The sequence below is a fragment of the Solanum lycopersicum genome, chromosome 11, assembly GCF_036512215.1.
Source record: "Solanum lycopersicum chromosome 11, SLM_r2.1".
Classification (NCBI taxonomy): domain Eukaryota; kingdom Viridiplantae; phylum Streptophyta; class Magnoliopsida; order Solanales; family Solanaceae; genus Solanum; species Solanum lycopersicum.
Genome location: NC_090810.1, coordinates 33,483,665 through 33,555,753, shown reverse-complemented (window position 1 = coordinate 33,555,753; position 72,089 = coordinate 33,483,665). Strand labels below are relative to the sequence as shown.

Here is a 72,089-nt window from a genome sequence, read left to right as displayed (position 1 = left end):
GAACTTGGAGGCATATATGTGAAAGCCCTCTTTATGCCAAATGGGGCATTATGATTATTCACTTCTGGAAACCATCTTTATTCCTATTGAGGCATTGTATTTATCAACCTCATGAGGATTACGGTGACCTACCTTCCTACAAAGGGAAGGGACACCCCTCACTTCAAGTTCACTTGGTGCTAAGCTAAGTTTTTTTTATTTAAAATCCTTTATTTACTTTTACTTATAAAATTTGGCTTAGAAGAGTCATCCCCTCATATGCTTAGCTCATAGGTCATAGACGAGAAGTCCTTTCATCAATATATATCATGTGAGAAAATCTTTCACATGGACATAGCATATGTAAGTACCTATCTAGTTTAGGATACACTTGAGCACACCTTTTAAGGCTCCTATATTGACTAGATCTTCATACATGTGTGTGTATATACATATATGTGAGCAATCTTTTCACATAACACTTAAAAGCCACACAAGTTCATACTTTATTTCATTCATGCATACGTGTACAAGTGTAACTATATGAGCCATATCAACACATTTAGACACTAGGTATAATCATACTTCATCATACCACATACTTCACATTATAGCATATAAGACATGTTCAAAACATATTCATGCATTCATATCCATGTACATACGAGACCAAACCTAGGAATTATCCTATCAAGGTACACATGTGCAATGCATAGACAAGGTGCCCATACTAGTACAGTTATTAAGTCATCCTAGTTAAGGGATACCTAACATACTTTTTATGGACTTAAGCTTAGCATGCATAAGAGTAAACATTAGTGAATATGAGAACTACCTTTCATTTAGACACCATGACCTATACTACTTGTAAGCATGAATATAGAGTGAAGGTATGTGTACATTGTTCAATATGATCACATAATGGCTATCAACAACACATTGAGGCAGCTACCCTCTTAGGACCACAATACACAACAAAGCATAGGCCACACAACACACAATAGCATAGTAGACTAGCGAACTTCATATTACACTTAAGACTCCTAACTTTTGCTATTCATGAATTCACATAGGGTTATATAGTTAAGGGTCATCATTCCTTAATATTTCATTAAAGTCATCATCTACACATAACCCTAACATAATCATTCTCATGCTCATAATAATAGTAACATAACCTAGATTCACAACTAGAGTAGAAGACTAGGCACAAGTTACACATAAGGTGATCATCCACTAACACACAATCCTAATATAATTTTCCTTCAAGTCCATGATCACATCACATATATATTGACCATACCACATAATGTCATACAAGGTTTCATCAACTATATAATATAGAAAAGTAGAGAGGAAGAGTCAATTTTACCAATTCATCAATCCTTTGATCATCATTGATCAATACAACTTTTTCATCATTAATACATTATAGGGAAGTATCTAAATATACATTTAATCATTAAATAAACCATGTAAAAGTCGCAACAAGATCATACTACAATCTAATACAATACATCACATATATACTTGAAAGTAGAGATTATAGATCATCAACCAATTTCCCTAGTCATTTTCATTAATCATATTTTATCAATAATAAACATGTTAGGCAGTAGCTAAAGAGATAGAACATCATAGCTAAATCATGCTTCCACCCTAGAACATAGATCACAACATATACATTACTCTATCAATCAATAGACTAGAAGAACCTACATCAATTCTACAAGCCTTATTTAGTTTGATCATCAAGGATTTATACCCACAATACATACATAATATTAACTTAATGAATTAGGTACAATGATCTTTGCATAATCGAAATTCTACACAATTGTTCTATAATCGAAATCACTGTGAATACATACAGATATAGGCTAGTCATGTTCAAATCTTCATACATTGATCCAATTGGATCATTCATCAACAAATAACCATCAATATACATAATAAAAATTTCACATAAGTAATTCAACGTAATAGAATCACAAATCCACCAATAACAAGCCATGATCATAATGCCCACTCAAAGGCTAAATCATGTTTGTGAAGGGACATGGGTTCACAATGCAATTTGATTGAAATTCAAGTTCAAACCAATACATTATCATCAATTAATCATGATTAAGACTATGAAAATTTTTTGAGAAAGAAACCATGGCTAGATTGAAGAAGAAGATATTTGATCATGAATCTTATTTCAAAACTTTGAAGAGGACTCTCTAGATGAAAGATTAGCTAGAGATGAAGGATCACCATACCATTATCTATAATAAAACCTCTAAAACTTGTGAATAATCCAGGGAAACCAAAGATTCAAGTTTTTCTTGAGCGTCACCTTCAATGGAGGTTTCTAGAGAGAATTGGTTTTGGAGGGAAAGTCTAATTTTGTGTAGAAGGAATTGGGAATGGGTTGATCAGGTTTTTTATCGCTTAAATACACCCAAAAATAACCAAATAAACCTACTAGGGTCAGTTTAGGACGTGGGGTGAATTTACCATTCACCCCTTTAATGAAATAGTCCCTAGTCAGCAGTTGCAGGCCACCCTCGACGGGCACCAACGACGCCTAGTAGGTCCATCGACGGACCCTAGTGTAGGCCTTCGTTTGGGCCTGAGGCTTGAAAAAATCCTTAATCCTTCACCATGATAAGTGACCATTGACTAATTCACCACCAACGGGCCATTTTTCAACAAACAGGGCGTCGTTTGGTTCAGTTGATTGACACTGTTAAGGCAGTGTCTCGACAGCCTTTAGGTCCTTCTTTGAGGCCTCGAAAAGTCATACTCGGACTTTTACAACATGGAAATGCACATTAAAATGTTCAATACCTTCCATGCAATTTTCACCAAAAATGAACACGTAAAACACATCAAAACATGCAAGGCACGCTCAAGACACACATGAACGTCTCAAGGGCTAACTTTCGAACGTTTTGGACGTTTGACCTCTAAACTTCATGAAACTCCATAAATTGATAATAAAAATATTTATAACTCATATAAGGACCTCATAAGATCATGGCACACACATAAGCACATAAAAACACACAAGTCCCTTTAGGTGACTAGTCGTCCAACGTCTTCATCGCCGCTTGACGTTTGCCTTTCAAATGACTTCAAATTATCCAAGCATACTTTAAGACGCTTAATTAACATGTTAAAAATCTTATAGGAACAAGTGAGGCTCTAGACACCCTAACTCATTTTGGGGGTCTTACAAGATTTTAGATCGCCAAGTTTGCAAGTTGAGAACAAATGAGGTTGCATCAGTCAAGGTCATTTGGAGGAACCAATTTGTAAAAGAAGCGACTTCAAAATCTGAAGAGGATATGAATAAGAGATATTGACATGTCTTTGAATCCGGAGAGAATGCAGATCAAGGTACTAATTCTCTTCTTAGTACTTTATAAACTTTGAGTAAGCATGTGGTTACTTACTTTTGTTTGTTGAGTGTTTGACTTGATGTTAGTGTCCTTAGCTTAGCGAAAGAAATCTCATTTGAGGAAAAATATTCCCAAGGGGAAGATATTGTAACATCTCACAATTTGAAATGGCTAAGAATAATCTAAAAAACTAAGAATGAAAAGAAAAAGCTGGAAAATTGCGTAAGTCAAGAAAATGAGTTTTTGTCATTTTCAAATGGTCATAACTTCTAGCTCATAATGAGTTAGAGGTAGTTCTTTATATGTTTGGAAAGTCCTTGGATATATCTTTCCATATCCACCAAGTTTGCACACTTTTGATATCTTATGAGTGAGAAATGCCTATCAGAAGTTGGGCAATTGAAGTGACAAAAGTCCAATTCGGAATTTAAGGAAGGGCAAACTAGTCTTTTGACCAAATGATTTCCTATTTCGTTTTTAGGGGTTTATTTGTGTACAAAAAGTCTTAATTCAGTTTTGGAAAATCAAAACTACTCTTAGGGCTTTAAGAAGAGAGAAAAGAAGAAAGAACAGGACAGAACTCAAGAATTCGTCACGAATGTCAAGATTTGAAGTTACTAATGATACTAAGGGTTTAGGAAAACAACAATGGAGGTTTAGGGGGTTTAGAGTTGAGAAATTCGTTAGGCGTCACTTGACAAAGCCTGGGGCGGCGCACCCAGAACGTGCCCAAATGGGCCTTTTTGCCTAATATTCATAATTTAGTCCAACTAAGCATTTATAAAGTATTTTAATACTTCCTAATGATTCTAACTACCCTAAATGACTTTTAATCATATAGAAATCATTCAGAAACACGAATTTACAAACTTGAATCCATAACTTCAAATTCAAGGAAAGTTAAAGCCAAGTCTAGAGAGTTGCTAGAGTCCTTTCAAAAGGTATTTTACAAATACTCTAAACTTGTTTTAAGACTTAAAGATCAGGTTGAGTAATGAGTAAAGATAAGAAGAAGAAGTTCATTTCAAGTTTCATAAGTCTTTCAAAAACGTTTTAAGTGTCGTATTAAGAGTTAAGCTCGAGTTCAGTTCATAGTAAAGTAAGTATTCCTTCAAAGCACTATATGGGAAATAAGTATTCCCAAAGGAGCTTAAAATGTTTTCACATTTAAAAAGAAAGGAAACTGATATTTTCAATGAGCCTTCAGCCTAGTTTTTAGTTAAAGTGAAATAACTTTCTAAATGAAGCAAGCAAGAAACTGAGATTTCCATGATAGTCTTTGAGCTAAATTTTCTATCACTAATCTCAAATCACATAATCAGTATGTTTTAAAACATAAGAGCCAGTATAGTATGGGAGTAGTATTGAGCATTGATATGGGGAGAGTTCATGCAACTCACAAACCCCATAAACCATGTAACCACCATGGGTAGAAAAGAGTCATATTTTTAGATGAACCCTTTTCATAGTAGACTAGTGGATCAATTAGGCAGCTCAGGTCTTATACCTTTGGCCGGGTATAGGATGTGCTGGCAGCATGAGATAGATAGATGTATCATCACTATAGATCTTAAGTGATGTTTGTCGGTTAGAGAAACTCCACGAAAGTTAAATGTATTTATATATGTGAATTACTTTATTAGTATATTTACATCATCTCAGAGTTATTTGTATCCTTGTATACATTCAGAATTTATGAAATTTTTCAAACAACTTTTTACACTGCACTTGCTTTTAAATTGCATTATATTGAAATGACTCGGTATTATTGAGTTATGTTATTCATAAGTTGAGCAGAGACAAGGTAAGTGTTTCTTCTTAATATTTTCAAGCTTAATTTGTTTTAGGCTTCAAAATCGCATACTCGTACATTCAATATATTGATGTCTGTTGGCATGCATCGTATTATGATGCAGACACAGGTAGCGAGGATCGGCATCTGATGCACTGTTGATCCAATTAAGTACTCTAGAGTCAGTTTGTGAGTCTCCTTACATTCCAGAGGACTACTTTTATTGTTTTTACAATATTTTCTTTATTAGGATGTTGTGGGGTCTGTCTCAACATCCATCTCAGTTTTAGAAGACTTTATAGATTAATAGTCAGATGTTAGTCCTTTCGTTTTTACATTGTTGTCTATGTGTTAAGGCTTGGGTTGCCACTTTTGGCCAGATGAATGTTTTAAACCTGTATAACATTCTCAGTTAGTATGCTTTATCACTTCAGTTAAGCTTGATCATTAAAGTTATTAATTGTTGTCTTCTTCTAAGTTAAGTAAGCCAAGTTAAGAATCCGTTCGGGGTCAACAATGGTGTTCGAGTGTCGGTCTCACCCAGGATGTAGGCTCGAGTCGTGACAGTATGCCTATATGTTACTGGATAAATTGAGACATAATAGTTCATATTATATACACTTGAAGATTTCGTGAACACTTGAAAGAAACAAAGTTATCTCGTATTGTTTCTGTTGTATTATATTCTTCTTGTATTTATCTTAATATTATTGTTTTGTTCTTAAGTTTTATGACAAATTTAACTTTTTTTCTTTTTTTACTTCTAAGTGTTTTTGTGTGCAACACCTAATTTCAAAGTGGATGGGTGTATAATGAATATATATTTTTTTTTATTAATAGAAAATCCAGTTCATAATATTTATGTCCGATTCATAATATTTATGTCTCTATTATCTTTGTCTAATTAAGTTTTTATTATATATAAGATGGTGAAGATCGAGCTTACTTTACATTGAAAGAAAAATTTCAAATTATAAATTATAGTCGTCTTTAATAAATAAGTTTTATTTATACAACTCTTACCAATAAGATTTTTGAAGAATGCATGACATTAAGAGAGAACATTTGGAAGCTCAAATATTCCAATTTGAGGCATTAGCATAGAGTAAAAATTACTGTAGACTTCGTATTTTGTAATATTAATAATAACAATTATGTTAAAAAAAAATAATCATTAATAAAATCAATTTGAGCGACTTCCTAAAAAATATTCACATATTTGACTGAGCTTTTGAGATATTTACTCTTTAAAATAAAACCAAGATGCATTAACAAAGACATAACCATTGAGACTCTTCTCATAGGTAGTATAATAACAATAACACTCTTTATGGTATAGTTTGTACATGTATCCATAGGAGAGTTATCTATAAAAATACTAACTAGCCTAAGTTATGTTAGCCACCAAAAAAAAAAAAGATATTGTCGTCACAAAAAAATAGAGCATATAATCAGATCTTTAGTCTTGTAAATGCATCCAACAACAAATTTTCAAAGAAGAAATTTAGGATCAACTTATTTTCCTATACTGCCAGTTTAACAACGAAAGAAGGGAAGTAAGTACTATAAATTAAGATTAAAATAAGGGGCAAGTGGAAGCTTACCTACTTCCTCAGTGCATGAATACAAGACTCAAGCTCACAAGTAAACGAAACTTTATTGCAAACATCTTGGATGGATGAGTGAAGAATATTGATCACCCACATGAGGAGCAGGGCAAAACTAGAGTTTGGGGTGACAAAACAAATCATACTCGGCCATATAAAGAAGAACAGAAGTAGGAAGAGCTTGCTAAAAAATAATTTAGGAAGAAGACTCTATTTTTTAATATTAAGTTTGAAATTTTAAGATTTTATAATCATACTCACCATCACAATAACACGCGTATGTGAAATCACTAACCACAATGGCAAGTGTACATAAAATAATAACATATATATATATATATATATATATATATATATATATATATATATTTTAAAATTATCTTTTTAAAATATTCATTCATATATTATCTTTTTAAAATATTCATTCATATATTATTAGTGTTTTAAAAGAAAACAAAATAGTAGTAATAATACAATAATCCAGTCTCTAAATTAATTATATGAAATTTCTTCATATTTCTTGATTTAAATACAAGAATAAACTCTTTTAAGAGAATAAGGCTGATCATAATCCAATTTGTTTTATTTCTTCACACATTCAAAGATAATTAGTCGGATTGATTTAGTGAAGTAAATAATATGTTTTGGACTATCTCGACAAAAAAATTTATGACCTTTGACATTTAACTCAATGACATAGTTAATTAATTATTTAGCACATGACAAACTAATGTTTTATTGCACTTCAGGATAGGTATATTTTATAGCGGTATGTAATTTGTTCATATTTGTATAAATTCTTTCTAGGAGGCTATCCAACAATGGCAGGCGAGTGCAACAAGTACAATTCTATGAAGAAATGATTATATAGAAATTGTGATGTTGTGTTGGACAACAACACTAAATATGTGGACTTCAAAAATGTTTTCAAAGGTCATTCCAATGCATTTTAGACTGAAATGACGATATTACAATCCCTAGTGTTGGTGGTCAAGGTTGAACGACGATACAACATTCATTAGATCAAATAATCAATTATTTATTTTTGAAGTCCACATATTTAGTGTTGTTGTCCAACACAACATCATAATTTCTATCTAATCATTTCTTCATAGAATTGTACTTCTTGTACTCGCCTGCCATTGTTGGATAGCCTCCTAGAAAGAATTTATACAAATATGAACAAATTACATACCGCTATAAAATATACCTATCCTGAAGAATTTTAATCCTTTGTCGATTCATACTCTTCAAAATGTGGCAGCAAACAATACCTTCATTTTGAAAGTTCGTGCATTTGCACTCCAGATATTGGTTGTCTAATCGAAAAATCATAGTTTAACTCCATTTTGAAAATCTATTACATTGTACTTCTGAACTCCATCCACTCTATCAAAATCAACATATTTTTCAATTTCGCAGTGGTACAACTTTTTTAAATGCTCCGCTATGAAGGTATCATAAATAGTTCGAGTAAAGTGAGTTTGAATCTACATATCCCAATCAAACCCGCTATTAGGTGTTGAATATGTCTTCCATGAGTAAGCTTCTGCATGAAGTTTTCTCTTATATTTGTTGCAGGGCCATCTAATATTGCTCAACAAACTACTTTAGAGAGCCTCTCATTTATGTAGCTATAAAAATGCATGCATTGACTCACATCTTTAGGTAGACATCATTCCAACCCAAAAGTAGTGCTTCTAAAAAATGAGGACCCGTTTTTCTTATCGAAATATAGATTATGGAACAATAATATTTCTTCAAGCTAATTTTTTAATGGAAACGGGCCTTTTTATTTGAATTTGTCTATAATGATAATGTTATAGATTATTGATTTGAATTTAACCTTGACAACTTTAATATCCAACACACCCTTTAGCCTTGCAGACAACTTTGTCATAATGTGCTAAATGCAATATCTATGGATTGTGTCTGGCAGCACCGAGCTAGTTGCAGCCTTGACATATACACATTGGTAATGATGATAACCATTAGAGGTGCATTGCTAATTGTCACTAGCCAAGTAAAGAACAAATATTATGTCTTTAGATCATCACTTGTGACCAAAATGCAGTCCAAAAGAATGGATTGTTTGTACAGATTAACACCAATGAATAAAACAAATTGTATGCGCTTTAATTGTCGAAACGAACAACATCACTACTCCTGACACACATACCAGCAATGTATGTGAAACCACACTGCATTGCGAAGTCTTGAACTTTTAGTCGTGGTACATAAAACATCATCTTTCTTCATCTGCATGAAAGCAAATAACTTTTGTATCACTACAACATCGTTGAATAATGTTCTCATCCTCTGTGTTGAAGAATTTAATTTCGACAATTTGTGGGAGTGCATCCTATTCTATTAGGACCACCTACTTCAACTTCCAAAATGTTTAAATGTACGCGTCCACTATAGTCAATGGACCAGGTCCCTTGACACAACAAGAATAGTGCAGAAGATTAAATAATATGAAGAACACAACACAGGCAGTTTACGTAGAAACCTCCTTGCTCAAGAGAGTAAAACCATGACTTGTCACACAAGATTTTCAAACGTTTTCACTAATCTTCACAAGCAAAAGTGAAACCCCATAACAACAACGTGAGAAAAATCTATTAATCTCACAACCAAGCAATAACTCTACTGTTTGAAGAGCCTAAGCAGATGTCACTCTGCCCACTAAGCTATCACCACTAGACAACTTAGGACTCAACTAAGCAAGCAACACACAGGTTGCCCACTAAATCACCACACTTCGGATGACTTAGGATTTTACTAAGCAACACACAAGGTTGCCCTCTAAATTAGTTTGACTCAACTAACTTGACTTTTCAACAAACCAAGGTATCTGAATTCTTTATAGATTAGGAACAGATTTACAATGTAAGCATGGAAGAAATAATCCTAAGAGAACTAGGTAGCTTGCATCTCAATCATGTCTCTGTTTCTCTTAGGATGATCCTTCTTGAAGATGGCCTTTGCTTTTTTGAGTAGTTTGGATTTTCTGAAATCCAAAACTTTGTTTGCCAAAACTTGAATTTGTGTTTGTTGGAAAGAGATAATATAATTTCCCACAAATTCGTTGAAGTCATTCCATTGGTTGAAGACCTGCTGTTGTAAAAGTTGTGCACCTACCACATCAGAGGTGGCAGCTTTTTTGATAGCTTTCTTTTTACCTTTTCACGTTACAGTCTTGCGGGGACCAGGTCCTATGCAAACTTCTTCGTGAGATCTTGAATAGGCTTGTTGGCTGACTTCCTTTTTTGGATGAATGAATATAATATGGTGTTTGTCATGCTAATTATATCAAACATAAAGAGTTATTATCCATTGGACAAAAAGCCTCCTCCATTCTAATTGGTTTAGTACTCTGACGCCTCACCAACCTCTGACGTGAAAGTTTTAGAATTGTAACCAATTATGTATTTGATGGAGGAAACTCTGCTTGGGACCAGGTCCCATCATTTGTGAGATAATGAAACATACAATCTCATCTGCTCTTCGTATTGGTGTAGGACACTGCACTTTTCACCTACCACGTCACAAGACAACTTTTACAGTTGTACCTCATTTGTATATGGACGAGAGCACTTTACCAGGGACCAGGGACCCGCATTTGTGAAGATCATCGAAACACCTAGAATATAACATTTTTCCCCTTTTTGATGATAGCCCACAAATATACCTCACACTGAGTTTATCATTCATATCACTGTCAGCAGTTCCAATAAAAAGGATATGGTTCGTTGTTAGATCAATAAGTTTGTTAAATCATCAAAACTTCATATCAAGTTCGATCTATCATCTCACTCAGCTTCGAACTAAAATTTCCCCCCTTTTTGATGATAACATACTTATTCACTAGTTACTCCTATCAAAAAGAACTTTTGGGGTAACTGGAGTTGAATCATCCCCAAAGTTTGTCAAATCATCAAAACATCATTATTGCTTTTTCCCTCTTTTTGATGTTGACAAACATATTCATTAGTTCCCCCTATCAACAAGAATTCTTAGGGTAACTAGATTTTAATCATCCCCGAAGTTTGTCAAATCATCAAAATATCAACATATCATTTTCCAACTTTTTGATGATGACAAACATCTTCCCCCTATCGACAAGACCACGTCCTCGTCAGGTAGCAAGCAGAAAGCATTTATTCCCCCTATCAGTATGACCTATCTGTTCAAGTAGCTACCATTGATTCCCCTTATCGATGTGACCATGTCTTCTTCAAGCAGTTATAAATTATTGATCTCATACCCTACCTTAACAACTTTCCCCCATTTGACATAATAAAAAAGGGTTAAAGCAGTAAACTAAGTTGACAGAAATATAGTTCTTGCAAATTCATGGACACTTGGTCAACACTGAGCGTGAGTAAAAAGGCATAAAGCAATAAGACAAGTCAATAGAAATAAAACATTTAACATTCATAAACAAAAGATCAACTATCAAAGCATTGCAAGTATGATTACAAATGAAAACTAGAACAATGACCAAAAAGAGAAATGAGGACTGACATAGAGAGGTATGAAGATTAGGGATGATTTAGAGGCAAAGGATTGAAAGAATAGAATTAATAGAGAATATCCCCTAGCATAAGATTTTCATAATCTTCTCTTAACGTTCAGCATGTTGTGCAACCGAACCTGTATGTTGAACCTTCAGGGCCAACTTTTTTTTTTTTTTACAATCAGACACCTTCCTATACAGAATACTTTTAGTTCTAAGAGTATCAACTTCTTCCTTTTCAAACATCTTCTTTTCCACTTCTTCATATTTCATGGGGTACTGGTCCTCTTCACACTTAAAACATCTTTATAAGAGAAATCTCCAGTAAGAGCAAAGAGTTTAACAACTTGAAGTGTGTTTGGAGAGAGGAAAAAAGATTATTTAAAAATGAACTCTGATATTTGAAGGTAAACTGATTTTTTTAGAAAATAGAAAGAAATATGGAATATAAAGAAAGAGAGAGGAAGTATCATTTTGGTATTCAAAAGATGATCCAGATTCCAGAATGAAAGACATGTGGCAATTGAAATAGTTCTCATGCATAATTCAAATTGCAATGATAAGAGTGCTAACATTCGAGAAAGGAACAGGTCCCTCTCTGTAGTTTGAATGTCATTGCCTAGATCTGTCCTGACCTCCTTTTTCCTTCATCCCCTTTTTCATGTATATATACCTACAAAAGGTATGAAACTGATCTTGCTAAAACAAACATAACTGAAAATCAAGGATGCCTGCTCCATTTTCATAATCATGAAAGATTTGATTGCTTCAGACAGGATCCATTCAAGAATGTTTCAGCATTCCCAACATCAGATTGATTATCTTAGTCAGGTCTTTTTAACAACTTTAAGATTTGCTTGATCCACAAGAGTTAAACCCATCAAGTTGCACTTGCTAAATTCTCTGCCTCAATTGATAAAAGAGCAAATGAATATTGCATTTTAATTCCCCATGAGTAAAACATCAGCCTATAACAGAAGTCATTTCTTAGGTACTCTTTCAATCAACTAGATACCCAGCACAGCATCACCATGTACGCAAACTCAAACTGTCTCCTGCTGGATAGAATATGACCAGGTCCCCTGTCTTCTTCAAAATTCTTTGAATTCTACTAGCAGCCTCCAAAGGTGATTTCTTTGTACATGAGTCGAGTCTTTGAACCCGATTCAGCAATACTTAGCTTCAAGTTAGTGCCCAAAAAGTATGAATTGTCCAGACACCCATAACATGAAACCTTTTCAGTAGCTTCTTTAAACTGGTACCAGGTCCCTTTCTTTGTTCAGACAACAGTTGCCCTGATCACGCTGTGCGATCTTATTCTCTTCAGCTAAGTTTTGAGTACACACTAGTCCTAGCTTAGGAATTTAGTAAAGATTGTCAAGACACTCAATCTTCCACTTTGCTTGCAAAACATCATGATGACATTGCGCCTCTGTAATATTGTATTGACTTGAAGTATGTTACGCCATTTAAGCAGCTCACAAATGTAGTTTTCTTGACGACCAATGGTACCTTTTTAGTTTTGCTTAATTTGTAGCTCTAAGAAGAATTCTCTCATCGTGCTCATTTAGAATCGACTACCCATTAATGCGACGAACTCTTCACACAATAATTCAAAAGATAGTTCCAGAAATGAATGCATCGATATACAATTGAATGATCAGCAACTCCTTTCCTAGTCTATTCAAAGAGAGGGTTTTTGACTTACCTCACTTGAAGCCATTGTTGAAGAGGAACTTGGACAACCTATCAGCTTGTTGGGAAATCCAGTTGTCATACATTTCTTTTTGCAAACTGAGCTTGATAAGCTTCTTCATTCTCACCTTCAGCACTCACATTATCAGTTTGAACTGCATCATCTTTGTACAACATTGTCTAGAGGATCGGGTCCCTCATCAGGTTTTTCATCTGCATCAGCTTCCTTGAGGTTACTTGATTCATGAAGAGAATGTTTTTCAGCAAGCTCACAATTCATACTGTCTCTCTGATCTAAAGCAACTCTGCCGTCTAAAAATTATCTTTCTTTTGCAACTTCTCGATTCTTCCAGGCTTATCAAGAATTTCATGAACATCTTTGTCAATGCATACATTTTTATATACCGGATAAGCTTTGCTAGAGGAAGAATATCTTACAAACTTCATTGAGATTAAGCTTCTCAATATCATCATTTTGATCACAGAACATGTAACATTCATCACTTCAGTCAAAAAATCCTTGAGAATGATGGTCTGAGCTGCTTCTTTTTAACATTAACACCACAACCTTTGTCATCTACAAATTTCATTTTCTGCAGACTGGGTACCAAGTCCTTTGACACAAGTTTGTGCAGTAAAGAAATGTTCACCAGAACATGTCTCTCTTGTCATACCTCAACTGCACCAAGGCAAGTGAGAGTGTCACAATGAATAGTAATCAGATCATCAATACACATGTTCTTGTATCTCTTTTCTATCAAGATCATCCGAGAGAGAAAGATTGTGACAACCCATTTTTCGACAAGCACTGAACTTTATTTCATTCATCACAAATCTATGAAACACTTAAAAATTCTACTTCTATCATTGACATGGTAAACATCCTCAATATTATGCTTCATAGATTTTCCAATCATGAATTCACAAAAAACATACCTTTTTCGCCATTGCAAAATAAGACACTTCCACCTTGAAGTGCCTCGAGAGAGAAGAAGTTTTCAGCTTCCCAGCTGCGTGCTTTGAGCATCCGCTATTCATGAACCAACACTGACTCCTACTACTTCTTCTCACATGAATACCATATCACTTGTTAGCTTTGGGAACCTATTTTAGTTGGATTTCCAAGTAAGCAGTTGAAGGAGTGATAAGATAATTATTTGTCCGGCGAGGCAGATTGATTTGTTTCAACTTAGGAACAAAAGCACGACCAGGTCCCTTCTTTTGAAAATTCTTCTATTGATTAGCATGACCAGGTCCCTTATACTCTAAGTTCTTCTGTTGACCAGGTCCCTTCTTCTGCTTGTTGCTCTGTTGATCAGGTCCCTTCCTTTTCTTGTTCCTCTGTTCAGAAGATTTTGCGAGGTTATCTTGAGTCTTTTTACAAGAAGGACAATCCTTATTCAAATGACCATCACGACCACAATGAAAGCACAACAATTTGTCAGACACAAACACATTTTTGAATGGGATGATTGGCAAACAATTTTGAAGATGTGGACCATTTAAGAGATTTTGTTCAGTTCTTCTTTGATGCGGATCAGGTTCGTCTCCAACTGATTATTTCCCTTCAAGGCCATAGCAAGTTTTGTTTCAGCGGTGTTCATACTAGTTTCTAGGTCCATTTGCATACTACTAGCCTCTTCTTTTCCTTTGCCAGATTTCTCACTCAACATCTTCAATCTCTTCTTGAGTTCTACATTTTCAACTTCTAGAACTATCACATTTTCTTACACAAAAGACATTTGGTCAACCAAAGCTACCTTTTCTTTATGAAGAATATCTAGGCTATTATTCATCAACTCTTTTTCAGTTGTGACTCAATGATAGAGTCAATCAAAACAGTAGCTAGAATTCTCAACTTCTTAACAAAGTAAACATGCAAGTTTTGTTTAAGATCGAAAATGATTACTTCTTCTTCATCTTCCTCATAATCAAATTTTTCCATCAAAGCAAATATGGCATCAAACACAAACATGACATCCTGATTCATCTGAGTCACTTGACGAGTTTCCCCATACATCAAAAGCTTTCTTCATGATGTAGCCAACTGCAACTTTTCTTGCTTTCTTATCAGGGACAAGGTCCCTATTTTTGTCTTTCTCTACTCCAGGTCTTTGATAGGTTTTTACTTCAAAATTATGCATGGGACAATCTCTGATGAAATGCCCTGGCTTTTCGCACTTGTGGCACAGGTGGTTTGCATTTATAGCTCTGTTTGAGTTTTCTGCCTTTTGTAAGCCTCTATGTTTCCTTTCCCATTTTTGATACCTTCTCGTGAGGCATGTCATGTCCTTATCATCATCAAAAGTTTCAACAGATATCATCTTGATAGATAGAGACTTCTCTTTCTTCAACTCCTTCTTTGATGCTTCTTAATTTCTATTGAGTGGAGCAACCATATTTTCACACGAATCTCTTTTGGTGTTAACCAGCAAGAGAGCACCTGCTTTGATACCACTTTTTGGAATGTAGGCGTCCACTATCAGTTAATGGACCAGGTTGACACAACAAGAACAGTGCAGAAGATTAAATAATATGAAGAACACAACACAGGCAGTTTACGTGGAAACCTCCTTGCTCAAGGGAGTAAAGTCACGACCTATCAAACATGATTTTCAATCGTCTTCACTAATCTTCACAAGCAAAAGTGAAATCCGATTACAATAACGTGAGATATTAATCTCACAACCAAGCAATAACTCTACTGCTTGAAGAACCTAAGCAAATTTTACTCTGCCACTAATTTATCACCACTAGACAACTTAGGATTCAACTAAGCAACACACAGGTTGCTCACTAAATCATCACACTCCGGATGACTTAGGATTTTTACTAAGCAACACACAAGGTTGCCCACTAAATTAGTTTGACTCAACTAACATAGACTTTTCAACAAACCAAGGAATCTGACTCCTTTATAGATTAGGAACAAATTTACAATGTAAGCATGGAAGAGATAATGCTAAGACAACTAGGTAACTTGCAGCTCTCTCTGTTGCTCTTAGGATGATCCTTCTTGAAGATGGCCTTTGCTTTTTGAGATTTTTGGATTTTCCGAAATCCAACACTTTGTTTGCCAAAACTTGAATTTGTGTTTGTTGAAAAGAGATAATATATTTTTCCACAAATTCGTTGAAGCCATCTTATTGGCTGAAGACCTGTTGTTGGAAAAGTTGTTCACCTACCCCATCAGAGGTGGTAGCTTTTCTGACAGTTGTCTTTTCATCTTTTCACGTCACAGTCTTGCGGGGACCAGGTACCATGCGAACTTCTTCGTGAGATCTTGAAAAGGCTTGTTAGCTTACTTCCTTCTTTGGATGAACGAATATAATATCGTGTTTGTCATGCTAAAAATATCAAACATAAAGATTTATTATCCGTTGGACAAACACCCTCCTCCATTCTGATTGGTGTAGTACGATGACGCTTCACCAACCTCTGACGTGACAGTTTTACAGTTGTAACCAATTATGTATTTGATGGAGGAAACTCTTCTTGGGACCAGGTCCCTGCATTTGTGAGATACTGAAACAGACAATCTCATCTCCTCTTCTTATTGGTCTAGGACACTGCACTTTTCACCTACCACCTAACATGACAGCTTTTACACCTGTACCTTATTTGTATCTGGACGACAGCACTCTACCAGGGACCAAGTCCCCGCATTTGTGAGGTCATCAAAACACCTAGAATATAACATTTTCCCCTTTTTGATGATAGCATACAAATATATCTCACACTGAGTTTATCATTTATCTCACTGTCAGCAGTTCCAATAACAAGGATATGGTTCCTTGTTAGATCGATAAATTTGTTAAATCATCAAAACTTCATATCAAGTTCAATCTATCATCTCAACTCATATTCGAACTAACACAAAAGTCTTGTGATTTTTATGGTCTTATTCATACGATGTCATGTGCTTCAAGAATTCTCTTCAATGTCCGACTTAGCTTTCTGTGGTAGCCACAACAAGTGACAAACAAGGTTCTAATCTATGAATGTGCTTAAACACAACTATTGTAACACGACATGAACTATTAGGTAACACTGTGCAATTAATTCTGATTTTGCAATCAGCCCTTTTACTTGAATTCCTATGAATTGATTTTCTAATGCTACCGCAAGCTAATGAATAATACCTAACATATCCACCACCTTTCTTTTTTTAACAACACCAAAACCACTTAGGCGACTATGTTCTTTATAAAATATGAAAAGAGATTTAGCATTGTCAACGACCATACCTACAACGGACCTTCAATTTATTGTAGTTCTGAAAAATTAACATTATTCATGAAATATTGATGTTCATCATATTCATCCTCAAAGTCATATTCCTCTCTGCCCGAAACATTAATTAATTGATTTGTCTTATTCTGAGATCTCTTGGTGAAGCAAGTTCAGAAGATCATCATCACTATTCAAATATACATCAGGGCCATCGCTCTATCCAACATCTCATGTTCTTCATTTTGGGACAACAAACTATCATCATCACTACTTAATTTCAAAAATTATTCCGTACTTGAGTTAATTGACTATTTTGATTATTGAGATCATTTGTTAATGTTACATAATTTCTATTTATAAATTGATCAATAAATGGATAAAAAATTTAGAATCAGAATGACAGATGAAATGGATAAACAAGGATAAATTGAGTGGAATAAAGACATTGAAAGAAAATAAAAAAAAGAGAAGTTAAAGATCATTTTGTTTCTTGAAGGAAAATTTAAATAGTTCTTGAAGCCAAAAGGTTTATGTTGTGTATTTACCCCTAATCATGACATCAGTTTCAAAAAAAATAAAATGCTAAATAGCAACACTATTATAAAAATGTAAAACTTGAGAGTGTATGACCATGCTTCCTAAACTTGTCCCAAAAATTGATTCAACTTTTCCAGACAAGTTTTTTGCATTACCTCTTATTCGATTATAAACCCTAAGGGCATCTCCAACCCTATTCTCTGTTTTACTCTCTAAATACAGAGCTCTCTATTTTTTTAGACAATCAACTCCAATTTGATTCTCTATTTTATTCTATAAAAAAGAATTATTTTTCTCTCTCCTCAATAGTATATTATTATTCATATTTCATTCTTATTTTCTTATTTCATAATATAAATCAATTCTCCTTTATGAATATAATAACTCTAAAATCTTTATGTAATACAAAATTTTATTTTTTTCAAATTCTTCATTATAAAATTATATTTTATTCTAAATAACATAAATTGCGTAAATATTATATATAATAGATATCAGTAAACATTCAAATAAAAGTGAAATCATTGATGAAACATAATTGCATCATAAATATTGTATTATCATAAAATTTATTTTAAATTTTACATGAATACTCAACTTTAAAGACTATTATGTTACTCTTATGAATGCTCTATTAATGTATTACAGAATTCAAAATGAGCATTTTTGTCCTTATTTTTTATGTGTAGCTAAAAATTGTATAAATTAACAATCTCATCTTGTATCTGATTATTCGTGTACTAATTTACTTCCCATATTCCATTTTGAACTATTGAATCAAATATTTTCATGCTATTTAAAAAGTATAGTTTAATAATTTATTACTTTAACATAAAAAGTAGATTGTTATATAGTGAAAAATAATTATAATCTAAATTATATATTTAAAATGACCAAAAAAAATTAAAAATCAATAATATGTTTAAGATATTATATTAGTTAGAAAATAATTACAAATATTCGAGACTTAATTAATAATTTATATAATATATAATATTAAAATAACTTTAAGGTACACATTTAAAGTGACAATTTCTTTTTTTTTTAAATGATTAATTTAGCGGAAGTAGTAACTTGTTAAATGTTACATTGCATTAGAAAATAATTACAAATGATAAAGATTAAATTAATAATAGAATAGAATAATATTATAATAATCTAAAAGTAAAATCTCTGTTTAACTCTCTATTCTTCAATTATAGAGAGATGAGAGCCGTTAATATGGGCTAGGCCCGTTAGACTGACTTGACGTAACTCGAAATTTAATAGAGTTAGGTTAAGACTTTTGGAATCCATTTAAGAAAAGAGTTTTTTAACTCGCCTGAATAAGTCTGCTGATTTGTGGGACTTGAGAAATATCGATAGGGTCGGCCTGTGGATCAATAAAAATTAATTAAAAAAATATAATATAATATTAAAATTTAAAATTAAAGAGTGTCCAAACTCAAGACAATTAGGGGTTGTTTGGTAGTGGTTAGAGTTATGCAGGTATTAGCTATGCAGGGTTTAGTTATACATATATTAGTTATACAGTATTTAGTTATGCATGTATTAGTTATGTAGGGTTCAGAGATTACAATACATGACTTATAAACTATTTAATATTAAACTTGTTGTAAATCATTAATATATATTATTTATAAAACAATAATAATGCTAATAAAATGTGAAATATATTGAATAATATATAATGCTAATATTTTATTAACATATGTACCATTAAAAAATATACAATCAATTTCTAATTTTAAAAAAATATTCATATTTGCATAAATTAATCAAAACGGTAAGTATATAAAAAGGAAGAAAATAATCTATACATAATAAGAAATAAAAACAACACATGTTGATAGGAAACAATTAAAAAAATTAAAAGAAATAAAATGGTCTAAATATAAAAAAGAAATAAATGTTGGGTTATGGGCCTCTTTCCCTTCCTATGTGGATAAATAAAAACTCAATTTGGACCAACCCATTTTTGCCCATAGGCCCATTCTTATGAGGCAAATATAAGCCTATTTAGTGCTTATTTTCATATATACAGAGAGTTTTTTCAGCAGCCAAAATGAGAGAAAGAGAGCAGTTTTCGCAGTCAAAATTCAGCCCTAACAGCCAACTTCAAATTGCGATTCCCGCTTCGTTTCTTGTCCGATTGAGCTGATTTTTAGACAGTATATTGTCTTCATCTTAATCTTTGATGAGGAACTAACAGAGTTGGATTTGGTGGCCTGCAGCTTCAGTTTTGCGGTCGTGAACAATAGTTGTGAAATTGGTGATTTTGCTCCTTTAATTCTCTAGATTTGGTGCAATCTTATTTTGTTGTTTCTCGTTGTTTGGCACTTGTTTTATGGACAATTTTGGAGAAAAATATTGTAACTCTTGGTGATTATAGTGGAGCTTTTGGTCCCGTGGTTTTTTACTCTTCACATCGAAGGGTTTTCCACGTAAATCTTGGTGTCTTGTGTGATTGGTTTATTATTGTCTTGTTATATTTGTTTGGTTGAATTACTTGCTGCCTTACTATCATATTGCTTGTGGTTGTTTGTCTTCTCTTGGTTCAAATCGAGAAGGGAAAGTATAGACTTGGGTATTCTTCCGTTGTTATCCTATCAGGCATTCTTTGTTAGTGCCTTGTCTTTCTCAACAAAGTGGTATCAGAGCATTGGTTATTGTTGATTGTCGTTTTGAATGATGGAGACAAACATGAGCAAAATGGTGTGTTTTAAATGGTAGTAACTATCATATTTGGAAAGGCAAGATGAAAGATCTTCTATTTGTCAAGAAGATGCATTTACCTGTGTTTGCTTCTAATAAGCCTCAGTCTTTGAATGATGAAGAATGGGAATTTGAGCATCTGCAGGTTTGTGGCTACATTAGACAATGGGTTGAAGATAATGTTAGAAATCATATTGTGAATGAGACACATGCCAAAAGTTTGTGGGACAAGCTCGAGACACTTTATGCTTCGAAGACTGGCAACAACAAGTTATTCCTATTGAAACAATTAATGAATATCAGGTATAAAGAGGACACTCCTATTTCTGATCATATTAATGATTTTCAGGGTGTTCTTGACCAGCTGTCCGGAATGGGTGTAAAGTTTGATGATGAGATACAGGGACTTTGGCTTCTTAATACTCTGACAGACTCTTGGGAAACTCTTCGAGTTTCTTTGACTAATTCTGCTCCCAGTGGTGTTGTAACCATGGAATATACTAAGAGTGGTGTCGTGAATGAAGAAATGAGAAGAAGATCTCAAGCCTCATCTTCTTCAGCTTCACACTCCGATGTTTTGGTTACTAAAGATAGGGGGAGAAACAAGTCCAGAGGTCAGAATGATAGAGGTAAAAGTAAAAGCAAGTCAAAGTCTAAATACAAGAATATTACATGTGACTATTGCCACAAGAATGGGCATATCATGAAATATTGTTACAAGCACAAGAGAGATATGAGACAACAAAAGAGAGAAGGCGATAATGAAAATCGTGTTGCTGTTGTTGCTAATGATGATCTTCTTGTTTCTTGTGATGCAAATGCCATTAATCTTGTTCGTGATGATTCTAGCTGGTTTGTGAATTCTGATGCTACTTCTCATGTCATGCCAAAGAAGGAATTATTTTCTTCTTATACTCCAGGTAATTTTGGAACGTTGAAAATGGAAAATAATCATGAAGTTGAAGTTATTGGCATTGGGACAGTTTGTTTGGAAAGAAATAATGGTTCCAAACTAGTTCTATATAATGTCAAGCATGCTCCAGATTTTCGCTTGAATTTGATTTCTATGGGATATCTTGATGATGAGGTTTATGTTAATACACTTGGTGTTGGCCAGTGGAAGCTTACTAGAGGTTTGATGGTTGTGGCCCGTGGTGACAAGTTGTCTAACTTGTATGTATTTCAGGGCTCCATGTCCAGAGACTCAGTAAATTTGGTGGAGAATGATACTTCATCAGAGTTATGGCATAGAAGGCTGAGTCATATGAGCGAGAAGGGGATTGATAGTTTGTCTAAGAAAAATTTGCTTTCTGGAGTGAAACAAGCAAAGTTGAAGAAATGTGTTCATTGCTTAGCCGGTAAACTGAAAAGAGTTTCTTTTCAGAGTCATCCGCCTTCAAGAAAGCTTGATTTGCTGGAGTTGGTACATTCTGATTTGTGTGGTCCTTTTAAGGTAAGTTCTCATGGTGGTGCACTTTACTTTGTGACTTTTATTGATGATCATTCTCGCAAACTCTGGGTATTTCCTTTGAAGTCCAAGGATCAAGTACTTGATGTGTTCAAGAGTTTTCAGGCCTTGGTTGAAAGACAAACAGGGAAGACATTGGAATACATCCGCTCAGATAATGGCGGTGAGTATATTGGTCCTTTTGATAGATATTACAGAGAGCAGGGTATTAGACATCAGAAAAATCCTCCAAAGACTCCTTAGTTAAATGGTTTAGCAGAGAGGATGAACAGAACTCTAGTTGAGAGGGTTAGATGTATGCTTTCAGATGCTAAGCTGTCAAATTCCTTTTCGGCAGAAGCACTTAATACTGCTGCTTATGTTATCAAAATTTATCTCCTGCTGTTGCTTTAGATGGTGATGTCCCTGACAGAGTTTGGACTGGTAAGAATGTTTCTTATGATCATCTTAGAGTCTTTGGGTGTAAAGCCTTTGTACATGTTCCTAAGGATGAAAGATCAAAGTTGGATGTTAAAACTAGGCAGTGTATCTTCATTGGTTATGGTCAAGATGAATTTGGTTATCGTTTCTATGATCCTGTTGAGAAGAAACTTGTTAAGATTTTGACAAAGCTGACAAGGCTGATTTTCAGAGTAGTGAGAGCTTAGTTGATGTTGATCCAGTTCCTTTGACTATTGCACCGGAAGAAAATCTTCATAATGATGAAAATCAAGTTGATAATGAAGATGGTGATCATGTTCAGAATGATCGGCATGATGTTGTTGATGCTCCAGTGCAAGATGATGTGGTTGTCCAACAACCAATTATAGATGCTCCAGAGAGTTCTCTCAGACGATCTAGTAGAGAGAGAATTCCCTCATCTCGTTATTCTCCCAATGAGTATGTACTCTTGACTGACGGGGGAGAACCTGAGAGTCTTGATGAGTCCATGGAAAGTGAAGAAAAAGAAAGGTGGTTTGATGCTATGGAAGATGATTAAATCCTTGCATGATAATCATACCTTTGATTTGGTTAAGTTACCTAAAGACAAAAGCTTTTAAAAACAGGTAGGTTTTTCGGTAGAAACATGAAGATGGTAATCCAGTTCCACGGTACAAAGCTAGATTAGTTGTCAAGGGATTTAATCAGAAAAGGGGAGTTGATTTTGATGATATTCTCTCCAGTTGTGAAGATGTCATCCATTCGTGTGGTTCTAGGCTTGGCTGCAAGTCTAGATTTAGAGGCTAAGAAAATGGATGTTAAAACTGCTTTCCTCCATGGTGACTTAGATGAAGAAATTTATATGGAGCAACCGGAAGGTTTTGAAGTCAAGGGTAAAGAGAATTATGTTTGCAAATTGAAGAAGAGCTTGTATGGTTTGAAACAAGCTCCCGGGCAGTGGTACAGGAAGTTTGGTTCTTTTATGAGTCAGCAGGGCTTCAAGAAGACTTCTTCAGACCATTGTGTTTTTGTGCAAAAGTTCTCTGATGGTGACTTTATTATTGTGTTGCTTTATGTTGATGACAATCTTGTTGTTGGTCATATACTCGCAGGATTCAGAAGTTGAAGCAAGAGTTGATTAAGTCTTTTGCTATGAAATACTTAGGACCAGCAAGGCAGATTCTTGGCATGCAGATTGTCCGTGATAGAAAGGCCAAGAAATTGGTATTATCACAAGAGAAGTACATTCAGAAAGTACTTCGCAGATTCAGCATGGACAAAGCTAAGGTTGTCAGTACACCTTTAGCTATGCACTTCAAATTGAGCACGAAACAGTGTCCTTCTAGTGATGATGAGAAGGAAGATATGAAGAAAGTTCCTTATGCTTCAGCTGTTGGTAGTTTGATGTATGTGATGGTTTGTACAAGACCGATATTGCTCACGCTGTTGGAGTTGTTAGCCGTTTTCTTTCTAATTCGAGAAGAGAACATTGGAATGTTGTGAAGTGGGTTATGAGATATCTCTGTGGCACTTCTAGTCTGAGTTTGTGTTTTGGTACAGGGAAGCCTATTCTTTGTTGTTATACTGATTCAGACATAGCTGGTGATGTTGATACTCGCAAGTCTACTTCAGGGTACTTGGTTACTTTTGCAGGGGGGCTGTGTCTTGGCAATCTAGGTTGCAAAAATGTGTTGCTCTATCTACTACAGAAGATGAGTTTATTGTTGTCGTTGAAGCTTGTAAAGAATTGCTTTGGAAGAAGAGATTCTTGGGGAAACTTGGTTATGCTCAAGATAGGTATGTGCTTTATTGTGACAGTCAAAGTGCTATACATCTTGGCAAGAATTCTACATTCCATGGTCGGTCTAAACACACTGATGTGAGATACCATTGGATTCGAGATGTGTTGGATTCTAAGTTGCTTGAGCTTGAAAATATTCATACAAATGACAATGGTTCAAATATGATGACTAAAGCTTTGCCAAGAGGGAAGTTTGAAGATTGTTGCATGGTCGCCAGGATGGCGGTCTCCTCCACATAGTCGTGAGGGGGAGAATTGTTGGGTTATGGGCCTTTTCCCCTTCCTATGTGGATAAATAAAAGCCCAATTTGGACCAACCCATTTATGCCCATAGGCCCATTCTTATGAGGCAAATATAAGCCTATTTATGTGTTATTTTTATATACACAAAGAGTTTTTTCAGCAGCCAAAAAAAGAGAAAGAAAGCAGTTTTTGCAGTCAAAATTCAGCCCTAACAGCCAACTTCAAATTGCGATTCCCGCTTCGTTTCTTGTCCGATTGAGCTGATTTTTAGACAGCATATTATCTTCATCTCAATCTTTGATTAGAAACTGACAGAGTTGGATTTGGTGGCCTGCAGCTTCAGTTTTGCTGTCATGAACAATAGTTGCGAAATTGGTGATTTTGCTCCTTTAATTCTCTAGATTTGGTGCAATCTTATTTTGTTGTTTCTCGTTGTTTGGCACTTGTTTTGTGGCCAATTTTGGAGAACAATATTGTAACTCTTGGTGATTATGGTGGAGCTTTTGGTCCCGTGGTTTTTTACTCTTCACATCGAAGGGTTTTCCACGTAAATCTTGTGTGATTGGTTTATTATTGCCTTGTTATATTTGTTTGGTTGAATTACTTGCTGCCTTACTATCATATTGCTTGTGGTTGTTTGTCTTTTCTTGGTTCAAATCGAGAAGAGAAAGTATAGGCTTGGGTATTCTTCCGTTGTTATCCTGTCAGACATTCTTTGTTAGTGTCTTGTCTTTCCCAACAATAAAAACAACAAACTTATATATATGAAAATAATAAAGTTTCTGATTAAAAATAATAAAACTAATTAATAGGATAAATAGGTAAGTTATCACTTTAATACATAGTATAACTAATATTCACATAACTTATTCGACCTTCTACTTTGCATAACTTTTATACATAGATATTCCCTCATAAGCTATGTTGGTATTAATTATATAGGACTACAAAAATGCAATCAAACATGGTATAAGTTATGTTGATTTTTCTACCTAAACAAAAATTTCTACCAAACATAGTATAACTTAGTACATTGTTTAATACATGAATAAAAAGTAAGTTATACTGTAACCAAACGGCCCCTTAGGTTAATATTTCTTTATAGATATTTATATTTTTATTTTTAAAAAAAACTTAATAAATATTATAAAAATAATTTTATTCGTGAATTTGATTAACAAATAATAATATTAATATAATATAATATTATTTGTCAATATTTATGATAATTTTTTAAATTTATATTTTATAATTTAATTTAATAATTAAAAATATATAAATTTTAAAATAAATTGATCCGGCAAGTCTCTATTCCACATATTTGTAAGTTGGTTCAATTACATTTTAGACCCACAATAAAAATTAATTAATTTGATCATGTAAGTGTCAAACCATATATGAGTTAGCTCGAATGAATGGGTAATCCATAATCCCTATTGACATGTTCAGTGAATTGGAGAACTAAACATAGAAATGGAGACTAAAATAGAGATAAATTGAAGATGTTTAACCTAAATCGAAATCATTTTTATTAGTTTCCCTTTTTTTCCCTTCATTTGACTTTTATTAGTGTAGTGTGGAACCACCGGAGATGGACGCCGGGAAAGGAGCGATGTGGCTGGATGGACCCAACGGGGAGAGACGCCGGAAAATTAGCGGTGATGGCGGATGTAACCACCGGGGAGAGAGATTGGACCAAGCTCACTCCAACTCAGTAGATAAACAAATAAAGGGTCAAAAATCAAAATATATAGGGAGCGGTTGAGAGTAAATTCAGAGAATTGAGGTGAACGGTATTGCTTAATTCTCATAATTGCAAAATTAGCTTCTAATGGATTTTGCTTTTCTTCCTTTCTCTCGCCTCTCTCTCCTTCAGCTTCACACTTTCAATTCTTACAAACATTAACATATCATACCAATATTTTCCAGTTATAGAAGGAGGAGAGAGCCCGAACCTATATTTTCATCCAACAAAAACCATACCTATTACTACTATTTTATTTCACATAAAAACAAATTTGTTGTTTGTTCATTGGAATATTGTTGGAATTGTGTTACATTTGGAAAATTCTCGATTTGGGTATTAGGTTTGTTGTATTAATAGCATTTTACACAAGTCCCTAAATTCCCAAATTGTTGGAAATTGTGTTTATTTCACAAAAGTATCCATTTAGGTGCAAAAGACAGAATTTTACGAGAAGAAAAAGGATTTGCTGTGTCTCTAAATTTCCAAATTGGGCATATTTGGGGTTTGTTTGCTTTTCTGTGCATTGTAAGATTGTTGGGGATTGTGTTTATTTCCCAAAATTCTCAATTGGGGTATTTATAAAGACTTGTTCTATCGATCACGAAAAGGCCTTTTGTCATTTTATTGATTTATGTGTTCCATGGCAAGATTGTTGATTGAGGTTCAAGCTTTCATCACTGTAGCTATAAAGATTGGATAAAGACACAGATGCTTGAATTTGTAATTGATTGGAGATCCGTGAGATCTCCGTCAGCTTGCCAAGGAAAATGTATTCACCTCCCCCGTCTTCTACTAGCACCCGATGTGATTCCAAAGAGAGAATTGACAACACTAATGGCTCACAATTGCGACTTTATCAAGTTTGGCAAGGAAGAAATGTACTGCTGATCTTTTTCTTTGTGTTTCTCCTGAATTTATATATATTTTGGTTTGCAAGAACCACGTTGTTCAATTATCATCCTTTTGCATTAAGTGTTTTCTCCAAACATTATAAATTTAACCGTGGCTTCTTCCCGTCTACCTAAGTCTTGGTGGGTAGAGTTACTCAATACTAATGCTTGGTGGGAGGTAGCAGCTACCCAATGTAATAGTAAAGGAATGCCACCGTCAGAAAAAGATAAATTGAACTCCAAGTATTCCACAAAAAAATATCAATGGGACTTGAGCTAGCTATTCATCACGGTTTGGCAATCTTTACATGGTTGTTAACCTATCGCAACCCTGCTCGTTTAGTGGGACTTGAGCTAGCTATTTTTAGGCAGCGAATTATGATGAAACTTTACTTTAGTGTAGAATAGGCAACAGAAGTGAAAAGTAAAGGCTGCGGAAATAGCCTGTCACTGTTTGAACTGTTTTTCCAATTTTACTATATTATTTGTAAACTGAAGCTGGTGAAAGAAATCATTATAGTCCCTACTATCTCATTATAGTCTTTTATATCTTTGCAGAGATTCTACCTTGGAGGCAGACTTGTTTTTGGTCCAGATATTAGAGCACTGTTTCTTACGTTGTTCTTGATCCTATTTCCAGTAGCATTGTTTTGTGCTTTTGTTTCGAGAGAACTCATCAATGCATTTCCCCACCGATTTGGCTATCTTATTATGGCCATATCTCTTCTCTTCTCAGTCTTTGTGAGTTTTCTTCTTCTTTTATTTGACTGTTACTGCTTTATCTGTTTCCAATCCATCTTTATCTGCTGTTACTTTTAGTCCATCAATGTTAGGATGCAAGATAATAAATGAATCAGGTGAAAAACGAATACATCCCGTTTGGTGACAATGCCATTCACTCGCAGACATAAATTGGATCAAACTAGGTTATTATAACTATGCCAAGTGTGGCAGCTACTTTATCACTGGCTCTATTATATAAAAAAGACAGTAAAATATCATATCCCCTTTCTGTCAAAAATTTAGTTATAATTCATGCAAGCCATCCGGTAATCAGCATTTTTAGTATGTGCCATGCTTTTCCCTTAGATGTAGGCATTTTCTTCTGCTCATGCAGTTTGTTTGCTCTAAGAATTACTACTTATCTTATTTAGCATACCATGTTCTTTATTTTATGAATATGTATAAACTATAAGTATGCAAAAATGACGCATGGTTTGATGCATGAGCATCCACCAAGAGGCGATCTTTGTATATTTTTCACTCTCTCTATTTGGATTGGTGTGTGCTTAAAGTTGCTTCATGGTCGATGGGGGATCTTAATAGGTAATGTCTAATGTATTGATTGAAACTCTTGCAGATTGTAGTTCTTCTCTTGCTAACATCTGGAACAAATCCTGGAATTGTTCCACGAAATGCCCATCCTCCAGACACTGACGATGAATGTGATACCTCTAGCATCTCGACAAGTTGTTTAGGAAGTCAGACTGGTCCTATCAGTTTACCGCCTATGAAAAATGTTACTGTCAATGGAATAGTTGTCAAAGTAAAATACTGCAAAACATGTATGCTATATCGGCCACCACGTTGCTCTCATTGCTCCATATGCGACAATTGCATTGAGCGCTTCGACCACCATTGCCCCTGGGTGGGACAGTGCATTGGGAAGGTAGGTGTGATCTATGCTTGCATCTCAAAAAGTTTTGTCATCTGGATATATTGTCCTTTAGCTTCTGGTTAATCTTGTCCTGTCCAGAAAACACTTTTTTTTACAAAAATTGGGGGCGGGGGTGGGGGAAGTGGAAATAGGGGAGGGGATTACAAGGTGGGGAATCGAACTCTCGAAAACAAGCAAAATTAAGGTAGCCAACGCCAACCTACTGAGCTACTAAGATTCCTCTCCTGTCTACAAAACATACTTACTCTTGCATGGTAAATTTATTGACATTATGGGAGCTCTTGTTCGCAGAGGTGGTTCCAGAATTTAAATTTAACGGGTTCAACTTTTAAGAAATTCAGTATTAAGCTCAATGTGCTATTAAAATTATGGGTTCAAATCTAATGTTTATTAAGATTTTAGTAAGTTTTACATAAATATCTATTAACCGTTTCTAAAGTTATAGGTTCAACTGAACCCGTAGCCAGAAGGCTGCATCTACCCCTGCTTATTGAAAGATCTTGTTTTCTGCTTCCGTGTATATCTCTCTGGGATAGATTTTATCTTTTCTCTGTTTGAATTAGCTACAGTTTAAGGTACTGCCTCTATTCTCTGCATACTTATCTGACCTACAAATAGTGAATGTTACCATAGTTTGGAATTTGCCTCTTCTAGACTTTGGTAAGATTCAAACAGATGATACTTCGCATACAGCTCGTGCTTATACATACCTGTCATGTTAAACTGAATGTGCTTCAGTGTTATCAATAAAGTTTTTGAACAATCAATGTATATATGCTTTCTTTATTGTCTCATCTGTGATATATTCACGTTATTTCTTGCAGAGGAACTATCGTTACTTTTTCATGTTTGTTTCATCTACAAACTTCCTGAGCCTCTATGTCTTTGCTTTCTGCTGGGTAAATATAAAGAAGATTATGGATGCACACAATTGTAACATTTGGATTGCATTTTTTAAGTCACCTGCTTCAGGCATCCTTATAATGTATACGTTTGTAGTTTCTTGGTTTCTTGGAGGTCTCACAGCATTTCATTTGTACTTGATAATCACAAACCAGGTCTATTTTGCCCCCCTTCTCTTCTATTTTAAATGATATTTTTCAGTTCTGCTTCTCACCCTTCAGAATGTTGTATTTCCTGCAGACCACATATGAAAATTACCGGTATCGTTATGAGAGGAAGATGAATCCTTTTAATCTTGGATGTGCTCGGAATTTTAATGAGATCTTTTGCACCGGTGTGCCAAGTTCCAGGATCGATTTCCGTGCACACGTGCAGCTTGATCGCTCTTTAAGCTTCAACACCCTATCTTACTTGGGTGGGGCTACTACAAATTCAGATATGCACAAAATGAAGAACTTTGACGAGGAAGTTGGCAGACGACAGGGTGTTGATGATTGTAAAGAAACAGACAGCCGGATAAAAACCATAGGTGGTGGGGTAGATCGATGTGAGAAATGAAAGCGGAGACCATAAAGGCCACTGGGAGATAACATAATCGGGTTGTACAGATTAGTACAGAACACTATATGAAAGACAGGGAGAAAGAAGTGGTCTAATTCGTTGAAGTTTTCGTTCTTCCTGCATTGATGACGTGGCTATTGCTGCAGCATTTGAAGTTGTAGGATCGTCGTGGCTGGAGGAGTGGGTTCTCAATACTCTCTTTTTCTTGTGAATGATTAGCAGCTCATAGAGATAGGAATTGCATTCTATTATTCTTTGATGACATTGCCATTCAATGAATGTTTTTCTGGAGAAGTTGTAAGATACTGCTGCAAGTTTATATTTCTAAAAATTGGAGTTTATGGCTATGAGATTGAAAATGGCATGCATAACTAGGACGTTATTAAGCTTCTTTTGAGTTTTAGGTTTTGGATTCTAGAAAAGACAGCTTATTAGGTTTCGAATAAATTATTTATAGATATTAAGTGGGGGTTTCTAACAGAAATTCAAGTCTGACACAATCTCTTTTTCTCCCTTCTCAACATCTGTTTCTTTTTGCCAAACAATTCAAATAATATGTACTAGTTCTACCGTTTCATTAGGTCCAAAGTGTATAACAGTAATCTTCATATTGATCTAATATGCGCTTTTGCATCTAGCGTTGAATAGACTTCAAACAATAATTGTACTAGTTCTATCGTTTTGTTAGGTCCAAAGTGTATAGCATTATTATGATATCGATAGATTCACTACTCTAGTGTCGTTACATTGCACACTGTCTATTTCTCATATATCATTCCACACCAAGAGAGATGTGTACCTCTGACTATATCAAGAATGGACCCATTTAACTTTTATGCTCAGAGCATTTTCGATTCTAGTATGCTATAGTTATTTAAGTTTCTTAACCGCAGAAATGAGAGATTATGAATAAGTTAGATGCTTTGTGAAGTATACTTAACTTTAAAACATTTGTTGAACTCGTAAGTAGAACTATAGCTCTCCCCAACACAATCAACAACCAGAATTATTAAGATAGGAGAGTGAGATTATAATAATAATTAAAAATAAATGATGAACTTGTTATATATTCATTCACTTCACTAAGGATGATGAAATTGCAGCTCTAATCATTAAGACCAAATATTTAAGAAAATAATTAAAAACACAAGGAGAAATCAACAAGAGTTTAGGTTCGACTAATCTGGATTCACGCTGCACGGTCGTGCTAAATTCCCAGAGATGGTTATGCCTTTTTTTAAAAATAAATCGGAGCGACGAAGAGCTGAATCTCTATGCCAACAAAGTCACTCTGCCACTTACGATATCTCTCACGTATTTAAGCTGTCTGAAAATTGTTTGATTTTATGAGAAGAAATAACCCAAACGATTATTGTTGGATTCATCTTGCAGTGGCTGTAAACAATCATCAAAACCAAAATAATTAAAACTCCCAGCTGTTGTTGTTGTACTACTTGTTGTAGTGATTGTACTTGCTCCATATTGATATTCATTATTTGTACCAATTATCATTTCATTCTTACTGTTATACCCCATTTCTGAATATGGAAATTCACTACTCAAGTTGTAGTAGTAACCACTGCTTGTTATATCCTCTGGCAATGGTGGCAATTCTGTTGATGTTGTATTACTATCATACCTGTCGTTAAAAGATGTCAGTTGAACACTCTTCGTTGGAAAATTATATTATGCATATGAATCGAAATTATATTTATCAAATTTGTGCGGATCAATACCTGAATTATCATGAGTTCACTCTTCCTATCTGAACTATCACTATTGCTCAGGTAGGAAAAGGGAACAATTGATAGTTCACGTATGTTTTGGTAAATAGTTGGTGAACATCTCATTGATGCAAGTGCTTTGATCAAGAAAGACTCGGATGGTGTTTTTAGATGGCATAATTATAATTAAACAATTTAAAGTATGTTCTCTATAACAGTTTAATCTTTTGAATTAGATTATGACACGATCTAATACCTGTAACCATCTTCCATATGCACGTCGTAGTTGGGGTTACAGTAATGTTGTAGCGCAAACTCTCCATCATCATAACTATCGCCACCAATATTATTCATGTTGCTGAGGGAAAAATGACTGAAGTGGGCCCCATAATCGACGTTAGGAGCAGGATTATTCTCGGTCTGACCAAAAATCAATAACTGTTGTTGTTGGTGGTGGTGATGGTGTTGATATTGATCGTCAGGGGAGACTATACAAGTAACCGAATAGCCATGTGGCATGTCAGAGTAGACAAAGTTAGTCCGAGTTGGTTTGTTAGATTTGTTGTTAACACGCATGGAACGTGCAGCTCTATCATAAGCCAACGCAGCTTCTTCAGCAGTGTCAAATGTTCCGAGCCAATGCCTTTCTTTCGTGTTTGGATCTCTTATCTCCGCAGCATATCGACCCCATGGCCTTCGCCTTACTCCCAGATATCGAAAATTGCTCTGTTGTTCCTCTGTTTTTTGCTTGACACTTTGATTACTAGTACCATTGTTCTTTCTTGGTTTCGTGCTCTTACTAGTTGATGATGAAGTCGATGATTTGATCAAATCCATTTTGAAAATTTTTCGTAGAACTTTGAATTCTGAATTTTCCTCTTTTAGTTTGTTGACTATTTGAGAATACAGAGATAGGGTAGAATGTGTGTTTTTTTCCTTTAATGAATAGTGGATGTTACATACTAATATATATAGAGAGAGTGAGTCTTCAAAAATAATAATGTTAGTAATTATTTTGAACTATCTAAGTTTAGTAGTAGAAATTTTGTCAATCATGAATCATGATTACTTCAAATGATGTTGCAAGTCTTAGGACTATCTGATGTTAATCATGTCGTGGGCTCAAATTTTGTTATTTTATGGTTTAATTTAAGTTTCAAGTTATATTCACTAAAAATAGAGGTAATAGTCGATAATGATGGACAATGACAGTAATAGAACGTGTAAAATTAATTGACTAACTAACTTTTTTGTCAATTAATTAGTTTAAAAATTTAAATCTTAATAATTAAAATTAAGATAATTAAGTACAGAAAATGAAATTGAATACTCTTTCATGAATTTTCGATGATACGCATCTAAATTGCTTAAATCAAATTTTAAAAAAATAAATACAACAAGAACAATTGCATTTCAGTCCAAAACAAGTTGAATTTTATGAATTCCTTACTTCTTTATTTAAACTTGCTTCACATGATGATCCTACCAAATAAATTAAAAATTCATCTACCCATAAATTTGGTTGGATCCTCCAAATATTTCATCGTAAATCCAAATGGGTTCCACAAACATTGCCTTAAGTACTCATTTGATCATTATGCTAATTATGATTATATATTACTTTCACATCATTAATATCATGTGCATTCTTGTGTCCTCAATCCATGCCAACAAATAATTGCCATTCACCTAGCACCGCATATCCCAAGAAAAAAAAAATTAGAAGAATAATTTGAAAAAAAAGCTAATATAAGCAACAAGAAATTTCTTTAAAATAAACCAAATTACTTTCTTCAATTCACTTAGATTGATTGGTTGCTAGTTAGAATTATGCATTTATATCATTAATTAGTGTATGAAGAAGTCAGGGTTGTCTTGTTGTTGATTAGAGTGTATATATATATATATATATAAAAGTAATGTAAAAATTAGTTATATGTGTATAATTAAATAGCATTAATTATATATATATTAATTATTTGGTCTTCTATTCTATATAAAGTAATACATAGATATCCTCTTAATTAACTTATACATATATCATACGATCGGGAGGAGCTAATTCAAACCCCTCCGGTAAAATAAGAACAGCGATATTCTAAATTACTCACCAAACATTGTATTTGGTGTATTGAATTTCAGACATAGCAAAAAAATACTACCAAATATAAATCAAGCTATACGAGATTTAATACATAAATAATTCACCTCTTAATCAGCCACCACACGACCCCTTAGCGGCACTAAAGTCAACAACTCAAACCTTCATATATAGTAGAAGATGCAAATATACATTAAGAGTTAATTGATCAACACATATTATCGAAGTTTCTTTTAATTATGTTTGCATGTTTTGACATCTATTTTGGTAGAAGATAATTAGTGATCATGATGAACCTATTCTCTTCAACTATAAGGTCACGTCAATTTTATCATGATACTCTTGGTCAAATTTCATATGAGAATATTAATTAGGAACTCAAGACTTAAAATGATTAGCACATTCAACTTAGCATTCAAACACATATGCTACTTGTATTTAAAAAATTAAAATTAATCATGCCCAATAATTTTCATCCAATCACAAAAAAATCACAACTCATTAAAGCTATTGTACAATATAGTTGCAAGTTTGGCAAAATAATAATAATTTGTAGTAATATCACTAGCCAATTAAGTAAATAAAAATAAGTTTGTCTGCATTCTTTAAGCATTTTCAGTATCCTGAGCAACGGCTAGCTTCCTCGAAATGAGTTTGGAACACAACATATTTCGCGTTAGCTAGGAAAAGGCTAACATATTAACGTAGATTAATTTTTTTTTTCAAAAAATAAATCTTATCATTTTATTCAAAGATAGGGTCAAATAACTTGGTACTAAGGATTGAGTCATGTTGGAATAACATGCACAAAAGATTAAAATATACTTTTGTCCACATGAAGCACAATCAAGAACATGATTATCATATAATATGGCCACATAAAATAATAAAGTTAACAACATAAATTTTCTATACGAATAATCAAGAATTTTGGGTCTAATCAACTTTGATTCTGATGTGATAGTTGAAATTCTTTCATCTTTAATTAAAAATTTTAAGTGTGAGTTTGAGAGAATAAAAAATCATGGTAAAAGTTAGTGTCACCTTTAGAAATATAGTCTATAATGCATGAAGTAAAATTTAATCGCGATTTAATACGGATCATAGACATCTAGTAGTGAAAAATAGAGAATTAAAAATTAAAAAGTATCTTGAGTCTACATTAAAAAAAAATATTGACTCCAGTGATCATTATTTACTTGTGATTTTGTGTGACATGTGAATGTGATATAGCTCTTATAATTAGTAAACTTGACCAGATACTATTAATCATACAAACATATTGAAAACCAAGGCCCACTATTTTCATATTATAACAAAGTCTCATTTAATTGTATATAAAACTAATAATCAATTAGAAACTTCTTTACAAAATCCAATTTGATATGAGAAATTCCAAGATAGCTAAATGCACCTAATGATTGCTAAATAAGAGTGCATATACTTGAGTCATCATTTGGAATATTGAAACCTGATGAGCATGCAATCATTTAGCTCATTGGCTTAAATACATCATACTTTTATGTCCAATAATTTTGACATGGTATATATATAGGTTGATTCATAATTTAATAGATTTCTGAAATGACTTTAAGTTAATAAATAATAATGATTGAATTGATGTTGGTAAAATATATAATTATTATTAATAAATAACACAAAAGCTATTAAATTCACATAAATTAACAATTAATACTCTAGGCCCGTCCTATGTATACATATAATTTTATAAAAAAGGAGATTCGAACGAACCTCTTTGCCTCCCTAACTCCACCCTTGGTCCCAAAATACAATTTAACTTCATTTACAATGAGACTTGATATGGATTATCTGCCCCTACAGGGATGGAGCGACAACCATTTACTACGATAGGTGTCGAGTGGAAGGATTGTGATGTATGAAGTTGAATCATCCTACCAAACTTGTACACTTGAATCATGTTCATGCTTATTAGAACTATCACTCAATAGAAAATACGAGTTTGGTTTCGGTTCATCATGATATGAATAGGAAAAAGAGAGATTTTCGACGTTTATAGGTCACTAGGATAAACACTTTAATTTGTGAAATGGGAGTATCTTATAGTTATAGTAGATTAATACACGATCTGTATAGGAGGTAATTACTTCTTAATGGCAAAAACACTTGCACAAGTAGCTATATCAAATAGGAATTGTCTTTGTATGATTTCGAATGAAATCATCTAAGGAATCACATCACTACAATCATAAAGTACCAAGGGTGGTCCTAGAGATTTCATGTTTGAGAACTGAGAACAAAGAACAGTAAGGACCATGTTCTTCTTTAATAAATGTTATGTGATTCGACTCAAGATTAATTGAGTAATGAATTTTGAATCTCGAATGAATAAAAAAAGAACTTTCACATATAGCCATTCAAAAATAGCTTAATTACTCTCCATAGCTATAGTTTGATAATTACAATTCGTAGCTACATGTTATAGAGAGGAGAGAGGCGAGCGAGATTGGAAGAGAGAGGAAAAAAGTGGGAGAAAGGTCAATTGTAAATGTACATCGGTTATATAATTGTATATTATACATATGTATTTGTATATATGACAAGTGACATTGGGGTAGGGAGGATAAGAAGAGCGAGATTGGGAGAGGAAGGAGAGAAGCGAGCGATAATGGGAGAGAGGCGAGAGGGGGGGGGGGGAAAGAGTGGGAGAGAGGTGATTGGTATATGTATATTGGTTAGATAATTGTATAATATACATATGCAATTGTATATAAGGAAGCAAGATTGGGAGATGGAGGAGAGAGGTGAGCGAGATTGGTAGAGGGAGGAGAAAGGCAAGCGAGAGAGGGCAAAGTGGGAGAGAAATGAATTGTATATGTATATTAGTTAGATAATCATATATTATACATATAGATATTTGTATATTTTGTCGAATTATACATATTCAAAGGTGTCTAATTGTACAAACTTGAAGTCAGCTCATATAATTAATGTATAATGTTAGTCGCGGATGAAAATTATAGCAAACTATAGCTATAATGAGTAACTAATTAGTATAAATTTGCTTAAACACATATTTTTTCAAAGAAAAAGTGGAGCAACACACAAGATTTAAGCCCATAACATGATTAACATCAAGAAGTCCTAATACTTGCATTATCACTTAAGGCAATCATTATTCATAATTAACAGAGATTTTAAAATAATGAACAAAATATGATTGTCACTCTATATATTTTTGTATGCAACAGACACTATTTCAGTCAAGAAAAATACTTCTCAACCATCATAACTTAGTATACTATTTTTCTCTATCGAACTAGCAGAGGCGAATTCATAACTTAAACTTCAAACAAAAAAATTTTCAAAATGGATTTGATCAAATCATCCACTTCTTCATCAACTAGTACGAGCAGGAAACCAAGAAAGAACAATGGTACTAGTAATCAAAGTGTCAAGCAAAAAACAGAGGAACAACAGAGCAATTTTCGATATTTGGGAGTAAGGCGAAGGCCATGGGGTCGATATGCTGCGGAGATAAGAGATCCAAACACGAAAGAAAGGCATTGGCTCGGAACATTTGACACTGCTGAAGAAGCTGCGTTGTCTTATGATAGAGCTGCACGTTCCATGCGTGTTAACAACAAATCTAACAAACCAAATCGGACTAACTTTGTCTACTCTGACATGCCACATGGCTATTCGGTTACTTGTATAATCTCCCCTGACGATCAATATCAACACCATCATCACCACCACCACCACCACCACCACCACCACCACCACCACCAACAACAACAACAACAACAACAACAACAACAACAACAACAACAACAACAACAACAACAACATTTATTGGTCTTTGATCAGACTGAGAATGCTCCAGCTCCTAATGCCGATTATGGGGCCCACTTCAGTCAGTTTTCCCTCAGCAACATGAATAATGTTGGTGGCGATAGTTGTGATGGTGTAGAGTTTGTGTCACAACAATACTATAACCCCAACTACGACATGCATATGGAAGATTGTTACAGGTATCAAATCATGTCATAATTTCATTCAAAAGATTAAACTATTATAACTTTTAATCGTTTAAATATATAATTATTTCCATCCAAAAACTGCATCTGACTATATCTTGATCCAAGCACGATGTTGACCAACTATTTATCAAAACATATGTGAACTATCAATTTTTCCCTTTTCCTATCTTAGCGATAGAGACAGTTCAGATAGTAAGAATGAACACATGATAATTCAAATAGGAAGAGTGAACACATAATAGTTCAGATAGAAAACTCACAAAAATGTGATAAATATAATTCTGATCCATATGCATAATATAATTTTGTAATGAAGGGTGTCCAACTGACCATACAGGTATAATAGTAAGAATAAAACAACAACAGAATTGCCACCATTGCCAGAGGATATAACAAGCAGTGGTAACTACTACAACTTGAATAGTGAATTTCCAAATTCGGAGATGGGATATGACAGTAAGAATGAAATGATAATTGGTACAAATAATGAATATGGAGCAAGCACAATGACTACAACAACAGCTGGGAATTTTAGCTATTTTGGTTTTGATGATTGTTTACAGCCATTGCAAGATGATCCATCCAACAATAACAGTTTGGGTTATTGGTTCTCATAATTATAAATATTCACGTCTAGTATACTTTGTAATTTTATTCAATTGTACTTGTACTTATACTTTCATGTTCCTTTTCTATCTTGAAGTGATATATGACAAGTAATTTGAAAGCGAAAAGGTATATTCATTGATTTTGTCTTACTATTTTTTTCGAAATTATAGATTTTCGGTAGTAATTGAGCTAGTAATATAATTTCTATGATGTCGTAGTATATATATACTATTCATGCGATGCCTAGATAATATTAATATATTAATTTAAAGTATTTTAGATTAAGATGCCTTGTACAAACATTTTTTTACGAATAAAAGGGTCCAAATTGGATTCAATAATTTATTAAAACAAATTAAAATGTCAATCAAACAAAAACTGATGAGTTTAGGCCCACAAGCCTTACCACTTCAGCAAAGGAAACAATCAACTAAAGAACCAAAAATAAACAAAATGAAAAAAACAGAAGCAAATGAAAGAGAAAGGAATGCTACTACAGACAGAGGTCCACAGTGTGGAAGACCAAAATGTTACGCCCTGAAGCCGCCAAAGCTCGCAGGAGTAAATCATCATCTGCATGTTGGGAAAACGCGGACAAGCACAAAAGTATATATGGTAAAAGTAATGGAAATAAAATGAGAAAATAACGACACCAAAAATTTTACGTGGAAACCCTTCTGAATAAGGAAAAAAACGGGCCAAGAGGAGCAACTGATATTACTATAGTAAAGAATTTTACACTGTGTAGTCACGAATACAACACTCAAAGTGACTACTACACACTCAAAAGGAACAACACTCTTTTGGTTTCCGTCTTACTAAAATATCGCTCACACTCTATTTTTCTTCACAGACTATTTTCTTATATAGTCTATGGAATACCTCACTTTGCTCTCAAAATGATTTTTCTCTCTAACTTGGTGTGTTCTACAAATGAGCAAGAATGCTCTATTTATAGGAGGATAAAACCATGCTTATGTCACTAATGACATAGATAATATAACAAAGTCAAAAATGGTTGCAAATCTTACCAATTGTCCAACTACCAAATCTTTTCTTTTCAACTCCAATTACTATTCTTTTTTAACAATTGCTTGTACCAATTGAATAGCTAGAGTTGACCAAAAAAGGGGATGGATTCAACAAATCTCCCCCTCCAGTCCCATTTACTGGAAAAATGTATCTTCAACTTCTTTAGAGAGAGCTCATACCCACAAGGTCTTTGCATAACTCGAACTTGTCTTTCGGTATCATCTTGGTCAGCATTTCTGCAGGATTTTCACTTGTGTGAATCTTTTTGACGTGAAATGATTCATTCTCCACTTTCTCACGAATCCAATGATATCTGACGTCAATGTGTTTTGTTCTTGCATGGTACATGGAGTTCTTGCTCAAGTCTATTGCACTCTGGCTGTCACAATAGACAATATACTCCATCTGATGCAAACCAAGCTCTTCAAGAAATCGCTTTAGCCATATCATCTCCTTGCCGGCTTCAGTAGCCGCAATATACTCAGCTTCAGTTGTAGATAGTGCAACACACTTCTGCAACTTTGACTGCCATGATATAGCCCCCCTGAAAAAGTAAACAAATATCCAGTAGTTGATTTTCTGTTATCAAGGTCACCTGCCATATCAGAATCTATATAGCCGTTCAAGATTGGATTTGATGCTCCAAAACACAAGCATTCATCTTAGCTTCCTCTAAGATACCTAAGTATCCACTTCACAGCTTCTCAATGCTCTTTTCTCGGATTTTGGAGAAATCTACTGACAACACCAACTGCATGAGCAATATCAGGTCTAGTGCACACCATTTCATACATTAGACTTCCGACGGCGGAGGAATATGGAACTTTGGCCATGTTCTGTTTTTTCTCCCTAGCTGTAGGACACATCTTCTTGCTCAACTTCATTTGACCAGCAAGAGGTATACTAACAGGCTTAGCATTCTTCATATTGAAGCGCTCCAGTACACGTTCAATGTACTTCTTCTGGGACAAATAAATCTTCCTTTTATCTCTAATACGAGTAATTTTCATGCCCAAAATTTGCTTGGCATGACCCAAGTCTTTCATAGAAAAAAATTTACACAACTCTTTCTTCAGCTCGTCAATCTTGGAAGTATTCTTGCCCACAATCAACATATCATCCACATACAATAAAAGGATGATAAAATCATTGTCAGAAAATTTTTGTACAAATAGGCAATGATATGAAGAAGTCTTCTTATAGCCTTGCTCCCCCATAAATGATTCAAATTTTTTGTACCAGTGTCTGGGAACTTATTTTAGGCCATAGAGACTCTTTTTGAGTTTGCATACAAAATTTTCTTTACCTTCTACTTTGAAGCCCTCAAGTTGTTCCATATAAATCTCTTCTTCTAGGTCACCGTGAAGGAAAGCCGTCTTTACATCCATCTGTTCAATCTCTAAATTAAGACTAGCAGCCAAACCTAGAATTGGGTGAATCGAGGACATTTTCACAACAGGAGAAAATATTTCATCAAAGTCAATACCTTTCCTTTGACTGAATCCCTTAACAACCAATCTAGCTTTGTACTTGGGCTTCAAGTTGTGTTCTTCAACTTTAACTTTGAACACCCACTTGTTCTTCAAAGCTCTCATGCCCTTGGGAAATTTTACCAACTCATAAGTGTGGTTCTCATGCAAAGACTTCATCTCGTCTTGCATGGCTTCAATCCATTGATTCTTGTGCTCATCTTCCATGGCCTCCTCATAACATTTAGGTTCTCCCCCGTCAGTGAGTAACACATACTCATTGGGTGAATAACGGGAGGAAGGAAACCGCTGTCTTGTGGACCTCCGAAGCGGAATATTTGATTCGTCCACAACTTCATGAGCAATAGGATCATCAATAACAATATCATTGTTATTATCAACATCAACATGTTGATTCAATACATGATTCTAGGCGTTACCATGATTATCAAACACAACAACATCATGCACACTTGTGTGAGGAATTTCATCATGTTGAACTATACCATCAAAACTTGAAGATTCTACCTTCTCCGCTTTATCAATATCTTCAATTGTTTGATTCTCCGTGAAAATAATATCACGGCTTCTCACAAGTTTATTTTCAATTGGATCATATAGCATGTAACCAAATTCATCTAGGACATATCCAATGAAGATGCATTGCCTTGTCTTTGCATCTAATTTTGACCTCTCATCTTTCGGCACATGTATAAAAGCTTTGCAACCAAATACTCTCAAATGGTCATAGGAAACATCCTTTCCATACCAAACACTATTTTGTACATCACTTTGCAAAGAAACAGCAGGAGATAGGTTAATAACATTTGCAGCGGTCAATAAAGCCTCAACCCAAAATGAGTTCGACAACTTTGCTTCAGAAAGCAAACATCTAACTCTTTCCATCAAGGTCATGTTCATCCTCTCAGCCAAACCATTAAGCTAAGGAGTCTTGGGAGGAGTCTTCTGGTGTCTAATACCTTTATGCTTGCACTATTCGTCAAACGGTCCACAATATTCACCACCATTATCAGTACGAATACATTTCAATTTCTTTTCAGTTTCTCTTTCAATTGAAGCCTGAAACTGTTTAAAGACACCTAACACTTGGTCTTTAGTCTTCAAGACATAGACCCAAAGTTTTCTCGAGCAATCATCAATGAAAGTGACAAAGTAAAGTGCACCACCCAATGTCTTTGTCTTCATTGGACCACATAAATCAGAGTGCACTAATTCAAGCAAATATGTCTTTCTCGAAGGAGGGTAGGACTTAAAGGAAACTCTATTTTGTTTACCAGCCAAGCAGTGCTCACATTTTTCTAATTTAGCACTTTGGAAATTTGACAATAATTTCTTCTTAGCTAGAACATTAAGTCCTTTCTCGTTACTGTGGCTAAGCCTCTTGTGCCATAATGTTGAAGAGCTATCGCTCTCAACCGCATTCACCATATCAAAACAAGCAGAGGCCGTAGTCCAGTATATACCACGACGCTTGTTACCATGAGCCACAACCAAGGAACCCTTAATGATCTTTCATTTTCCATCACCGTTGGTACTAACATATCCTTCATCATCTAAAACACCAACAGAAATTAGGTGCAGATGAACATCAAAAGCATGTTTCACATTGTTCAAAACTAGTTTAGATCCAACACTAGTTTTCAAACAAATTGTACCAATACCAACCACCCTAGAAACAGTCTCATTACCCATACTCAAGGTTCCAAAATCACCAGGAGTGTAGGAAGAGAAAAAATCCTTCCTTTATGTCACATGAGATACGGCACCAGTGTCCACAACCCAGCTTGACTCATCATGTTTTTGCATCAAGAACGGTAACAAGATCTTCGGTGGTGACGGTGGCTAGGCAATTTTCATTGCCATCTTCTTTAGTTTCCTCTTTGTTTTTGTTCTCCCTCTTCAACTTTCTACAGAACTTTTTTGTGTGCCCTTTCATGCCACAATGATAGCACTCAATATCCTTAAGTCTGCCTTTGGATTTTCTCCTATTTTGTTCTCTTTGTTGAGAACCATGAGTTTTATTTCTCCCTCTGGGGCCAGTTATCAGGACATCCGACGAAGAGGAACCTTGAGTTTTTCTTCTCATCTCTTCATTCAAGACACTACTCTTGCCAGAATCCATAGAGATCACACCATTCAGAGCAGAATTTGACAATGACGTTCTAAATGTTTCCCAAGAATCTGGTAGGGAACCAAGTAGAAGCAAGCCTTGAATTTCTTCATTAAATTTGATGCCCATAGCAGATAATTGGTTCATAATCTCCTGAAAATTATTCAGATGGACTGTCATCGGAGAACCATCATGATACTTCAAACTCAACATCTGCTTTATTAAGAACATTTTGTTGTTGTCAGTCTTTCGAGCATACAAACTTTCAAGATGCTCCCATAGGGTTCGAGCATGTGTTTTCTCAGAAATATGGTTCAACACATTATCGTCGACCCATTGCCTAATGAATCCACAAACCTGTCTATCCAACAGATTCCACTCTTCATCTGTTTTGTTATCAGGCTTTCAGTGGTAAATACTGGTTTGTAAGAATTCTTAACATAAAACAGATCTTTCATTTTTTCCAACCAAATGGTATAATTAACACCATTCAAAGTAACCATTCTACTTGTGTTGGCTTCCATTATTTTTCTCATAAAATATAGTTATCGCAAATCAAAGTAAATCTTTTGTGATGTGGAAGTTCAGACTGTGCTGCAACCACCGAGCATACTCAGATAAAACCTTGGCTCTGATACCAGTTTGTTCGGAAAAAGCGGACAAGCACAAAAATATATATGGTAAAAGTAATGGAAATAAAATGAGAAAATAACAACACCAAGAATTTTACGTGGAAACCCTTCTGAATAAGGGAGGCCAAGAGGAGCAACTGATATTACTATAGTAAGGAATTTTACACTGTGTAGTCACGAATACAACCCTCAAAGTGACTACTACACACTCAAAATGAACAACACTCTTTTTGTTTCTGTCTTACTAAAATATCGCTCACACTCTATTTTTCTTCATAGACTATTTTCTTATATAGTCTATGGAATACCTCACTTTGCTCTCAAAATGGTTTTTCCCTCTAACTTGGTGTGTTCTACAAATGAGCAAGAATGCTCTATTTATAGAAGAATAAAATCATGCTTATGTCACTAATGACATAGGTAAATATAGCAAAGTCAAAAATGGTTGCAAATCTTACCAATTTGCCAACTATCAAATCTTTTCTTTTCAACTCCAATTACTATTCCTTTTTAACAATTGCTTGTACCAATTAAATAGCTAGAGTTGACCAAAAATGGGATGGATTCAACACTGCAGTATTCTGGCAAGAAATGATTCAAAACATCGTAGCTTTCCGTCTCTATAGCTTTAATGTCACTTCCATTAAGTTTTTCAAATTCATTACAAAGATATGGAGAAATTTTATTAAATAACCAAGTGAATACATCTTCAAAGATCTAAATTCTCTTCGATCTTTCTCTCTTTTTCCTTCGGATGATCCTTTCACTCCTTAACATACTTTGTGTCGCTTTTAGTACAGTAATTCGAACAATTTCTCGCCCTCGAAAACATGTCTTATGGAGGATTGGTTTTCTGCCTCGTCCTTTTGCTCGACTTGGAGAACTCCCACTTGGAGTACTTTGTGAATGTTCTCGTTCTGCTATATCTAAAATGAGAACAAAACGAAATATGATTAATACCATTTAAGGTGAAAACATATGTCACAAATTTCTCATAGACAAACAATGATTTAAGGAACACAAGGACTAAACGAATACACAAGACCAATAGGATCCTAACGAGTACACATATAAAAATAATCCTAAATAGGACACTGATCTCAATCCAAAAAAAAAAATTCCTTCGAAAAATATTTTTTTCCAGCCCAACTTAGAAAGTTCATATCTTACTCATTTTAAGTCTGTTGGGATTTTTTTTAAAAAAAGGTGACATTAAAGTTTCAAAATAAATGGCCGGTGATATAAGTCTTAAGAATTGAGTGTAGATGACAATTATGTGATTAATGATTCAGGAGTGTGGAGTTGCCCTCAAATTTATAAGTGACATTTTGGTCCACTAAATAAAATGAGGGGTAAAAGAGTAAATTCACTGAAACCTAATTTAACCAATTTTTGTGGGAATTAAATAAAGATAAAAGGGTAAATTGACTAAACAAAACCTAATTTAACCATTTTTATGTTGGAAAGGAAAGCCAACATCGAGCCAAAAGAGAAAATAAAAGATTTTCCCCGCGCCTCTAGCCTTCGTATTCCTCCACCTCCTTATTCTTCTTCTTCTTCTTCTTCTGCTCTCATCTTTGCTTGCTAGCTTGCCTTTCTTCCGCCTCTATTTATGTTCTTCTTCTTCTTTTCGTACATTATGGGTCTTGACTGCTAGTGCTTCAACTTTTTTCTTCTTTGTTCTTCTTCTTGAATCAGATTTAGATAATTTCTAGTCAGTGGATCAAATCTCATTCTGTATCAATTGAAATTACTTCATAAGCGATTGGGTCACACATCATTGTTTAGATAAGTAAAATTAACAGTTATTTAAAATCATCCATCAACATTTGATCTGGGTGCCTGTAATTTTTTTAATAATTTGCATTCGCATTTTCAACATATTGCTATATATGTTGCAACATATTATAGCCATATGTAGCAACAAAAATAATTTTCAATCGCAAAAGAATAGTTATATGTTGCTACATATGACTGTTTAGTCGTGATAAAATAAATCACACGTGACAACATGTTTATGTTATATGTAGCAACAAAAAGGTTAACTCAATAGCAACTAAAAAGTTAAATGTAGCAACATATGACTTACATTTCGCAACAGAAAAGTCATATGTGACAACATATAACATAAACATGTTGCCATATGTGATTTATTTGTCACAATATAATAGTTATATGTAGCAACATATGACTTACATCTCGCAACAAAAAATTCATATGTGACAACATATAACATAAACATGTTACCACGTGTGATTTATTTGTCACAACAGAACAATCATATGTAGCAACATATGACTTACATCTCGCCATAGTTTAGTCACATGTTGCAACATATACTTATTCTTTATAATTACTAATTATTTTTTTATTAATTTCTTCAGGTACAATAATGGAGTTATTATTTGTAGGAATTGATTGTTGTGGTGAATGAGTCGAGAAGAAAAAATGATTCATTTGGCGTTGAAATAATAGTGATAAACAAGAAGCCCGTTCAGTAGGGATGTATGTCAAAAGAAATATTTTATGTGATGATTTATCAATTTAGTCGTGCAAAAATCTGGATTCAATTGTCAATTGGAAGATCTTGTCATGAGGTACATTCCCCTAATGAGAAGGTTTTACCTTTTAGAATAATTGATCAACTTAGTTTTTTTCTTATTTGTGAGGAGTATAGAAACCGCCCATATTAAGACTCTATGTGGAAGAATATTCTATCAAGGAGGATCGTAATGTAGACGAAGGCCAACAAGATATGTTGAATGATGAATTTGATCCAATGAACATAATAATCTCAATGATGAAATTGGAATACGTGAAGGTGAAGGGACGGACCTTGAGAGCAACATTACTTCAACACATATGGTTGGCAACAATAATTCATGTACTACTCAATCATCACACGTGAATAATGTTTGAGATGATGAAACATGTTTTTATAAGGGAATGACATTCAAGAACAAGCAAAAACTGAAAAATTCATTGAAAATTGCTTGCTTGAAAAAAATAATTAGACTGACAAAGGTGATCAATTTGCGTAATGTGTTTTCTTTTAAATGTTCATATCCGGATCACAATTGGTGGTTGAGGGCTGTAAAATTTACAAGTAGCGAAAGATTTTCCATCAGAATCTATGAAAAGTACCATACATGTAGTTCAGATCATCTTACAAGCCATAATCGCCACCAAAAAAAGTCATAAATAAGTACTTTGAAAATAGGTTTCCCAATGATAAAGATCCATCCACAAGAGACATGTCAAATCAACTTAGCACAGAATTGAGTTGTAAAGTAAGCTATTGGAAAATTTATAAGGGCATCGAGCATGCTAAGTCTAATGTCAGGGAAACACACGAGGACGGATATGCAGTGCTTAATGCGTACCGTTATATGCTTGAAGTTGCGAATCCAGGAAGCAAGATGACATTGTTGCTTGATGAAAATAAGGGGGGTTTCGGTATTTCTTTGTATCATATGTTGCTTGCATAATTGATTTTCAAGAAATGAGAAAAGTAATAGTTGTTGATGGCATATTCCTGAGGAGCAAGTATGAAGGAGTTTTGCTATCGGCGGTAACACAAGATGATGAAAGTCATATATTTCCAGTAGCTTTCTATATCGTGGACAAGGAATGCAATACCTCATATGAATATTATTTTTCAAAATATGAGAAGCTTTGTAGATGATACTGATGAGTAGTGCATTATTTTTTATAAGCATCCAACTATTCGAAAAATGGTTACGAGAATATACCTAGCATCTCATTATGTTTGTTGCATGACACACCTTGGAAAGATATTCGAAATAACTTTCACATTTTAAAAGTCATGTTCCATTTTTATTAAGAAGCAAAGTCGTACGATAGATGTGAGTTCAACGACCATTTTCATCAAATAAGAGACTTGGTACCAAAGGCGGCTGAAGCTGTTGAACGAATTAGATTTCATACACGGAGTATGGCGTTTTGCCCGAAAAATAGGTACCATCTCATTTGAGTTTATTTTTAATTTTTGTGTTTTGTTTAATTTTTATTTTTAATTGAATAGATATAACATTATGATGTCAAACATCACAGAGTCGGTGAATGCTATTTTGATGTTGAAAGTTCTATTAAATGAAATAAACATGAGATTGCACTGTTATTTCACCAGTGGTGTATGAAACTGGTGCACTCTGCAAATACATTTTGTCACGACCCAAACCGGGTTGCGACTGGCACCCACACTTACCCTCCTATGTGAGCGAACCAACCAATCTAAACCTTAACATTTCAATATAATATAAACAGAAAGTAATGCGGAAGACTTAAACTCATAAGTAAAATCAATAATCAACTTCTATAACTCAAAAACTTATCATTATCCCCAGAATCTGGAAGTCATCATCACAAGAACATCTACCTTTAAATTACTAAACTAAGAGTATCTAAAAAGCTAAAAATACATAAGAAGCTAGTCCATGCCGGAAGTTCAAGGCATCAAGACATGAAGGAGAAGATCCAGTCCAAGCTAGAAGCGTTAGCTCACCCTGAAGATCCGGTGTGGCGAAGACTGGCTTGAGTTACTGTTGAGTCGAAGATGACGGCACGTTTGCTGCACTCCACAAATAACAAGAAGAAAAACATAAAAGTAGGGGTCAGTACAAAACACGGGTACTGAGTAGATATCATCGGCCAACTCAAAATAGGGAACAGTATATATCAATATTATCGTAAATCAACTATAAAACTCAACATGAAGCAACAACAAGTATTATAATCATCAATAAGTACCATCAAGTTCATCCATGAGGGCTCAAGCCTCAACACCATACTCATTTGGGAATTAAGTATATTAAATTGAATATATTAACATCTTTCAAGAATCATTATCTTTATTCCCCTCGTGTCGGTACGTGACACTCCGCTCCTCAATATACTATCCTGGTGTCAGAACGTGACACTCCGATCCTCATTCTATCCTGGTACTGGAACGTGGCACCCGATCCATATTCTATCCTGGTGTCGGAACGTGACACTCCGATCCTCATATACTATCCTGGTACCGGAACGTGGCACCCGATCCATATTCTATCCTGGCGTCGGAACGTGACACCCGATCCATATTCTATCCTGGTGTCGGAACGTGACACCCGATCCATATTCTATCCTGGTGTCGGAACGTGACACTCCGATCCTCATATACTATCCTGGTACCGGAACGTGGCACCCGATCCCCTAATCTCACTACTTTCATTCATCAAGCCTTCTTTTATACCAAGGCATCATCATAAACAAAGTAGATTAGGGTTTCTTTTCAAGATTTGGGATTCAATAGCTTCATCATGCTTATTTATTCATAATTACATAATCACATCATTCATGCAAGCATACAATTAAGCATATAGAAGGTTCACAATACTACTAACACATATCATTCGCTATTAAGAGTTTACTACGAATAGCATGAAAACCATAACCTACCTCCACCGAAGAGTTGAATCAAGCAAGAATTTTCCCAAAGCTTTGTTTCTCCCTTCTCGTTCGATTCTCTCTCTTTCTCTTGTTCTTTCTATTTTCTTTATTCAAACCCTCTTTCTTTTACCCTAATTAGTATATAATTAAGAATAAAAGATGGCAATAATACCCCACTAATTAACTTAGGGTTACCTCTTTTAACCCCTTAAGAATTTTAGTTATTAATATAACCCCACGAAATCTATAATTAAGGAAAGAATAGTCCAAAAACGTCCCTTAAAACTTCACCAGAAATCCGACTCTGCCTGGGATTTGCGCAACCTGTGACGGGCCGTCGTGCCTGCGACGGTCCGTCCTGCAGGTCGTCGCAAGGGTCAGAGAGTCAACTTCCACTGAACAATCTGTGACGGTCCATCACGCCTGTGACGGTCCGTCCTGCCATTCCGTCACGAAGTTCAGAGAGTCGATTTTCAGTACCCAATTTCAGATTTTCTAAGTGTTTTGAAACGAGACCCTGCGACGGTCCGTCGTGCCCTTGACGGTCCGTCGTGGGGTCCGTCGCTTCTGTCAGTTTTTCCAGAATTGAAGTCTGTTGCTCAAAACGACTAAACAGGTCGTTACACATTTGTTCCCTCAATTTCAAAAGACATAGCAGAGTATGTCAATGCGAGCAACAAGTTGTTGACTCATCAAATCGCTAACTACAAGTTCAGTGTCACTGGTCATGCTAATGTTGCTTATGTGGATTTACAAAGAAGAACTTGTACTTGCAGAATTTTTGACTTGAATAAAATACCTTGTCCACATGTCATAACAACGCTTCGATCCCAACATGGTGCTTATTTTGGAAATCAGATTTATGATTACTCCTCTTCATATTATTAGGTGGAAAAATATACAATGAAAAATTGTCAGGAAACACACCTGGTGCCATATGAAGTTTCTTGGATTTTTCCTCTGGATATAATACAGAGAGAAGTACCTCCTCCATATGTTGATGCAAGAAAACTTGGAAGAAGGAGATATAAGAGACGGCGTGGAGTTGGTGAATCATTTCAAACAAGAAAAAATAAGTGTTCCATATGTAGGGACTTTGGCCATAAAAAAATATATGGCCAAATCGAAATGTCCCATAAGTAGTGTTCTTGAATTTTGATGAATGCTTAAGAATTCTTTCTTTCTTCTTATATTATTTAGAATCGACTTATGTGATGTTATTTATATTTAATATGTGATTTATTTAGTTATGTGTTGCTAGTTATAATAGAATATTTCATTTGTGGCAAGATATGTCAATTATGTGTTGCTACTAACAACAAAATATTTCATGTGTGGCAACATATGTCAATTATGTGTTGCCATTTACAACAGAATATTGCATCGATGGAAACATATGAAGTTATGTGTTGCCTCTTAGCACAAAATATTACTTCTGTGGCAACATATGTCAATTATGTGTTAGATCATATAACATAAAATTATATTTGTCCCAACATATGTAAATTATGTGTTACAAGCACAAAAAGATAAAATAAATCTATACCAACATATTTTTTTTTTTAAAAAATACTTACGTATAATGTGTATGAACATTCAATCAATCATATCATTGCTATCATTTAAACAACTTTAAAAAAAAACTTAATGACGCGATTCTTCATATTTTACCATTTTTTTAAAAAAAAAAGTACTTACATTTGAAAAGTCAAAAGTTTGTCTCTTCTCTTCTATTCTCTTCGTCCTCAAAGTTGCAACTTTTCAAATTTTACTGAATATCCAATATGAATAAGAAATCTTCAAAAATAACATCACAAAAGTCGAATAGATTCTTTTGAGGAAGATCTATTAATCCTGAATATACTTAAAGAGAAATAAAAAATCTTTCTCTTCTCCCTACTTTATTCGTCTTCTAATTTCATATAGTTTCATAACACGTTACCAGCACGAATCTCAAATTTTGTGATTAAGTTTAGATCATTCAGATTGAGCAGGCTTCTTCTCTCAAGAATCGTGTTAATATTGCAAGTGGGACACCAAACAAGTATGTGTAGTATTTTTCTTGATTAACATTTATTGTTAATTCTGATAATCTACAAATTAATTGACAAAATAAAAATGTGGGATAATCGCATATAAATTCAAAAAGAAAAAACAAACAAGACGGTGGCAGTGAACACATTTTTATGTGAACATATGTACATGTTCAATTTTAATTTGAAACTTATTATTATTATTATTATTATTATTATTATTATTATTATTATTATTATTATTATATGAGCAATTAATTCAAAAAGATTATTGGAGTTGATATATCATTAGAGACTCGGGTGAGTCTCAATTGAGAATAAGATGATGAATCAATTTTCATCGGATCAAAAGAATAAAACGATGGATTTATGTCCAATCGCACAAAGAGGATAAGACATTGGATCAAAGTCAAGATGCACCATGATGATAAGATATTGGGTTCAAGACCCATCGATTTATGACCTAAGACACTTTTATATGGATAAGACATTGAATTTGAGTTCTAATGCACCATATTGATGATATAATAATGACTAAAGAAAAACTAATGTGTATTTTATGAGAAGTCATGAGATTTACTGAATTTTCTTCATTACGTAAAGTGAACGTAATAGTAGTGCATAATATGTGTGAAAGAAGACAAGTGATTTAATAATGCACATAATATGGAATGAGGTACTACAACTATCATTTGATTTGATCACATGTTTGTGTTCCATTCATCAAGAATGAAAACTTTTGATAAATGGTAAAAATATAAATCCATTCTCTAAAGGGAATGAGGTGTAAGCCACCATGTCAGGCATGAGAAAGATTGCGATTTTTTTCCAATGATGTGGTATCACTAAGAATGTCTCTCAGAAGACATGTATTATAGAAAAGTTTCATGTTTTATATTCAGGCTTGTATTGGACAAAAATTAGTGCAATTGAGGCACATTCTATGGTAAATAAGAAGTTTGCTAATTCCAATACTTTCTTAGTTTGACACGATTGTCTGGGACATCGTTAGTCTATAATGTTTAGACGAATTATGGAAAGTTAAAATGGACATCCATGGAAGAACCTAAAAATTCTTTTAAACGGTGAATTTCTTGTACTACTTGTTAACAAGGCAAGTTAATTGTGAGGCCATCATAAACGGTTGAAATTGAATCTCCTGCGTTTTAGGAACGTATATAAATATTTGTGGACTTATTCATACACCTAGTGGAATGTTTAGATACTTAATGGTCCTAATAAATATTTCTTCTATATGGTCTCATGTGTGCCTATTATTATCTCGCAACTTGATGTTTGCAAAAATATTGGCACAAATAATATGTTTACATGCACAATGTTCTTCAGATTAGTTCATTCAATGATGGGATCACGACTCACTTAAAGGATAAAGAAATTGAGAAGAAATAAATCTGAAAATTACTCTTGGAGTAATAAAATTGATATTTACTCATGTAATAGTAAATCATAAATTTACTAAAGCAAAAGACACATGGCGTAGTAAACATGGAGTTTACGAGTACTAATAATTTTATTAGTTGGCATGAATAAATTGATTATCCCAAAGATGTGCATACTGAGTAATGGACATACTTTGAAAAACTAGAAGATTCTTCAAGAATTCTTTTCGTTGCTTGTTCTCGTGATAAAGTTGATTCGATCAACTAAAGTTGGGACTAAATCCTTAAATTCTGAAAAGTATAAAAGGTGAATATGGGCCCGTTCACCTATCATGTGATATGGTAAAGAGATGCATCTATAAGATAATCACATGTGCGTTTGTTGTCAACATGTAGTTTGTCATTCATAAAATTGTTTGTGCAAAAAAAAAATTGAGTTAAGAGCACAATTTAAAATATGTGATCAAGACAATTTATCTTGATAATATTGATAAATATTCAAGATGTAGTGACATTAAGTGTTTAAGATAGTGAAATCATTGCTTGTGAAAATAAAGCTCCATGTGTCGATCTGAAATATGATACCGCATACAAAAGTAATTGTATTCATTAAACCAATAAATTATGATCAAATTATCTTTCTATCGATTTATGGTCAATGATTAAATATCTTTCATCTGATTATTTTGGTATGTAATATATAATCAATGAATATACAATGATGCACAAAGATAGATTCTCCAAATGATTGAGATATATGTTAGTTTGTTTAACAAAAGGGGGAGACTAGAAGCAACAGAAGAATTGTAAATACTCCTATTGAATGTCCCTTAAGATAAAGTCTATGACATGCATGAAGCATGATAAACTAATCAATTTTAAATAAAATAATCCTTGAAAAAGAGGGAGGATCAAAGAATCAAAATAATTATAATAAGGATACAATGTGCTCTTGAAGATCTTACGACATAACACTTTATAAAACCTCATGAGAGAGGTAGTTGCCTAAAAATAATGAAGTAATGAGATCTCAATAAGTTTTGTCATATTGTGAATCGATACAAAATGGTATATAATTGACGATATCTTTGATACAATGACGCACAATATTGTAAAAGATTATGAGTATATGAATTCTACATCTATTAAAGCATGCTTGTGTAGAAATAATTACCAAGTGAAAAGTGGAATGATGCATCGTGGTAAGTGTAAAACTTATTTGACTTGCAATCTAGGCATTAAAGGATGTCATACATCTAATATTGAATGTGTTACTTGACAAAATTAATATGAAAATATGAAAATATTTAATGGGTTCAAAATCTAAAGCATATACAAGTTTTTGGAAAACTTGTTTATCATCCTCATAAGGATTAAATAGATTCAAAATGCATAGAGCATATACAAGTATTATTATGCAAGTTGATGACTAGAATTGAAATTTTTGACAATAGATTATTTGCTTAAAGAAGTTGAAGTAACGAACTTGCAGAAATTTTTGACCCTGAAGGAAAGATTCATAAAAGGAGATAGAAGAAAACATATGTCATCAAGATTTTTCTACACTCATAAGCTCCCAAGAATGGTGATATCAACATGCAAGATGTTTGTTCAAGTAATATTATTGTTGATTTATTCACCAAGTCTCTACCAACTACAACTTTCAAGTGCACAAGCTTGGAAAATGAAGATTCTAGTCTCTGAATTGATGATGTCATTTGGGGGAATTAATACGCGATGTACTCTTTTTCCCTCACAAGATTTTGTCCCACTGAGTTTTCCTTGAAAGGTTTTTAATGAGGCATCCATAATGCGTATTACTAGATATGTATACTCTTTTTCCTTCAATAGATTTTTTTTCTACTGCGTTTATCTTGTAAGGTTTTAATGAGGCACATAATCTACCGACATTCAAGGGAGAGTGTTATAAACATATTTGTATTATAGTGAATGTCCAATTATATGGAGTCCTTGTAGGATATAGTTAGGTATCCTACTTGGGAACGAAGTAAGGTCTTCCCAATAAAATAAAAGGTTTTCCTTCATTGTAAAGAAGATCTGAGGAAGATCAATGAATCCTGAATATACTTCAAGAGAAATAAGAAATTTTTCTCTTCACCCTACTTTATTCGTCTTCTAATTTCATATAGTTTCATAACAGTACATATATTAATCAATTTTTGATCTTTAATTTCATTTCCTAATCATTTTATTTCATTTCTCAGTTCCAGGTTCCTCAATGAAGTCGCTAATGAACCTTCTGTATATCGAAAGGTATCACTGATCAGGTTTGCATATAGTAGATGATCGATTGTTCAACAAACTATTTCTTTCTTGGTAATGTGGAGGGCATCAGGATATTTAGAAGCCTAATACAGAAAATGCGTGATAATTTTTAATATGTTTCGTCTTTATTCACTTTTTTCGATTTTGCATTTTAAAATTTCTTTTGTATTATAATTTTTCAACTATAGCGATCCAATCAGAGGTGAACTCAGGATTTGAAGACTTTTGGTGCATTAATATACGCATAACTCAAATATGATGTCTACGCTAAAATTAAAATAAAAATAATAAAAATAAGCTTAAGTGAAATTCAAACCCTGGTCTAGAGGGTAATATCTCTTGCTTCTACTTGTTCTTCTATGTTTTTTTTTATAGATGCATTATTAACTATATCTTAATTTCTACCAATTTTTTAAAATAAATATATATATATAAATATGAATTTTTTGAAATTACCAAATGCACGTGTGCCCCTCCAATGTAACGTGGATCCGCCCCTTGCCAGCTTCGACCCCAAATCATCACCAGAAATAGCCTCCAAATTCACCAGCAAAATAACCCTCCAAACCCACCAGACCCATTTGGAACAACCACCAAACGTACCAAAAAATCCATGCCATAATCCCCACCAGAAACGACCCCAAACAACAAAAAAGAATCAGGCGAAATCAAAACCGCATCACTCAACCCCTGTTTTCCTTCACCCAGACCCACCCTAAAAGATCAGCAACTCCATCAGATCTCACTCGAACCGGCAAGCTCCGAAACCCATGAGCTCCAAGCTTTGATGAGCAACTGAACCAGACTACTTCCCCTTTCCCCTTTCGATTTTTCATTCTTTTGCAGGTATTGAGCGTGGTTTCAAGCTCCAGAACATCACAAATAGAAACTCCACATCGGAGGATGATCGATGAAATAGCCGGACCCCTGCTGCCGCTCTGAGCTCCGACGAACAACAAAAACAATCAGAACTATTTCAAAAATGCTACATTAAAGTGACCTTTTTTCTCTTCCATTTTTTTTAAAAAAAAATATATATTTGTGTAGATTTTCAGTTGATTGATGTTATTATTACCACAATTTTGTTATTACTATTCGGACCGATTTGGATATTATTTCTCCAATGAGATTGTTCTAGTATTGTTCACTGTTTTGATTAACTTCTTTTGAATTGTTTTGGCTTTTATTTATTAGTATATTTATTTATTTTGGGCATTTTAATTATAAAATTAGGTTGTGTTTGTATTTTTATTTATCTATTACTTGGTCATTATTTGTTGTTTAGTTGTTCACAATTATGTTATTAGTAATTATTGTTTGATTAGTTTATTTTATTTTACCCTTCAATTTGTTTTGCTATTAGTTAAGTATCATTTTACACGTTTTATATTAGTTTCATATGATTGTTGTCGATGATTTAATGGTCTATTTTTATCTTAATTATTTTTCAATTCACTCAATAGTTAAAATGACCAACGAGAAAAATTTCTCCGTCGATTTTGGAGGTCTCACTAAAATTAAAGAGAGAAATTTAGTTTATGTTTATATATTTTGTATGTTAAAAATGGCCGATGAAGAAATTACCGTCGATTTTCAAGGCCTCCCATGTTAATAAGACATATTTTTATTTTGAAGTTATTATTTATTTTATTTATTTTTATTCGTATTTATTTAGTACTAACACTCTTACTAAGTGTCTTTATAGGTACACGGAGCTGCTTTCCAATAAAGTTATTCGAATTAAATTTGAAATATATTCATTATGCATTATTTTGTATATATTGACATTAGGCAAACCTTAATCCAATTCTTACATTATTAGTTTATTTTATCATTTGTGTATATGTATGTTGATTATACTTGTATTGTTTTATCTCCTTAATTTTAAAAAAATAAATTCAGATTAGGCTTTAGACTTTCAGAGAATTACATTATCCCCCCCCCCCCCCCCCCCCAGGAGCATTTTTTCCCGAATGACAGTAAAATTCTTTTAAAAGGAAGTAATAGACTCAAAACTAGCGGCCCAACCAACAACATCATATCAAAACTTGAGTCACAATCAAAATCCACATAACCTCATAACCTTTTTTTTCAAAATGCAACTCAAAAAATCATTTTCAACTCATAAGAGTTCAACATTCGTTTCATGCTTATTCATTATGCCAAGAATTTCTTCATCACATTCAACATGCTTAATACAATTCATGAAGGCGCAATATACCAAAATACACAACATAAGCTCAAAACAAGTGAAAAGCAAAATTATCATTTTTGGGCATAAAGTTCACTGTGATTCACTGTAACATGCACTTTATGCACAATTTCACCAAAAATCAAGGCAATTTCAAATAAACTCATTATTTTCACTATAATTAGGAATAACTAACCGTAGTTATCAAATAGATGAGGGTAACGGGACTTCATGTCGGCCGGCCTCCCATGTTGCACCCTCAACTAGGTGATTCTTCCATAACACCTTTATGGAAGCCACATCTTTGTTCCTGAACTTCTTTACTTGTTTATCAACGATTTGAACCGGAACCTCCTCATAGGAGCGGTACTCTTGAACACCTAGACCTTCAATAGGAAGAATGGAATCGGGATCACAGATTCATTTCTTAAGCATGGAAACATGGAACAACGGATGAACCGAAGCCAATTCACTAGGAAACCTCAACTCATATGCAACCTTACCGATATTTTGCAAGATTTCATAGGGACCAACATAACGAGGACTCAACTTTCGTTTCTTGCCAAATCTCACCACCCCTTTCATAGGCGAAATTTTTAAATACACTTTATCACCTTCAAACTCTAATTCTCTTATGCTATGGTCGGCATAAGACTATTGCCAGCTATAGGCTGTTTTCAAGCGATTTCAGATAATTTGAACCTTCTCCAAAGTCTTATAAATCAACTCGGGAACCAAAAGTGAAGACTCACCCACTTCAAACCATCCAATTGGAATCTACATATCCTACCATACAAGGCTTCATAAGGAGCCATGGATATAGATGAATGGTAACTATTGTTGTAAGAACTCAACAAAAGGCAAGTGTTTATACCAATATCCCTTGAAATCAATGATACAAACTCTAAGCATATCTTCAAGGGTTTGAATAGTATGCTCCGCTTGACTAGCAACCCAACCAACAACACCATATGAAATCATGAGTCACAACAAAAATCCACATAACCTCATAACCTTTTTTTCACAATGCAACTCAAAACATCATTGTCAACTTATAAGAGTTCAACATTCATTTCATGCTTATACATTATGCCAAGACTTTCTTCAACACATCTCAGCATGCTCAATACAATTCATGAAGTCACAATATACCAAAATACACAACATAAACTCAAAACAAGTTAAAAAATTCTTTTTTCTTTTTTAGGCATAAAGTTCAGTATGATTCATTGTAACATGCACTTTTTGCACATCACCAAAAATCAAGGCAATTTCAAATAAACTCATTATTTTCACTACAATTAGGAATAAATAACCTTAGTTATCAAATAGATGAGGGTAAGGGGACTTCATGTCGGCCTCGGCCTCCCATGTTGCACCCTCAACTAGGTGATTCTTCCATAGCACCTTTACGGAATCCACCTCTGTGTTCCTTAACTTCTTTACTTGTCTATTAAATATTTGAACCGGAACCTCCTCTGAGGATAGGTTATCTTGATAACCTAGACCTTCAATAGGAAGAATGGACTCGGGATCACCGATACACTTCTTAAGCATGGAAACATGGAACACTGGATGAACCAAAGCCATTTGGATGAGTTTGCCTGATACACTAGCCAGTTCACCACTTTTGCACTATGTGGATTTAGTTATCGGTTAAGATAAGGGATAGAATAACAAGAAAAATTAGCTAAATAAAGTATAAATGGGTTTCGACGGTGGTTGCGGTGGTTGTGAAGGAGATCTTGGATAGTGTGGTGGCTTTTATGGTTGTGGTGGTAGGGAAAAAAGTTGATTTGGGTAAAAGAAATAGGTTATTTTATTAAGTGGATCTAATTGGGTTAAAATTGGGTAATTTAAATGAAATTAGATAATTTTGATTGATTTGGGGCTTTCCCTCCAAGGAGGGGCATATTTGTTGAGTTTATTGACAATAGGGATAAAAATAACTTGCTTTTGACGACAGGGTTAAAATCAACCAATAAATCAAAGTTGAGGGTGTAATTTTGACCATTTTCCCTTACTTCAAACATCTCCGTGTCGTGGACCTATTCCATGACAGTGACTTTTCTCATATTTACTATCTAAAATCATTCCTAAACATCACGAGGCATTTCATGTCACAAATTATAATCCTTGATTTACATAATTCAATTCAATGAGAGTTAAGAGTGAATTCAAGTAAATTTAAGAGTTAAGTCAAAGAGAAGTTTATCCAAGTTTTCAAAGGTCTTTTACAAATGATTCAAACTTTTTTTCAAGACTTAAAGTTCAAAATGAGTTAAGCGAAGAGTTCAGATTTAAAGTTCTATTCTTCCAAAGTATATATGTGGACTAAGTATTCCTAAATAGAGTTAAAATATTTTCACATCTAAATAAGAATGAAAACTACGATTTTCAATGAGCATTCAGGCTAGTTTTTAGAAAAGAGTAATCGCTTTCTAAATGAAGCAAGAGAGGAAACTTTGATTTTCAAGGTAGCCTTTGAGCTATGTTTTACAACACTAATATCAAATCACAGAAGAAAGTATGTTTTTAAGTGTAAGAGTTAATATTATGTTATTTTTGGGAGTAGTATTGAGCACCGATATGGGGGAGAACTCATGCAACTCACAACCCCCATAAACTATATAGCCACCATTGGTAGAAAAGTGTCATACTTTTTAAATGATTCCTTTAGTGCTTTTTAGCATAAACTAGTGGATCCATTTAGTAGTTTAGGTTCTATAATAATGTCAAGATATAGGACGACCCTAGCAGTGTGAGGCAAAATGTTGCATCATCACAATAGCTCTTACATGGTGATTCTCGGTTAGAGAAACAACCACAAAAGTTAATTGTATTTTATATACACCGCTTGTTGGTATTTTACATACATCTAAGAGTTATATCGTATCTTTTCATACATATAGAGTTGATATCATGTTTTAAACATGTTTTCTTTAAATTCCACTTATTTTAAATTGCTTAATATTTAAATTAGTTCAGTCACGTAGAGTTGAGTTTAGCCAGGTAAGTTATTCGGATTTCCTTTCATGGCTATGTTTGTGTATTAACATTCCAACTCACATACTCGTAGATTCAATATACTGATGTCAGTTGGTCTCCATCGTATTGTTATATAGACGCTAGTAACTAGGATTGACATCCTACTGCATCGTTGATCCAGTGAGAATTTCAAAGTCAGTTGGTTAGCCTCCTTGCATTCTGGAGGATCCATTTTCATTGCTTTATAGTTTTAGTTCATTAGGATGTTGTGGCGTTCGTCCCAACTTCCATCTTAGTTGTTTTAGAGGCTTCATAAATAGTCAGACAGTTAGTTATGAGTCTTTCAGAATTTTTCTATGAGACTTGAGTAGCCATTTTAGCTAAGATATTATTTCTTTAGGTTATTACATGACCTTATCTTTGTTGAGTTCAAGTCTTCCGCTGAGTAAGTAAGTCAGACCAAGGGTTTTCTTGGAGTCAGTAATGGTTCTTCAGATATAGTCCTGCCCAAGATGTAGTCTCGAGGCGGAAAAGTTGAGCAACACATTTTTTTCAAAATAATTTCGTTGTTAATTTATTTTCTCTAGGATGTAGACAAATCCGAAACCTTTTGAATCAATGGTCTATAATCATCAATTTAATTGAGGGTCTATAATTATCGTTTTTTTTCAAAACCTAATGTGAGGGGGGCCATAAGTATGTCCATAATTGAAATATTTTTCTTTATTTATCATCAATTTCTTACTGAAAAGTAATTGAAAAATTTACATAAATAATAACATTCAAAAGTAATAAAGTTATAACTAAAGGATATGAATTAAACTAAGGTGTAGCTAAAGTGGATCCCACAAATTTGTAAAAGTTGTACAATAATTAAATTACAATAGAATAAAAATATTTTTTTATTGTATCATAAAATATCCTTGAATTTTTTTTACAATTCATGTGACACGGTTGAAAGAGTTAGTGTTCACACGATTCGTTGGAATATTCTAAAATCTATCACAAAATGCACGCACTTTACATAAATATTTCTCTCACACATAAGTGGCTAGTCTAAATCACTCTTTTGTTATGATGTTACTCTCTCTCTCTCTCTCTCTCTCTCTCTCTCTCTCTGTATATATATATATATATATATATATATATATATATATATATTTGTTTCTATGCACTTCATTTATTCAAACTCATCACTCTTGATTACTCAGTTTATACCATTTCGAGGATACAAAGCTATCCTTTCTTGATTTTCCAGCAGAAAAAGGGCTTTCACTATTACTCTATTTTTTTACCGTTTGAAGAATTCAAAGCTATCCATTCTTGATTTTTCGGCACAAAAAGGGATGTCTTTATTCATGTTAATATTTGTAAATGTTGTTTAATTTTGTTGTTATAGCGAAGAGTTTCTTATGATATATATATGGTTGTCAATTTTGATTGATAATAAAAGGTGTATTTTCACTCATGTGAGGAAGATGGATTCAGATGACGACTCTGTTTCAAAGAGGAGTACAAGACGAAAATCTTTAAAATATATGGTCGAGATAATTGAAAAGAGGGGAAAGTTGAGTCTAAGTGGAAAAGATAAAAGATAGAGACTTTTGGAGGTGATGAATGAAATGAAGAAAACAATGGGAGGTGGAAGTTCAGTCTAGGATATTCTGAGTCCACTATCATAATGAAGTCATTCCTCCAAAGAGATAAGAGAAGGAACATGTTTTTGTCAAAGAAACACTTCCTTTATATTTCAATTTGAAAACGAGGAACCTCTCCCCCAGAGAAAGAAAAATGTAAAAAGAAAATTGAAGATCTTTTTATAATGAACATGTGTATAGTTTGGAATGACATATTGAATTTATGATTTCATTAGTTTCGCCAATGTGGAATGGATATATGAGTGTCAAATGGTAAAACATCGTCTTGATGTATATGAACAAATTGGACTCATATGTTCAGTTTGTTCATAAGTGATGAGTCAAATTTGTTCATCTAGAACAGACGGTGGTTCTCATTTGACACTTACTTAGTTGTCCTTTTTGCATCGGTGAAACAGTTGAATTCGTAAATCCAATATGTGATTCCAAGATATAGATGTTCATTTCAGAAAAAAGATCTTCAATTTCCTTTTTCCATTCTTCTTTCTCTAGGAGAAGAGGTTCCTCGTCTTCAAACCTAAATATTAAAGGAAGTGTTTCTTTGAAAGAAACATGTTCCTTCTCTTCAGGAGGAGTGAGTTTATTATGATCATCGTAGTCCTTTTTATACGAGGATTTAAATGTATAAAAATTAAAATTGAGCACCTATGTATCAAATGACTTGGTTGGCGCAGTGGTTACAAACGGGGTGCCCAAGGTTGTTGGTTTTCTCATATTCTTGAGTTTGATTCCCTCTGTACTCATAAATTATAATTTCAAATCCAACTCACCTCTTTCTACTTATTTATTTCAATTTAATTGTTTATTCTATTTTATTTTTCTCTCCCTGTTGATTGTTCTTTTTCCCTTTATGCCCTTTTGCTAATTTTTCTAAACAAAACTTTATTAAGAAAGCTATTCCGTCTTCCTTTATTCTTTATTTGAAATAACTTCTATTGTGGTTTTTTTAATTTCTTTTTTGCTATCATATTTAAATATGATTGTTGTTTTTTAAGAAAAGTGTTAAATTTGTTCACTTATATTTTTTTAGTTGATAGCTCCAGTAGCACCTACAATATTAAAATCTCGGATCCACCTTTGGCTCCACGCTGCAGTAGTTTTAAAAAAACTCACTTTAACCTTTCTCGCATCCCTCCTGCCCCGCATGACTTTAAATTCATTTTACCCCGCCTAGCCTTAAACCCACCTCACCTCATCCGCCCCACCTAATTGTCATCCCTATATGGGACTATCTAACCTGTGCTTCTCCAAGGGAAATACTTAACATATAAACAAAAAAATGTTTGACAAGAATACAACAAATTATTGCATAACATAATTACACTTGACATTTCAAGCATATCACAATGTGAAAACCAATAAAATCTAGTCAAATTTAAGTCATCAACAATAATAATGATCTTGACCTTAAGTCGTACTGAGTAAGGATTCTTCTATTCATTATTGAAGATACAAAACAACTATATAAATGATTTAGTTTGGGAGCAACGAGATTGGAAATATAGTTTATCAATATTCGATCTAGATAAGCTTCATTTATATTTTGTTGGATGATTCATTACTTTCTTAAGTAGTCATTCAACCACGCACTTGATAATTCAATGTAGAGATAATACTTATTATTATAAGAGGCAAAAAATACGCACAAGACATTACTTAGGGTACGTTAGACTATAAGTATACTCATTCCCCTCGCTTGTAATTCATCTTATTCTCATCACAATAACTCTATTAATCCCTAACTAAATCTCGAAGGCTCTCAAATTATTATTTTCTAGTGATATTGTTAGACGATCACACCTCAAAAATTTTCAGTAAGAATAATTTCTTGTCTTATGTCATTACTTTACAATATATTATTTTTACGTATCACTTTGATGATTTACTTTTCCAAGTTATACAACATCAAGAATAATATAGCATTTGTTCATAATATAATTCACGTGCGATTCAATTCTTATTATAAATCACTGGTTCAGGGGTGTACAAACTAATGTGGCATACACCATGTGTTTGAATACTTATGTAAATTTAGGGTGTTTTTGGTACAACGGAAGATGTTTTCTTGGAACATTATTTGGATTCTTACTTATTTTCTCATGTTAGGCTGGAGAGTTGAAAATATTTTCTTGTGTAAGATTGGTAAATGATTTCGAATTGTTACTCGACCAAGACCAAGGATCCAACTTTTGGAAAGAGATTCAACTTTGACATCCCACCACAATGATCGATTCGGGACCTAACCCTAACACTTGACATGAGACTCGAACTTGACACTCAATATAAAACCCGACTCTAACACCCAACTTGAAACCTCATCCCAACATCTGAATCATGACTCGATTCAAAACTAAATTTTCAGTCCTTAGTGAGATCTGGCCCGACTCAATATGAAACACAAGAGTTGGGTCTCGAATCGAGCTTGAGAGTCATGTCTCAATTCAAGAATCAATAATCCCTTTGTTCATTTTTATTGGTCATGTTGCATTGTTTGAAAGTTAATTTGACTAATTTTTAAAGTTAAATAAGATAATGTTAATACTATAATTTTTTTAAAACAAAATTGGATATTAAAAAACGATACAAATAGTACTATAGATTGCAATTTTTTGCATATCAATATGATGAAAATATATATAAAAAAATTTTGGTCAAAATTCTTTAGTTTGATTCTAAAACCATGACAATTAACTGTAGACAGAGGGAGTAGTAAGATATTCTTAGATTAGTATTTGAAATCAATAACCCGTAACATAAGTTACAATGGAAAGTAGTTATGCTGTGAGGTTCAAAATGATTTTGGAAAGTGTTTCCTTTACTTCTCTAAGAGAAGTTATTTTTCTTAATATGGAAAATATTTCCTAAACATTTAAGTCAACCAAACATGATAAAATTAGAAAACATTTTCCTTCATACCAAACACACCCTTAGAAATGGACTATAAAAGTAGACTTTCATTGGTTGAAATTTCATGTGAAAAATACCAACTACAAACTACATAAATTAATAACTATTCAAAGGTGACCAAACTTTAAGATCATCTAGAAAAAAAACACCCTTGGAATAAATACATCCGTATTCTCATGAAGGAGAAATATAGTTGAATCAAAATGATTATTGTTCTAAGAGCTCATAGGTTTATCTAGATTATTTAGAGAAGCTATAGTACTTTGAATCCTTAACCTCAAAAGATTGCTCTCTTCCTCATCAGCCTGGAAAAAGATAAATTAAATTAAAGTGAGAGTAGATATTAGGTCTTATATTCAACTAATACCCCATTTGTCCCAATTTATATGAGTCGCTTTCCGTTTTAGTTTATCCATAGAAGAATAATATATTGTTATATTTAATTACACTTTAACTTTAAAATGTTCATTCTATTCTTAATGAGATAATTATAATCATATAAATATCTATAACTTATTTTAAACCACAAATTTTATAAAGAAAAAATATTTCTTTCTTAAGCTTCGTGTTAAGTTAAACTAACTTAGTAAAATAAAACAGAGGGAGTATAAATTATCGAAATTATCACATAGTAAGAAATTTATCATTTTACAAGTAACACTTCAGAACTTTAGAGATCCATCTAATTTATAATTAATAAAATGATGGGCAGTTTTATTGCCAAAGATCTTAATCTTTAGTGTTTCTTTCCTTTTATTTCATAACTCTCTGTTTCTAATTTTCCACATGATATATTTAATATTACAAGATTAAACGTTATTTGATAGATTTAATACAAAATTCAAAAGAAAACTTTAATTTTTTTTAAAAAATTATTTCAAGTTAAAACCAAACAATCAAATTTAAACTGAGGAAGTACATGATTAGACCTGAAATAGTTTTTAAGAAAATAAGTGAGTTTCTCATTTATTTTTGTTAGATATGTAAGATTTTTTTTATTTAAAAAATTTATTATTAAATTAGAAAATAAAATGTAATGGTGGAAAAAACAATAAAATTAAAATCAAACAAAAAAGAGGGCTAGAAAAAGATTGTGTTACCTCAATGAAAGTCGTGTTGAGAATTGTCTCGGAAAATGTAATGATATTTGCAGTAATTATTTTGATATTCAAAGATTCAAAAACATCAAAAAGTTTTACCAATGTGTCTTTTCTATTGATGCAAGTGAGGTTCACCACCACTATCTTATATCTAATTGAAGATACCCTCAACTACATTGCAAAAGTTGCTCCGCATCGCAGTTAGTTTGTGGATTCCTCTATCTCAAAATTGAATTTCGCCAGTAATTTAAGAGGGAAAAGGGTTAAAATTACCCCACAATATGCGCCTCCTTGGATGGAAAGCCCCAAATCAATTAAAAATATTCAATTTTATTTAAATTACCTAATTTTAACCCGACCCAACCCACTTAATTTATTAACCCATTTCTTTTATCCAAATCAACTGTCATGCCCCGAGCCTACACTGTGGACGAGATTGACACTCGAAGACCATTGCTGTCCCTCAAGCGTTCCCTTGGACTGGCTTACTTAACTCAGGGGGAGTCTAAACTCACTTTAATTAAGAATAAGACATGTTTAGAGGAAAGCACTTCATATAATAAATCTGGCCACAATGGCACTTAAGTCTCAATAAAGAAAATAACTCCAAACTGAAATACTATTGTCTATGAAGCCTCTAAATTGACTGAAGAGGGACGTTAGGACAGACCACACAACATCGTAATAGCTAAACTAATAAAGTAATGAAAAAGGATATCCTTCGGAATGCAAGAAGGCTCACCACTAACAGTGGAACTCGGTCTGAATCATCGAAGAGTTGTGTGCTGATCCTGGGTACCTGCGTCTACATCATAAGACGATGCAGACCAATTGACATCAGTACATTGAATGTACGAGTGTGCGAGTTGGAGAGCTAACTGACGACTTAAGCTTGATGGGATTAGATGAACTTACCTTGGCTCTGCTCAACTCAAGAATATACTTGAATCAATGATATACATATAAAGCAGTTTAAAATAAATGCAAGATATATGTAAATCTTATAAAACAGTAAATAAAATTGGTTCGTTAAAGAAATGCAATAACAACACAACTTTACTTGTATATGAAAGTAATATAACTCTTGTTGGATATTCTCTAACCGACAACCATCACTGTGAGCCTAAGTGATTGTACAACGTCTTACCTCATGTAGCATGAGAACCATCCTACACCTTGCCATCGGTATAGGACCTTACACAACTTAGTGGATCCATTATCTCTCCTTACGTGATTATCTACAAATTATGACCAATCAATTCCATGGTGGCTACATGGTTTACATGGGGACTTGAGTTAATATGAATTTCATCTCCACATCGGTGATCAATACTACTCCCAAAATATACTTTAGCTTATTTTTTAGGATAATGCACAAGTACCCCCTCAATCTATGCCCGAAATCCCAGAGACACACTTATACTATACTAAGGTCCTATTACCCCCCTGAACTTATTTTATAAGTAATTTTCTACCCCTTTTTAGCCTACGTGGCACTAGTTTGAAAAAAAAGTCAACCATCATTGGGCCCACAAGATAGTGCCACGTAGGCTAAAAAGGGGTAAAATATTATTAATAAAATAAGTTCAGGGGGGTAATAGGACCTTAGTATAGTATAAGTGTGTCTCTGAGACTTCGGGCATAGGTTGAGGGGGTACTTGGGCATTATCCCTATTTTTTAATTGAAACTTTCTTTTCTTTGGGTTGAGATAATTTGTTAAATTCTTTAGCTTGAAGAAGCTCCTCTTGGAATCAATGTTCCCTTTTTGTTCAAAACTATTTTGGAACTTCTAGTTCCATTTTTTTATTCAAATGCGAAACATTTGCAAACCTTTAGGGAATACTTAGTTCCCGTATAGCTTTTGATAAATGAACTCAACTCTTGCTTTTTTACTTAACTTGAAACTTGAATCTTAGGGTCCCTTATAGCTTTTTAGAATTTAACTTAACTCCTTACTCTTTTTTGACTTGAATTTTAAGTCTTTAAAACAAAGTGAAAACATTTGTGAAATACTTTAGAAACATTACTTTGACTTGCTCTTATCGTCTAGACTTGACTCTTAAACTTTATTGAATTGAAGTGTGGATTCAAGGTTCATAATCTCATGTTTATGAATGATTTCATGATGTTTAGTGTACTCTAGAGTGTTGTAATCAACTAGGAATTAAGGGTACACTACTTAGGAACTAGTACGGAAAGATAGGGAGAGAACAGGGTCTCCAGGAGGTAGTGGCGCTCTAAGAGGCGCGCAACGCCAGGGCCTGACGAACAGAGGCTGTCATCAGGCGCTCTAGAAGGCATAGTGCTCTAGATCCTAACGGACAGACGTGTCCTGATGCGCTTTGGAGGCGTGGCGCCCCAGTGCCTACTACACGGGTTTTCCGACTTTCTTCTTCGTTTTTCTTCTCTAAAACTTCCCAAACTTCGACGGATTCCACGTCAAACACTTAGTATCCCTAATTAACTCCCCGTCCAATAGTTTAGACCCGCAAGGAGTCCGAAAACAAGAACCCAAACTACTACAGACCAACTACAAATCAACCAACAAGAATTTCAAACTTTTCATCAAGAACTTCAAGATTTACTTTCAGTTAAATCTAATTGTTGTATTGAATCAATTTGGAGGGTGGGAGAAAGAACCCAACACAGAATGATCTCACATACCTTTTTAGGTATCACCCCCAATGAAATGCATGAACAAATTCTTGACTTTCTTGTTTCTTTTTCTCCCTTCACATTTTTCTCAAAGCCCTAGCTTATTTTCTAAATGTGAAAACTGATTGGGATCATCTTAGACCCCCAACTTATCACCGTAAAAACAAAAATAATCACCCTTAAAAATCCATATTTGGAACTTTCCCTGCTCAACAGTCCGATTTCCAAAAGTCAGATCTCCCTCATACGACCTCGGAAATTCAAAAAACTTGACGCCGTTGGAAAGATATTTAGACGAGATTTCCATCCATATTTAAGATCTCACCCAAACTCCTCCTAAGTTGGGAGTTGTGTCCGTTTGAAAATGACCAAAACTCACTTTTGAAATCTAGAAATTTTCTAGATTTCGTTACTTATTTCAAAATTTGGTTCTTCTTGTTTTTCTTAGCTTAACCTTAGTTAATTCTAGACACGATATGTTACAATATCTCCCGCTTGGGAACATTCGTGCTCGAATGAGAATTCTTTCACCAAGCTAACGATAGTAACATCATTTCAGCACTCAACAACAAAAGCAAGTAAAAACATGTTCATACATAGCCTTATAAAGTGCTAAGAAGAGAATTCAGTACCTTGTTCTGCATTCTCTTCGGATTCAAAGAGATGTTGATATCTCTTCTTCATATCCTCCTTCTCTTCCCAAGTCACTTCTTCAACAAGTTAGTTCCTCCAATGGACCTTGACTGAAGCAACTTATTTTGTTCTCAATTTGTGAACTTAACGATCCAAAATATGAACCAGAACTTCTTCGCAGGATAGGTTACCCTTAATCCCAACATTCTCTTTTTGTACTATCAATTAAGGATCACCCAAACACTTCTTCAACATAAAAATATGGAATACTGGATGAACCACTGTTAACTCTTGGGGTAGCTCCAACTCATCTGCCACATTTTCCACTCTCTTGGAAATCCTATAAGGTCCAATATACCGGGGATTAAGTTTCCCCTTATTACCAAATCTCATAACTCCTTTCATAAGTGAAACCTTAACATACACCCAATCATCTACCTCAAATTCTAATGTCCGTCTGCTAATGTCCGTGTAGGACTTTTGGCGACTTTGTGATGTTTTCAACTTTTCTTGAATCACTTTCACCTTCTCCATAGCTTGGTGAACTAAATCTGGTCCTATCAACCTTGCTTCGCCAACTTTTTTGAACCACCCAATAAGAGATTTGCTCCTCTTCCCATAAAGAGCTTCATACGAAGCCATTTGAATGCTCGAATAATAACTATTGTTCTACGCGAACTCAATGAGAGGTATATGATTATACCAATTTACCTTGAAGTCGATCACAAACACTCTCAACATATCTTCCAAGGTCTGGATGGTACGCTCTGCTTGTCCATTTGTCTGAGGATGAAAAGCAGTACTCAAGTTCACCTTTGAACCCAAACCTTTTTGTAAAGATTTCCAGAACTATGCAGTAAATTATGCACCTCATAGGAAATAATGGAGACTGGAACTCCATGAAGTCTTACCACTTCTTTAAGGTACAACTTAGCATAATATTTAGACTAATAGGTAGTCTTTACCGGCAATAAATGGGTTGACTTTGTCATTCTGTCGACATTACCCAAATATAATCATGCCTTAGCGATCTTGGAAAGCCTATGATGAAGTCCATATTAATCATCTCCACTTCCATTCTGGAAGTTCTATGTTCTGAGCTAAACCTCCAGGCCGTTGGTGTTCCACTTTCACTTGATGACAATTTGAACACTTGGGAATAGACTCTACAATATCTTTCTTCATGCCTTCCCACAAATATGCCTCTCTCAAATCACAGTACATTTTGGTAGAACCCGGATGAATGGAATATCTGGAGGTATGAGCCTCCTCCAAGATCATCTGTTGATGTCTATCCACAATAGGTACACATAATCTGCCTTTGTATATCAGCACACTATCTCCTCCTTGTTCGGAAACCAATACTCTTTGGATATGGACACTTGACTTCAAATCAAGCAAAACAGGATCTTGCCTTGCTTCTCTTTCACCTCTGACACCAAGGATGATTCGGACCCATTGGTCACCACTATGCCTTCTTCTGTGGAATCCATAAGTGTGGCTCCCAAACGTGCAAGTCTGTGCACATCTTTTGTTAACTCCCTCTTTTCTTCTTCAACATGGGAAGTACTCCCCATGGACAACCTTCTTAAGGCATCAACAACCACATTATCCTTAACTGGGTGTAAAGAATACTCATGTCATAATCCTTGAGTAATTCAAACCATCTTCTATTTTTGAGGTTGAGCTCTTTCTGAGTGAACACATATTGTAGTCTCTTGTGGTAAGTGAATATATCCACATGAACACCATATAAATAGTGACGTCATATCTTCAAAAAAAACACCACTGCAGCCAATTCTAAGTCATGAGTTGGATATTTCTTTTCATGAACTTTCAATTGTCTAGATGCATAATCTATGACCTGGCCATTCTACATTAACACACATCTCAAACCAACTCTTGATATCTTAATACATTACGAATCCTTAAGTACCCTCAGTTAAGGCCAAAATCAGAGCGGTAGTCAATCTCTTTTTCAACTCTTGAAAGATTTTTTGATAAGCTTCAGATCATTAAAACTTGATGGTCTTCTAAGTTTTCTTGGTCAAAGGAGAAGAGATAGATGAGTATCCTTCAACAAGTCTCCTATAATATCCAGCCAAGCCCAAGAAACTCCTTATATCAGTTGGAGATGTGGGTCTAGGCCAACTCTGAACTGCCTCAATATTTTGCTTATCAACTCTAATACCTTCACAAGAAATAATGTGGTCTAGGAATGCCACATACTTAAGCCAAAACTCACACTTGGAGAACTTGACATAAAACTTATATCTCAACGTCTGAAGAACAACCCTTAGGTGACTAGCATGATTTTCTTTATTCCTTGAATAAATCAGTATGTCATCAATGAAAACGATGACAAATAGATCTAAATAAGGTGTGAAGACTTTGCTTATAAGATCCATGGACGTTGTAGGTGCATTTGTCAAACCAAAAGGACATAACAAAAAATTTATAATGCCCATACATTGTTTTAAAAGTTGTCTTGGGAATATGACATTACCTTACTTTCAACTGATGATAGCTTGATCTGAGGTCAATCTTGGAAAAACAAAAACACCTTGAATTTGTTCAAAAAGATCATCTATCCTTGGAAGAGGATATTTTTTCGTGATGGTCACCTTATTTAATTTACGGTAATATATACACATCCTAGGGGACCTATCCTTCTTCCAAATAAACAACACTAGAGATCCCCAAGGTAAGACACTAGGTCGGATGAAACCTTTATCTTACATATCTTTCAACTGTTTCTTAGATCTTTTGACTTTGCTGGTGCCATTCTGTATGGTGTAATAGATATAGAAAGAGTATCTCAAATGATGTCTATGATGAAGTCTATCTCTCTTTCAGAGGGACTCCGCGTAGGTCATCAGGAAATAC

The 72,089-nt window shown here is 34.0% G+C and overlaps 4 protein-coding genes and 2 long non-coding RNA genes across 6 annotated transcripts; 2 read left to right on the top strand and 4 right to left on the bottom strand.

The window, feature by feature from the left end:
- Positions 1 to 14,217: 14,217 nt before the first annotated feature.
- LOC104644714 (uncharacterized) lies at positions 14,218 to 15,308 on the bottom strand. The gene is made up of 2 exons (XM_010314868.2): positions 14,958 to 15,308; positions 14,218 to 14,325 (listed from the first exon to the last, which is right to left on the bottom strand). Exons 1-2 carry the CDS (start codon positions 15,306 to 15,308, stop codon positions 14,218 to 14,220), a joined length of 459 nt encoding a protein of 152 aa, XP_010313170.2.
- Positions 15,309 to 25,805: 10,497 nt separating this feature from the next.
- Positions 25,806 to 30,251, top strand: LOC101262983 (probable protein S-acyltransferase 7). The gene is given in 6 exon segments (XM_010314822.4): positions 25,806 to 27,026; positions 27,597 to 27,779; positions 28,399 to 28,707; positions 29,541 to 29,774; positions 29,860 to 30,167; positions 30,169 to 30,251. Coding segments are annotated over 6 exon segments (1,191 nt in total). The 5' UTR covers positions 25,806 to 26,915; the 3' UTR covers positions 30,215 to 30,251.
- A 963-nt stretch (positions 30,252 to 31,214) lies between these two features.
- LOC101252355 (ethylene-responsive transcription factor LEP-like) lies at positions 31,215 to 32,838 on the bottom strand. Its single transcript, XM_004250792.3, has 2 exons — positions 32,161 to 32,838; positions 31,215 to 31,819 (listed from the first exon to the last, which is right to left on the bottom strand). The coding sequence occupies exons 1-2, from the start codon at positions 32,739 to 32,741 to the stop codon at positions 31,525 to 31,527; spliced, it is 876 nt and encodes a 291-aa protein (XP_004250840.1). The 5' UTR covers positions 32,742 to 32,838; the 3' UTR covers positions 31,215 to 31,524.
- Positions 32,839 to 37,353: 4,515 nt separating this feature from the next.
- LOC104644715 (ethylene-responsive transcription factor LEP-like) lies at positions 37,354 to 38,644 on the top strand. Its single transcript, XM_069290965.1, has 2 exons — positions 37,354 to 38,018; positions 38,365 to 38,644. Exons 1-2 carry the CDS (start codon positions 37,354 to 37,356, stop codon positions 38,642 to 38,644), a joined length of 945 nt encoding a protein of 314 aa, XP_069147066.1.
- Positions 38,645 to 48,217: 9,573 nt separating this feature from the next.
- On the bottom strand, positions 48,218 to 56,243 carry LOC138339579 (uncharacterized). Its single transcript, XR_011212426.1, has 2 exons — positions 55,527 to 56,243; positions 48,218 to 48,491 (listed from the first exon to the last, which is right to left on the bottom strand). It is a non-coding gene; the product is annotated as an uncharacterized lncRNA (long non-coding RNA).
- Positions 56,244 to 64,881: 8,638 nt separating this feature from the next.
- On the bottom strand, positions 64,882 to 66,118 carry LOC109118960 (uncharacterized). The gene is made up of 2 exons (XR_002026134.2): positions 65,915 to 66,118; positions 64,882 to 65,119 (listed from the first exon to the last, which is right to left on the bottom strand). It is a non-coding gene; the product is annotated as an uncharacterized lncRNA (long non-coding RNA).
- Between the last annotated feature and the right edge of the window lie 5,971 nt (positions 66,119 to 72,089).

Coding starts and splice junctions, on each gene's coding strand:
- LOC101252355 (XM_004250792.3), bottom strand. CDS start 32,741: ATGGATTTGATCAAATCATCGACTTCATCATCAACTAGTAAGAGCACG. Junction 31,820..32,160: donor CATATGGAAGATGGTTACAG/GTATTAGATCGT, acceptor TTTTAACGACAG/GTATGATAGTAATACAACAT.
- LOC104644715 (XM_069290965.1), top strand. CDS start 37,354: ATGGATTTGATCAAATCATCCACTTCTTCATCAACTAGTACGAGCAGG. Junction 38,019..38,364: donor CATATGGAAGATTGTTACAG/GTATCAAATCAT, acceptor CTGACCATACAG/GTATAATAGTAAGAATAAAA.
- LOC104644714 (XM_010314868.2), bottom strand. CDS start 15,308: ATGATATCTGTTGAAACTTTTGATGATGATAAGGACATGACATGCCTC. Junction 14,326..14,957: donor CAGATGAATCAGGATGTCAT/GTTTGTGTTTGA, acceptor TCTTCTGAACAG/AGGAACAAGAAAAGGAAGGG.